General features: G+C 48.7%; 1 pseudogene; it reads right to left on the bottom strand.

Annotated features, from left to right (window-relative positions):
- Positions 1-35649: 35649 nt before the first annotated feature.
- LOC147980010 (uncharacterized) lies at positions 35650-59290 on the bottom strand (annotated as a pseudogene).
- Between the last annotated feature and the right edge of the window lie 12799 nt (positions 59291-72089).

The following is a 72089-nucleotide window of genomic DNA, read 5'->3' as shown; positions in this document are numbered from 1 at the left end:
GCTCGTTTACGGAGGAGAGCTCCATTGGATCTAACTGCTCGGCGAGTTCCGAGCTGACATGAACATTGTTTTCGATGACTCGAGAGGTCATCGTCGGCTCAGAAGCCGAACAAGCGGTGATAAGAAAACCACCTAGCCAGAGGGTTTGGCCGACAGCCAAAGCTCCCTTAGCAACGGTGCCGTCTTTAAAGACGGGGCGAGGCATCCTTCCTGATGGCGACGACACAGAGGAACTCTCAATGAAAGCACCAATGTCGGTGTCAAAACCAGCGAATCTCGGGTAGGGGGTCCCGAACTGTGCGTCTAGGCCGGATGGTAACAGGAGGCAAGGGACACGAAGTTTTACCCAGGTTCGGGCCCTCTCGATGGAGGTAAAACCCTACGTCCTGCTTGATTAATATTGATGATATGGGTAGTACAAGAGTAGATCTACCACGAGATCGGAGAGGCTAAACCCTAGAAGCTAGCCTATGGTATGATTGTTGTTGTCTGTGTTGTCCTACGGACTAAAACCCTCCAGTTTATATAGACATCGGAGAGGGTTAGGGTTACACAAAGTCGGTTACATTGGTAGGAGATCTACATATCCGTATCGCCAAGCTTGCCTTCCACGCCAAGGAAAGTCCCTTCCGGACACGGGACGGAGTCTTCAATCTTCTATCTTCATAGTCCAGGAGTCCGGCTGAAGGTATAGTCCGGCTATCCGAACACCCCCTTATCCAGGACTCCCTCGATGTGCAACTTTAGAAAGCCGGTCAATGATGACAAGAATAGCATCATTACCTTTCTGCGATTTTGGAAATCCAGTGACGAAGTCCATTTCAACATGGTTCCATTTCCATTCAGGAATAGAGATAGGTTGCAGAGTTCCAGGAGGCCTTTGATTCTCTGCTTTGATATGGCGGCAAACGTCACACTCAGCAACATAACGAGCAATGTCCTGCTTCATATTAGACCACCAGAATCTTTGACGAATCGCCTGGTACATCTTTGTACTACCAGGAAGAATAGACAAAGGCGTATCATGAGCTTCTTTCATAACCTCCATAGTCTGATCCAGGTTTTTCCTCGAACATGGTACCACTAGGCGGCCTTTGAAGTACAAGGCGCCATTATCGGCGATAGTGAAGAATGAGGGCTTTCCTTCTACTAGATGGCATTTAATCTTATGGACTTCAGAGTCATAACCTTGAATAGTCTTTATACCAGCTATGAGATCTGGTACGACAGCCAGGGTATTTAGAGAACCCTTAGTAACAAGAAGAAGATTCATCTTGCGGAACTCCGGGGGAGGGGGAGCGAGTGCTCCAGGAGGAACAATATGAAGGTTCAGCTTTCTAAATTCTTCGACAAGCGAGGGTTGAACTTTGTGAACCTGGAGGTGGTTGCAGTAAGACTTGCAGCTCAAGGCATCAACCATTACATTAGCCTTGCCGGGGGTATATGATATACCCACGTCAAAGTCTGCAACAGTCTCCATCCATCTCTGCTGACGCAGGTTCAGATCTGGCTGAGTAAACAGATACTTCAGACTTGGTGGTCGGTGAAGATCTCGCAACGATTACCGAGAAGGTAATGTTGCCACTGCTTCAGTGCATGAATGACAGCAGCAAGCTCGAGGTCGTGAACTGGGTAGTTTTCTTCGTGAGGGCGCAGTTGATGAGAGGCATAAGCAATCACTCTGCGCTCTTGCATTAGGACACAGCCTAATCCTTGACGAGAAGCGTCGCAGTAAATGACGAAGTCCTTCTTAGTATCAGGTGGAGCAAGCACTGGGGCAGAAGTCAACTTGTCTTTGAGCGCCTGGAAACTTTCCTGACACTTGTCTGTCCATTCGAACTTGACACCCTTATGCAACAGATTAGTCAGAGGCCTGGCAATCTTGGAGAAGTTCTCGACGAATCGACGACAATAGCTGGCGAGACCGAGGAAACTTCGGACTTGCTTGACATTTTTCGGAGGAGTCCAATTGAGAATAGCCTGAACTCGTTCAGGGTTGACGGCAATACCATCCTTACAGATGACATGCCCAAGATAGGTTACTTCAGGTAGCCAGAATTCACATTTGGAGAACTTGGCATACAGTTGATGTTCCCGTAGCTTTTCCAGCACACGACGAAGATGTTTAACATGTTCTTCTTTGTTCTTGGAAAATACCAGGATATCATCCAGATAAACCACGACGAACTTGTCAAGGTAATCCATGAATATATTGTTCATCAGACGAGAGAAGGTGGCGGGGGCATTCGTTAAGCCGAATGACATGACGGTGTACTCGTATGATCCATATCGAGTCACGAAGGCGATTTTTGGGATATCCTCTTCACGAACACGGATCTGGTGGTAACCCAACCTCAAGTCGAGTTTAGAGAACACTGATGAACCAGCCAGTTGATCATACAGATCATTGATCTGAGGAAGAGGATACTTATTCTGAATGGTAGCAGGCTGGTCTAGAACTTCATTGAGAACTTCATTGAGATCAACGTGGTTGGCATGAACACGACCATAAGATCTAGCATTGTTGTTGCGAGGCTGGTTGCTTCCATGGCCAGCTGCGGGAAGGGCCAGTTGATTCCGATTCTGATTGCAACCCCTAGCACGGTGACCTGGTTGACCACACTTATAGCACATACCATTATTGGGAGTGGGAACAGGGGCTTGGGGTGGTGGAGCTGGGAGCCTTGGCTGCCTAGTTGGTGGAGGAGGCAGACGAGGTGCAGCATAGGTCTGCCTTGGGGCAGGTGCAGTTGGCTGGTACATGCTATTGGGAATCCATATCTTACGCTTCTGCGAGGGCGGGCCCGAAGATGAGCCCGTGGCACGGTTGTGCCTGTGAGAGCTCTGGTGTTCCTGCAGACCAGTTTCGGCATTGATGGCATTGTTCACCAAGGTGGCGAAATCAGCAAAGTCATGCACTAGAAGTGCGAGCTTGATATCAGCTTGAAGGCCATCACAGAACTTCTCCTGTCTGCATGCATCAGTTGCAATGTCTTCTTCAGCATAGCGGGACAGATCCAGAAACTCCCGCTGATAAGCTCCCACAGTTTTGTTGCCCTGAGTGAGGTTGCGAAACTTGCGCTTCTTACGGTCCATGATTCCCTGAGGAATGAAGCTAGCACGGAAAGCAGCTTGGAAGTCTGGCCAGGTGATGATTGTTCCAAGTGGCAAAGTATGCCTGTGGCTGTCCCACCATTGAGTAGCGGGTCCCTTCAAGAAGAAGGAAGCAAAGGTGACATAGCTGGCAGGGGCTACATCAGCAGACTCCATCGCATAGGTGATGTCACGGAGGCAGTCATCAGCATCCAGAGGCTGAGTTGAGCTGCGGTACACAGTTGGGTTCAGGCGCATAAAATCCCGCAGAGTTACTGGGGTTGGCTACTGGTTCATATTGGGGCGAGGAAACTGAGCCATCATATTCTCCATGAACTGGCGATTCATCTCAAGCTGTTGGATCATACCAGCCATGTACTCAGGCGGTGGTGGGGCGTTGCCACCACGACCACGACCACCTGGTCTAACCATCCTGCTAATATATAACAGGAGGAGTTCAACATTGAGAAATTGCGAGGACAAGAATCATTCATGATGAAACATGCATAATGAAAGGAACACGATAGATACTACATAGTAGTTGGCACATCTTACAAAAGTGATCATGCATAGGGTTCGGTACACAGACTAAGAACATCATAGGCGGCACGCAGGCTCGCGGCGAAGGCATATAACACTACCAAGCAAGCCTACATCAGTCCCAGGAGGAACTGTGGAGGTAGGTGTAGCCTGACAGCTGGTAGTGACACAAAGGGAAGACCTCCACGCGAGTAGCCTGGGGTCCGCGGATACTCTGGTGCGGAACCCGATGCGCAGGTGGCAGGAAAGGACCAAGTGCTTGAGAGTAGCCTCCCACATCTGGCCAACTGACGCCCTGGGGCATCACAATCCTGGCAGGGTAGATCGCAGAATGCGACAGATCACCAGATCGGACAGAGGGGTGCAACAGCGTCAGAGCACGATACAGGTGCTGACGGGTGGTGTACAACTCGTGGCGAAGAGCTCGGTCAGCTCTATCCAGCCCATCTGCATGCAGAACCAGGTTCTGATGGTAGAAGGGCTCTCGGGTGACAGTGGAGTAGGCAGCAGTGTAGTATCCCTCTGCACCAACATCGGATGCGATAGCAATGTGCCTGAAGGGGGAGGTGTCCAACTCTTGATACTATCCACGAAGACGTGTTAGAGCAGCATAAGCAGCATCGTGGACCGGCATATCGATAGTCACTCCAACACCATGAGCAGTGTGCAGCACAGTAGTGGAGTCATACTCCCGAGAGTAGAGGTGGACGATGGCACGGTACTGCTCCTGGTTGAAGTCCTGATACTCCTCATAGACGGTCTACTCAGGGTGCCAGCGATAACCCAGATAGGTCATCATCTCAACCAACACAGCAGGTGATCCTGAGGCACCAATGGTCATCGTGTGGCGCACGACCTGTCTCGTGGGTTCCATCTGAAAACAAAGATGTTTCAAAGGAGTCAACTGATAGTGTGGATAATGTTCAATATACTACTCTAATGAATAGCTAGGGCTTATCCAACTTTGGGGTGAACGTGGTCATAGGATCCTAATTGTAAAGTTAGTAAAATCATTTAACCCGAGTAGGAGAGAGTTCAGAGTCCCAGAGTAAGGATCGAGGAGTAAAAGATCCTAATACGACCCAGATGGCGACGTGGGCCCGTAAGGCACACAACCACGTTAGTAAAAGTTTTGTAATGTCTAGACTCAACTTCGGCCATGGAGTGTGGAAGGGGGATTCCTATAGGCAGTCGTCTCTGATACCAACTTGTTACGCCCCCGATTCAATCGTACACTAATCATACACGCAAACGTGTACGATCAAGATCAGGGACTCGTGGGAAGATATCACAACACAACTCTACAAATAAAATAAGTCATACAAGCATCATATTACAAGCCAGGGGCCTCGAGGGCTCGAATACAAGAGCTCGATCATAGACGAGTCAGCGGAAGCCACAATATCTGAGTACAGACATAAGTTAAACAAGTTTGCCTTAAGAAGGCTAGCACAAACTGGGATACAGATCAAAAGAGGCGCAAGCCTCCTGCCTGGGATCCTCCTAAACTACTCCTGGTCGTCGTCAGTAGGCTGCACGTAGTAGTAGGCACCTCCCGAGTAGTAGTAGTTGTCATCGACGGTGGCGTCTGGCTCCTGGACTCCAACATCTGGTCGCAGCAATCGGATATAGGAAGGGGGAAAAGGGGGAGAAAAGCAACCGTGAGTACTCATCCAAAGTAGTCGCAAGCAAGGAGCTACACTACATATGTATGCATTGGTATCAAATGGAATACGGGTATCATATGTGGACTGAACTGCAGAATGCCGGAATAGGGGGATAGCTAGTCCTATCGAAGACAACGCTTCTGGTAACCTCCATCTTGTAGCAGAAGAAGAGAGTAGATGGTAAGTTCACCAAGTAACATCGCATAGCGTAATCCAAACCGATGATCCTCCCCTCGTCGCCCTGTGAGAGAGCGACCACCGATTGTATCTGGCACTTGGAAGGGTGTGTTTTATTAAGTATCCGGTTCTAGTTGTCATAAGGTCAAGGTACAACTCCAAGTCATCCTGTTACCGAAGATCACGGCTATTCAAATAGATTAACTTCCCTGCAGGGGTGCATCACATTTTCCAACACGCTCGATCCCATTTGGCCGGACACCCTTTCCTTGGTCATGCCCGGCCTCGGAAGATCAACACGTCGCAGCCCTACCTAGGCACAACAGAGAGGTCAGCACGCCGGTCTAAATCCTATGGCGCAGGGGTCTGGGCCCATCGCCCATTGCACACCTGCACGTTGCGTGGGCGGCCGGAAGCAGAACTAGCCCCCTTAATACAAGAGCAGGCTTACGTTCCAATCCGGCGCGCGCCGCTTAGTCGCTGACGTCACGAAGGCTTCGGCTGATACCACGACGTCGAGTGCCCATAACTGTCCCCGCGTAGATGGTTAGTGCGTATAGGCCAGTGGCCAGACTCAGATTAAATACCAAGATACTTGTTAAACACGTTATCTTGAAATAACCACAAACACCGACCAGGGCCAGGCCCACCTCTCTCCTAGGTGGTCTCAACCTGCCCTGTCGCTTCGCCACAAAGATCCACTCGCGGGTACTCCTACGAGCCGACCCGTCTTTTAGTCATCGAATGTATCATGTATAAAGTATATAGTATATACCCGCGATGACCTCCCGAGTGATCACGGCCCGATAGTATAGCATGGCAGACAGACAAGAATGTAGGGCCACTGATGATAAACTATCATCCTATAGTAAGCATTAGGATTGCACGTAAAGGTAACAACAGTAGTAGCAAGGACAGGCTATGCATCAGGATAGGATTAACGGAAGCAGTAACATGCTACACTTCTCTAATGCAAGCAGTAGAGAGAAGAGTAGGCGATATCTGGTGATCAAGGGGGGGCTTGCCTGGTTGCTCTGGCAAGAGAGAGGGGTCGTCAACACCGTAGTCGTACTGGGTGGCAGCGGCGTCGGTCTCGGTGTCTAGCGAGAGAAGAGGGGGAAGAAACAATAAATATAATGCAAACAAATGCATGACGATGCATGACATGACAAAGCGTGATGCTAGGTGTGCCCTAACGCGGTACGAGGTGGTACCGCTGAAGGGGGGAAACATCCGGGAAATTATCCCCGGTGTTTCGCGTTTTCGGACAGACGAACCTGAGGGGGAAGTTGCGTGTTCGCTATGCTAGGGATGCGTAGCGGATGAACGGGCTACGTATCCGGATTCGTCTCATCGTTCTAAGCAACTTCCATGTTGAAAATAATTTACTCCGAGTTACGGATTAAAAGATATGATTTTCTAAAGATTTTATTATTATTCTGAAATTATTTTTAATTCGAAAATAAATGCTAAATTGCTAGGCGCACCCAGCACAGTGTACACAAAGTGTACCCATTGGCTGACAGGTGGGCCAGAGGGACCCAGTTGACCAGTCAACGTTTGACTGGTCAACAGGGTGGGACCCCCCTGTCATTGACTGTTTTAGTTAATTAGGGTTTAGGTTAATTAGTTAGGCTTAATTAGTTATTTTAATTTAATTAATCAAAATTAACTAAGTTAATTAATCTTATAATTAATTAATTAATTTTATTTATTATTTATTTATTTATTTTAACTTTTTTTAACGTTCTGGGGCGGGCCCCCTTGTCATTGGCCCATAGGGGTCCAGCGGGCTACCGGGCGCGGTTACTGGGGCGAAGCCCCATGAGCGTGCGGGCGCCCGTAAGGGAACCCGGGGCGCAGGCGGAGGCCACCGGGGCGCGACGGGGCGCCAGAGGCCGGCGAGGTAGGGGGAAGGGCCGGCCAGCTTCGTTGAGCGGCGGGGCTGGGCCGACCATGCGACAGTGGAAGAGGCCCTGGGCGCGGCCATGTCCAGCCAGGGGCGAGGGTGGGGGCAAGCGGGCACGGCCTGGGCGTCGTGTAGGCAGCAGTAGCAGTGGCATCGCGCAGTAGCAAGGCAGCAGCAGCGACAACAAGTGCAGGGGTGGCGGCAAAACAGCAGGGCAACGGCAGCGGGGAGCGGAGGCAGGCGCAGGGCGTGCGCTGGGGTGCGGGACGACGTGGGCGCAGTGAACAGAGGAAGGCCCGGGGCATGGGCGGGCGACTTGCAGGGCATGCACGAGCGGCGATGGGCGCACACGGCGCTGGAGACCGTGGTGCGCGGTGACGCGGTGAGCGCACGCGCGGGGGGTTGCGGCGACGAGCGCGAGCGCGCGAGGGAGAGGGAGGGAGCGAGGCGCGTGCTCACTTGGGCCGTAGGGGACGGGGGAACAGGGCGCGGGGAGGGGTTGGGGACGACGCGTGGCGGGGAAGCAGGCCAGCGGAGAAGTCCGGCGAGGCGGCGCGGTCTCCAGGAGGCGACGGGCGATGGCATCGGGCGCCTCCTCCTCGATCCCGATCCAATCGGGGAGAGGGGGGAGGAGATATTTTGCAGGGGTGTGGGGGTGTGTCGGTGGCGGTTCGGGGTTGCGGGGTTGCGGGGGTGTGGGGATAAGGGAGTGGGGGAGGTGCGCGGCTGGGCCGGCTTGGTTTGTCTGGTTGGCCAACGGGGCCAAGGCCCTGTAGGGGTTTTTCTTTTTTTAGTTTTTGTTAGTTTTGGTTTTTTGTTTTCCTTTTCCTTTTATTTATTTTTCTTTTCTGTTTTAATCCATTTTAAAATTCTTAGGCACTTTATAAAAATGCATTTATTACACCATAATTAAATATGCAAATTATGGCACTACCCGAACATTTTTGTTTTAACTTTTGAAAACTTTTATAATTTAACTTTATTTTAATTTTTGAATTTGACTCAGTTTTGGACTAACGGTAGATTATCAACAGTAACCGTGGTGACGTGGCATGATTAGCGTTGGATTACTGTAGCATGATTATCCGGGCGTTACAGTGTGCGGCGCCTCTATATCGGGCCGTGTCATGGTGCACCTCCGATGAAGTCCATCTGCGGTTGTCGGCCCGGTTGTGACTAGGTTTGTCACGTCCGAATAGGTAGCCGTCATCCCGAGTCGGGAAGCGTCCTCGCGATCCGTAGATTGATCTGGTGTGTCATGCTCTACTGTCCAGCTCCTACCGAAGGTCGTATATATGGTCCCGGGCTATTATGTCCCTATTTTTGCGAGGCGGTGGGGCGGGCTGTTGTTCGGCCTGAGCTGTCGTTTTATCCCGACCGCGGGTTGGTGATCCGCCGCACTATCCCGACCATGTGGTGGTCAGTCCGCATTGCATGAGGGAGGTATGGAATCTGGTGCCTCCTCATCGAACTGAGGTAGCAGTCTGCGCTTTGGGTAACTCTTGGCTGGGCACTCGAGGCCATATTCTTCGGCTGCCAGGACATCAGTCCACCTTTCAATGAGTAGGTCTTGATTAGCTTGGAGCTGCTGCTGCTTCTTCTTCAGGCTTCTTGCAGTGGCTATTAGCTGGCGCTTGAAGCGCTCCTGCTCGAGGGGTGCCTCAGGCACGATGAAGTCCTCATTGCCGAGGCTCTCATCATCCTCGGAGACTGGACGATAACTATCATCGTCTGGGTCATTGGGCATGGCCGGTTTATTAGGGTTATCTTGCCCGTTGTCTTGTTCCTCCTGTTCGGATGCAGCCTCGACATGGTCTTCATTGTTTTCGGCGTCGCCCGGAGTACTATTTTCTCTGCTGCCAGTGTTGCCATCATTTGAGCGACGAGGCTTAGAGCGGCGTTTAGGGTGCCGGCGCTTGGACTGTGTCTCAGAAGGTTTATTCGCAACTGGATCTCCTTTGTCATCGTCGCTAGCTTTTTTAGGTGTGTCAACCATGTACACGTCATATGAAGAGGTGGTCGTCCCACGCCTAATGACTGGCGGGTCTTGGCCTTGCTCCTTATCGGCATCGTCGTCTATGCCGTCAATGTCTTCGGAGCCAGAAGCGGGCATGTCGGTTAAGTCCTCGACAGTGGCTATGGAGTGGGTGGCGGGTGGGAAGCGAAATTCTCCCTTGTCAGCCTCTAGCTCAAACCGGACATAGTTCAGCCGTGAGTCCCCCATCGGGGACTGGTTTTTCAATGAATTCAGCACATCGCCAAAGGGCGAGTGTTGGAATACATCTGCAGCGCCGAACTCGATGATTGATAACCGATCTAGCTCGGTGTCCGGGAGCGCGCAAGGTTCGGAACTTATAGTTGGAAACGAGTCCGAAATTCCGTTGACGTTGATATTGCATGGTGTTGAGTTTGTGTGCGGCTCCAACGCCACGGACTCTTTGTCCTAGGATGGCACGATATGCTCCGGTTCTATGGCCGTTGCAGCAACAGGGACCATCTCCTGGATGTGATCCGATGACAGATTTAAGTCATGTTCATCGGGGCGAGGGGGAGCGATCGTTGCGGTATCAAATCCATTGAAGATCAAGTCTCCACGGATATCCGCGACGTAGTTCAAGCTTCCAAATATGACCTGGTGCCCAGGGGCGTAGCTATCGATCTACTCCAGATGGCCAAGCGAGTTGGCCCGCAGTAGGAAGCCGCCGAACGCGAAAATCTGTCCGAGAAGGAAAGTTCCACCTTGGACAGCGTTACTATAGACAATTGAAGGGGCCATCGAACCTTTCGTTGATGGCACAGTGGAACTCTCAATGAAAGCACCAATGTCAGTGTCAGAACCGGTGGATCTCGGGTAGGGTGTCCCAAACTGTGCGTCTAGGATCGATGGTAACAGGAGACGGGGGCACGGTGTTTACCCAGGTTCGGTCCCTCTCTATGGAGGAAATACCCTACGTCCTGCTTGATTGATCTTGATGAATATGAGTGTTACAAGAGTTGATCTACCATGACATCATAATGGCTAAACCCTAGAAGTCTACCCTGTATGACTATGGTAATGAGTATATCCTTTCCGGACTAACCCCTCCAGTTTATATAGACACCGAGGGGATCTAGGGTTTACATAGAGTCGGTTACATAAGAAGGAATCTTCATAGTTGGTCGCCAAGCTTGCCTTCCACGCCAAGGAGAGTCCAATCCGGACACAGGTATAGTCTTTGGCCTCCATGTCTTCACAGCCCATCAGTTAGAACCATGGATAACAGGCCGGACGGCCGAGGACCCCTTAGTCCAGGACTCCCTCAGCCTTTCCCAAGATTAAAGTGGTTGTCCCCATCGCTTCTGGGTAATTATTGTGATCGACCTCTTAGTTTTTGCATGACTGGATCTTCAGTTGACTCACTTTCCTATTTTAACCGAGTGAATTCTGAAATTTGTAGTGCTGCTACCTTTGGGACTTCTATTTAACAAGATGATGCTGAAGAGGAGATGGAAGACGCAGTCACCTCCAACGCGGGTATAACTCTTGTCATCTTGTCTTTACTTTACCAGCCATTTTGACAGTCGACTGAGCTCTTGCAACTGATTGCTTTACAGCTCCGCCCGATGTTATTGAACTTGCATATGACGATGAATGTGTGCCACAAAGATCCATTAGAAGGAGGGGCGGGACTTCGAGCAGGAAGGCACTAGCTAGCAAGACATCCTAGTCGACGCCGGCGATGGAACCAGGGATTCAGCAGTCTGGAGACCTCAACCGGGCTTCTGTTACTTTTGCCGTTCTAGTGTCGAGTGAACGCCCTTCATCATCGACTACACAAGTCCCTGTTTCGTCTGTACAACACCATGCCTCGGATCCTCAAGCTACTGCGACTGTTCCCCCGTCTCCACTGTTCGTCACCCATCACGTTCCGGAGGAGTAGGCAAGCGCTGCTAAGGAAGCTATACGCCAAGCAGGCCTGATGATGGAACGGATGAAGACGGTGCATGAGACCAGCCAAGCTGCATATGATACCAGTGCAGCCCTCCAAGCCAATGTCCAGGTTAGTTGGTTTCTGATTGATCTCCTAGCTTGACGCTTGTTCTGTTAGGATATGCTACCTAAAAACTTTCATTGTGCATCCATTTGTCAGTCTGCACTTCGCATCTGTACACCCAGTGGGTGTTTCAATTTATGCTGGGTAGTTTTTCCAATTGAGTCGACTAGGTTGTGTCGATTGTAACTTTGGACTAGTGGGAGCACGCAGAGTGAAACCACTAGGTGTAGTCCCCGAGGCCGCCGTCGAATGTGTAATTGGGCGGGGGTCTTGATAAAAATATCTTGTTCTTCAGTTCTTCCACTCGGTCTAGGCGGACCATGTTGAGTGGAACCCGAACCAGTGGGGGCATGCCAAGTGCACCCACTGGGTGTAGACCCCGAGACTACTGTTGAATGTTTGATTCTACAGTAGTATTAGAATTCTTTTCACTTGGAAGCGAATAATCTTTGATTCTGTCCACTGTATATCTTTTTTACTGACTTCAGAAATCCTATGAGCTCATATCCCAATTTGCTGAATTCGAGAGGAAACATATCCAGCTCAATCTTGACTTGGTGTTGGCCAAGCAGAACTTGCAGAAGGCCAAAGACGAAACAACTGGTATGGAAGGTAAAAACTTGTCGACTGTGGGATCGGGCTATCTCTCGAGTCATTTCCTTGTTCTTCTCTCTGAACAGAATGAAAATGAGGTAGGCTCTGGCACAGAAGGACCTTGATCTTGCCGCAACACAGAAGGAGGCTCAGGGGAAAACAACACTCGCCGATAAGAAGCTGGCTTCAGTCGGGGCGCTAGAGGAAGACAACGCCAAGCTGAAGACTACTCTTGCCGAAGCTAATAGAGAAGTGACCCGTCTGAAGAAGGACAAAGTAGCCTTGAATGACAAGATTGAAGACATTTCTCGAAAGAGATATGGCCCGGAGGCTTATCTGGGGGGCTCGCCAAGAAGTTGTTCCTTATGCTTGAAGGTACCTTTCCTTCTCCGACTATTTCGCTATCGTCGATTCAACAGTTCCTTGTGATTGTAGAATTCTGTCAAAACTTTGAGGAAGAAACTGGGCGAATCGAGACAAGCTTGGACTCCATCAATTCCCTTGTTAAGGATGAAGCTATCATGAACGTGCTTCGACTGGAATCTCGTCTTGCCAGCATTACGGACTACCTCGCTCGACTGGAGGTTGCGGTGTCGCGGATTGACATGGCGCTTTGGCCAAAGGAGACGCTCGAAAATGACCTCGAGTCTTTGATGACTCGACTCAATGAGATCCCTGGTCGAGTGCAGGAATGGAAGAAATCGTCTGCTCGGTGCGGTGTTGACGTAGCTCTGTCCCTTGTTCGCGTCCATTGCAAGGAGGACAAATAAGATAAGTTAGCAGCGATCAAGGTTGCAAACACCAAGAGACTTGACTTCCAGTCTTTTATGGAGACCTTCATTGCTGCTGCTACTCGAATTGCAGATGGAATCGACCTGGATGAGTTCGTCGAGCCTGCCAGTCCTCCTCCTGTGGACTGAACAAACTTTTTATGATCCGATTAAATTTGCCTTAGTATGCCGAGTGGTTTGGTAACCGTTAAACTCCTTCGGGCCAGATGCCTGAGTACTTTTATCTGCGGTTCTGAACTTTGAGATTTATCTAAACTTTGTTGTTTTTGAATCTCTTGACTCTAAGTGGAACTTGATTCTTTAGTCTGAATTGTTACTGACTCTGTGATGCAGCTCTGTCGAGTGGACCATGGACAAGGGCACTTGGTGCCGTCCATGACTTGCACCTCATCGTCCTTGCGGATCGGGATGGAGCGGACGTTATACTTGTGTCGCAGCTCCGTCGAGTGGGTCGTGGACGAGGGCAATTGGTGATGTGCATGACCCGCACCTCATCGTCCTTGCGGATCGGGATGGAGCAGACGTTATAATTGTGTCGCAACTCCGTCGAGTGGGTCATGGACAAGGGCACTTGATGCTGTGCACGACCTGCACCTTGTCGTCCTTGTGGATAGGGACGGTTTTTAACTTAGGCGAGTACGATACTGCAGCTAAGCCTCCGAGTGGGAGGATTGCTCTCCACTCGGTAGGACTTAGGAAACTTAGGCGAATACGGAACTGCAGCTAAGCCCCCGAGTGGGAGGATTGCTCTTCACTCGGTGGGATTTTTTACACTTAGGCGAGTATGGAACTGCAGCTAAGCCCCTGAGTGGGAGGATTGCTCTCCACTCGGTAGGATTTTTAAACTTAGGCAAGTACAGGACTGCAGCTAAGCCCGTGTGTGGGAGGATTGCTCTTCACTCGGCGGGATTTTTTTAAACTTAGGCGAGTATGGAACTGCAGCTAAGCCCCTGAGTGGGAGGATTGCTCTCCACTCCATAGGATTTTTAAACTTAGGCGAGTACGGGACTGTAGCTAAGCCCACGGGTGGGAGGATTGCTCTCCACTCGGTAGGATTTTTTGAACTTAGGCGAGTACGGGACTACAGCTAAGCCCCCGAGTGGGAGGATTGCTCTCCACTCGGTAGGATTTTTTAACCTTAGGAGAGTGCGGGACTGCAGCTAAGCCCCCGAGTGGGAGGATTGCTCTCCACTCAGTAGGATTTTTTAAACTTAGGCGAGTGTGGGACTGCAGCTAAACCCCCGAGTGGGAGGATTGTTCTCCACTCGGTAGGATTTTTAAACTTAGGCGAGTACGGGACTGCAGCTAAGCCCCCGAGTGGGAGGATTGCTCTCCACTCGGTAGGATTTTTTAAACTTAGGTGAATCGGATTCGCAGCTAAGCCCTCGAGTGAGAGGCTTGCTCTTCACTCAGTAGGATTTTGTTTTTGAAACTTAGGCGAATCGGATTCGCGGCTAAGCCACCCACTGGGGGATTTTGAACACATGTATAAGTAATAACAATCGTTTAGGAGACTGTAAAACCATGTCTTTGATAAAGAAACTGAAAGGTACTTCTTATTACATCTCAACAGTCTGAATGCTTAAGTATAAAAATGGCGGAGTAGCTCCGCATTCCAAGCGTGTGGCTCGTCTTTCTTGTATTCCACAAAATACATGTGGTATGCTTCGTTGTGAAGCACTTTGGTGATGATGAAGGGGCCTTCCTAGGCGGGAGCAAGCTTGTGTGTTTGTTGCTGATCCACTCAGAGAACCAGGTCCACTTCCTAAAATGCTCGGCCTCTTACGTTTCTAGCGTGGAACCGACGAAGGCCTTGTTGATAGATGGTCGACCTGATCAGGGCCATTTCTCTTTCCTCTTCCAGAAGATCAACAATGTCTTGCCGGGCTTTTTCTGCTTCTACCTCTGAGAAAAAGTCTACTCGAGGGGCATTGTGGAGTAAATCAGTCGGCAACACGACTTCGGCTCCATAGATCATGAAGAAGGGAGTCCAGCCAGTCGACCGACTTGGCGTTGTTCTCAGACCCCATAGTACCGATGGTAACTCATCTACCCAGGCACTAGCCTCATTCTTGAGGTCACGCATGAATCTGGGCTTCAACCCTTGGAGGATCAGACCATTTGCTCTTTCTGCTTGTCCATTCGACTGTGGGTGAGCGACTGAAGCATAGTCGACCCGGGTGCCTTGGGAAGCACAGAAAGCTCTGAACTCATCTGAATCAAAGTTTGAACCATTGTCTGTGATTATGTTGTGTCGGACTCCATATCTGAATGTTAACTCCCTGATGAAGCTGACGGCGGTACCCGAGTTGAGGTTCTTGATGGGTTTGGCTTCAATCCATTTAGTGAACTTGTCGACTGCAATAAGCAGGTGGGTGAAACCACTTCTGTCAGTCCTCAGGGCTCCAACCATATCCAACCCCCAAATAGCAAATGGCCGGACGAGTGGAATGGTCTTCAAAGTTGAAGTGGGCTTGTGAGACATGTTGGAGTAGAACTGGCAACCCTCACACTTGTCGACTATTTATTTTGCCATTTCATTTGCTCGTGGTCAGTAAAAACCTGCTCGTTATGCTTTGGCCACGATTGTCCAAGAGGACGCATGGTGACCACAGGTCCACGAGTGGATATCAATCTGGACCATTCGACCTTCCTCTGGGGTAATGCATCGTTGAGCAACTCCAGTCACACTCTCCCTATACAGTCGAACACTTATCACAGTGAAGGCTTTGGATCGACGGACAATCTGACATGCTTCATCTTTGTCTTCTGGAAGCTCTTTCCTGAGAATATATGCGATATACTGCACTGTCCAGTCAGGGATGACGACCAAAACTTCCATGATTAAGTCGACCATGGCTGGGATTTCAACTTCAGTTGGATCAGTAGAACTCTTAGGCTGCAGGGGCTCTTCTGTGAAGGGATCCTCTTGAACTAATGGTGTGTGAAGATGCTCCAAGAACACATTGCTGGGAATGGGCTCCCGCTTGGAACCTATCTTTGCCAGGTCATCTGCTGCCTGGTTCTTCAGCCGGGGAATGTGGTGGAGCTCTAGCCCTTCAAACTTCTTTTCTAACTCTCTCACTGCATTGCAATAGCCAGTCATAGCTGGGCTTCTCACGTCCCACTCCTTCATCACTTGATTGACCACCAAATCTGAGTCGCCGTAGACCAATAGGCGATGGACGCCAAGTGAAATGGCCATTCACAACCCATATAGAAGTGCTTCGTATTCAGCTTCATTGTTGGAGGAATCAAAGTGAATCTGGAGGACATAACTAAGTTTGTCACCTCGCGGGGATACCAGAACTACTCCAGCACCAGAACCATTCAACATCTTGGATCCATCAAAGAACATATTCCAATGTTTCGAGTGAACATGAGTCGGTTGCTGCTGTTCGATCCCCTCGATGAGGAAATCTGCTATTGCTTGGGACTTGATTGCTTTCTTTGCCTCAAGCTTGATATCCAATGGAAGGAAATCAATCGCCCACTTTGCCACTCGACCAGTTGCATCTCTGTTGTTCAGAATTTCTGACAATTGAGCATCACTGACGACTGTGATAAAGTGATTTGAGAAATAATGTGCAACCTTCTTCGTGGTCAAGTAAATTCCATAGACAAGCTTCTGATAACGCGGATATCTCTACTTCGACGGAGTTAATACTTCAGAAATATAGTACACCGGGCGCTGAACTTTATAGGCTTTACCTTCTTCTTCCCGCTCGACCGTGAGTACTGTAATGACAACTTGTCTAGTGGCTGCAATACAAAGCAGTAAAGGCTCTTTACTGATTGGAGCAGCGAGCACCAGCTGGGTGGAAAGCAGGGTTTTGAGCTCTGCAAATGCTGCATCAGCTTCAGGAGTCCACTCGAACTTATCATATTTCTTCATCAATCGGTAAAGAGGCAATGCCTTTTCACTGAGACGAGAGATGAATCGACTCAAAGCGGCCATACAACCAGTAAGCTTCTGAACGTTGTGTATGCGCACAGGGCATTTCATTCGGAGTATTGCGCCAACTTTCTCTGGGTTTGCATCGATCCCATGTTCGGAAATGAGGAAACCGAGTAACTTTCCACTTGGAACTCCAAATGTACACTTCGACGGGTTAAGCTTGATATCATATCTTCTCACATTGGCAAAGATTTCAGCAATGTCAGTCAGCAGTTCGGAACCTTTACGTGACTTAACCACGATGTCATCCATGTATGCTTCCACATTCCGACTGATTTGAGTGAGCAGGCACTTCTGTATCATGCGCATGAATGTGGCACCAGCATTTTTGAGACCACAGGGCATAGTAACATATCAAAAGCACCTGAATGGGGTGATAAAAGCTGTTTTTATTTCATGGGTCCATACAGTCGGATCTGATGGTACCCGGAGTATGCGTCCAGAAAGGACAATCACTCACATCCCGCAGTCGAGTTGACTATTTGATCAATGCGGGGAAGAGGGAAGTGATCTTTCGGGCAGGCCCGATTGATATGCTTGAAGTCAATACACATACGGAGTTAATCATCTTTCTTGGCGACCATGATGAGTTGGCGAGCCACTTGGAGTGGTAAATCTCTCAGATGAACTCAGCTGCCAGAAGCCGAGCCACTTCCTCGCCAATTGCCTTTCTTTTCTCCACGGCGGACCGTCGGAGATGCTCTTTGACAGGTTTTGCTTTTGGGTCGACTCACAAATGGTGCTCAGCCAGTCCGCTGGGTACACCTAGCATGTCAGAAGGTTTCCATGCGAAGATGTCCCAGTTCTCACGGAGGAACCGGATGAGCGCTTCTTAATATTTGCTGTCGAGTGTTGTTGAGATATGAGTTGGAGCAACATTGGGATCACTCGGGTGAATATGAACTAACTTTGTTTCACCAGACTACTTAAATGCAGATTCTGAAGCAGGCTTCTTAGTTCACAACAAATCACTCAGATCTATAGTCTTTTCTTGTATTCTTCCATTTCTACTGATCCCATCTGTTCATCGGCAATCTTCGAGCCCTTTTGGAAGCACTCTTCTGCTCGCTGCCGATTACCAGTGACTGTAATCACGCCCCTAGGGCCAGGCATTTTGAGTTTGAGTTACACGTAACATGGTCGAGCCATGAAACGAGCATACGCAGTTCTGCCCAGGATAGCATGATAGGCACTATGAAAATCCACAACTTCAAATGTCAACTTTTCCTTACGGTAATTCTTTGAATCACCGAAAACCACGTCAAGAGTGATCTGGCCGAGTGAATCGGCTTTCTTTCCAGGTATAACTCTGTGGAACCTCATGTTGCTCTCGTTGAGCTTGGACATCGGGATGCCCATCCCTCGGAGGGTCTCAGCATAAAAAATGTTCAAACCACCGCCGCCATCCATCAAGACTTTTTTTCAATCGGGTGCCCCCAATGACTGGGTCGACCACCAACGCTTGCCTCCTGGAGGTGGCGACGTGCGGCAGGTGGTCAGACTGGTCGAATGTGATGGGATTCTTTGACCATTTCAGATACGTCGTCGTTGCCGAAGCAACCATGTTTACTTCTCTGTTGATGACTTTCAGTCGACTTTTACTTTCAATGTCAGCAAAAATCATCAAAGTGGAATTGACATTGGAAAATCCTTCATCATCCTCTTCCTTGTCCTCATCCTTATGAGATTCCTTCTCTTTCTCACTAGGTTGTTTTTTCGGAACTGCTGTATAAGGACTCGACACTGTCGAGTGGTATGTTTAGGATAAATCAGATTACCCTCTTCATCCTTCTTGATGTGAATGTGACATGGCAAATCGAACACATCGTTTCCTGCTTGATCCTTCACCTTCTTGGGGATCCAGGGCCCTTTAGGATTTCCCTTAGATTTTCCTTGAGTCGCGACTGCAACCTCTCCAGGACCCGTAGGCTCCGCTTTGTGCTTCTGCTTCCGATTGGAATTACCTCCTCTAGTATCCTGGCCGACTGGGTTGCCCTTGCCACTGCGGAGTCGGTCTTCATCTTCTTCATTTGCGTACCGAGTGGCTATTTCCATCATTCAGGTCAGGGTCATGTCTCCTGTCCGACCGAATTTCAGGTTAAGCTCCCTATACCGAACACCCTCCTTGAAGGCGCAAACTGCTTGATGCTGAGACACATTCTCCATAGTGTGATGCAAAGTGGTCCATCTCTGGATGTAATCCCTCAAAGTTTCATTCGGTTTTTGCACACAATGCTGCAATTCTGTCAACCCTACAGGTCATTTGCATGTGCCTTCGAACGTTCTAACAAACACTCGGGCTAACTCCTCCCAGCTGAATATACTGCCCGGAGCCAACTGATTCAACCAAGCCCTAGCTGACCCTTCAAGCATCAGGGGAAGGTGCTTCATGGACACCTCATCGTTTCCACCACCGATCTGTACAGCCACTCGGTAATCCTCAAGCCAAGTGTCAGGCTTCGATTCACCAGTGAACTTACTAACTCCAGTCGCCAACCTGAAGTTGGGAGGGATCTCTGCAGCCCTGATGGCTCTGCGAAAACACTCGGGACCAGAAACATGCACTCTGCTTCCAGTCATGCAATCTCTGTCCTGCCCTTCTATGTGTGCTCAGTTCCTGTCCACCAGACCTTGCACCAGAATTGACCTCGCATCAAACACGGGCTCTCTTGGGTCGACTAGCATCCTCTGCTCCTTGCTGTACGGGCTCCTATCATCATAATGCCGGGGCACATATGATCTGCCTCTCGGAGGGAGCGTAGGCACTCGATGACGGTCACATGGTCGAGCCAATGATCGTGCTGCTCATGGTTCCGACCCAAGTACTTCCCTTGGCGATGTCCTCGTCCCTCACGCCATGGAGGCAATCTTGGGCTATGAGCCGACTGAACTGTGTCAGCCACCACAGATCTGCTATGAATTCTGTTACGCGACTGAGACACCGCAGTGTTCTACTCTCCTGCTGCATGGAGCAGCTTTCTGATCTGCATCAAACCTCTACGAGCTTCCGACTGGGACGGCTGAATAGACTCTGCTATACGGACTGCAGCTGTAAGATTCTGAATCAGAGTGTGGTATACATGTGGTTCAGGCGGGAAAAGTTGTCGCTGTCGTCGACTGGACTCAGGGATCTACCGCCGGGCACGTTCGTCGAGTGCGCACTGCAGGTTCTCCAGTCGAGTGCGCTCAGCCAAAGTGGCCAGGCGCGCTACCTCCAAGGCCCGAGCCTCAGAGGTCTCTCTAACAACGGGCGTGTGGAGCGCCTCCATGTTACGGCGGTGAAGTTCTTCCCTCTGTTGAGAAGAGAGGGTTTCAGGGTGGTACTCTTCGTGAATGCGCGATGGATCACCGCTGTCGTCGCCGCCGCCGTTGCTACGCATGCCAGGTGGGCTGCGCAGCGTGTCTACCATCAGGACCTCCGTCGCGGGGTCGCTGCTGTTGCACTTGGATAGGGTCTCAACGGAGCCAGTCGAACATGCCGTAGAGAGATTCGTCGGGCTCGATTGCCGCGACTTGAGGGGTGGCCGACTAACATGCCACCGCATGCTTCACCCACCGCTGAAGCCGCGACCGACTGGACCGCTTGCGACGGCGAACAGCGGGGAGTGAAGACACTACGGGAGCCGACCGATACTGGGTCGACGGTTGCCACAGAAGGGCACCGCGAACGCATGCGCAAAAGTGCGTCGCCCCGCAGACGGGTAGTGTCTCGATGTCAAGGGGAGCTTCCTGAATCCAAGCGGAGTTGTCGGTGATGAAAACGAGCGCGCCGAGACGGATCTCGCGGCCCTCAGCCAAACCTCCGCCAGAAACCATGATGATAGGACTCGAAGAAATCGCAACCTCGCCGGAAAGTCGCTAAGACACCTGCCCCACGGTGGGCGCCAACTGTCGTGGTTCTAAGTCTGAGAGTAGAATGTGGGTAGGTATGAAGAGGCAAGATGCTAGCTATGGTGAAGTTGTGCACGCAAGACTTACGAGTTCAGGCCCTTCTTAGAAGAAGTAACAGCCCTACATCTCGGTGCCTGGAGGCTGGTCGATTGGATTACGCTGAAGTTACAGGGGGTGCGAACCCTTGTCCCATAGGAGGGGGTGGCTTATATAGAGTGCGCCAGGATCCCAGCCGTCCCCCGTTACATAAGGTTCAATGTACATAAAGAGGGGACATTACAGGTAACGTCAGCATTAAAGTGATATAAATGATCATTAAGACTATGGAGTGAATGCCTGACTGTTGCCATCCAAAGTGACCTTAGATCTTCTGTACTCCGAGTGGTTTCTGATGTGGTTGAATGATTATATCCGGGTCGAATAGAATTGGGTTGTCCGAGTGGAAACCATGGTCGAGTGAGTTGCATCCTGAGGTGATTTCAGTCGGTAGAATTCGTTGTCCTTTGAATGTCTTTGACTGTAGGGTAGTGTCCTTGGGAAGGGTGCTTAGATCAGGTCTATTGCCCTACCCTAGGTACATGTCATCGTCACCGCCCCACTCCTTGTCCTATCCGGATTCCCAAGGGGGGTGAGGCCAACCCTATTAGACCTCCTCTCTCTCACACAAGGCCCATGCTGGGCCATTAGTTCCCCCGCGGGTTCCGATAACCCCCCGGCACTCCGATAATTATCCGGTGACCCCCGGACCTCGTCCGGTGTCCGAATATAGTCATCCAATATATCAATCTTTATGTCTCGACCATTTCGAGACTCCTCTTCATGTCCATGAACACATCTGGGACTCCAAACTACCTTCGGTACATCAAGACACATAAACTCATAATACCGATCATCACTGAACGTTAAGCGTGCCGACCCTACGGGTTCGAGAACTATGTAGACATGACCGAGACACATCTCCGGTAAATAACCAATGGCGGAACCTGGATGTTCATATTGGCTCCCACATATTCTATGAAGATCTTCATCGGTCAAACCGCATAACGATATATGTTGTTCCCTTTGTCATCGGTATGTTACTTGCCCGAGATTCGATCGTCGATATCTCAATACCTAGTTCAATCACATTACCGGCAAGTCTCCTTACTCATTCCGTAATGCATAATCCCACAACTAACTCATTAGTTACATTGCTTGCAAGGCTTATATTGATGTGCATTACCGAGAGGGCCCAGAGATACCTCTCCGACTATCGGAGTGACAAATCCTAATCTCGATCTATGCCAACTCAACAAACACCATCGGAGACACCTGTAGAGCACCTTTATAATCACCCAGTTAGGTTGTGACATTTGGTAGCACACAAAGTGTTCCTCCGGTATTCGGGAGTTGCATGATCTCATAGTCATAGGAACATGTATAAGTTATGGAGAAAGCAATAACAACAAACTAAACGATCATCGTGCTAAGCTAACGGATGGGTCAAGTCAATCACATCATTCTCTAATGATGTGATCCCGTTAATCAAATGACAACTCATGTCTATGGTCGGGAAACATTACCATCATTGATTCAATGAGCTAGTCAAGTAGAGGCATACAAGTGACACTCTGTTTGTCTATGTATTCACACATGTACTAAGTTTCTGGTTAATACAATTCTAGCATGAATAATAAACATTTATCATGATACAAGGAAATATAAATAACAACTTTATTATTGCCTCTAGGGCATATTTCATTCAGTCTCCCACTTGCACTAGAGTCAATAATCTAGATTACATTGTAATGATTCTAACACCCATGGAGTCTTGGTGTTGATCATGCTTTGCTCATGAGAGAGGCTTAGTCAACGGGTCTGCAACATTCATATTCGTATGAATCTTGCAAATCTCTATGTCTCCCTCCTTGACTTGACTGCGGATGGAATTGAAGCGTCTCTTGATGTGCTTGGTTCTCTTGTGAAATCTGGATTCCTTTGCCAAGGCAATTGCACCTGTATTGTCACAAAAGATTTTCATTGGACCCGATGCACTAGGTATGACACCTAGATCGGATATGAACTCCTTCATCCAGACTCCTTCATTCTCTACTTCCGAAGCAGCTATGTATTCGTTTCACATGTAGATCCTGCCACGACACTCTGCTTGGAACTGCACCAACTGACAGCTCCATCATTTAATAAAACACGTATCCGGTTTGTGACTTAGAGTCATCTAGATCAGTGTCAAAGCGTGCTTCGATGTACCCGTTTACGATGAGCTCTTTGTCACCTCCATATACGAGAAACATATCCTTAGTCCTTTTCACGTATTTCAGGATGTTCTTGACCGTTGTCCAGTGATCCACTCCTAGATTACTTTGGCACCTCCCTGCTAAACTGATAGCAAGGCACACATCAGGTCTGGTACAACATTGCATACATGATAGAGCCTATGGCTGAAGCATAGGGAACACCTTTCATTTTCTCTCTATCTTCTGCAGTGGTCGGGCATTGAGTGTGACTCAACTTCTCACCTTGTAACACAGGCAAGAACCCTTTATTTGCTTGATCCATTTTGAACTTCTTCCAAACTTTATCAAGGTATGTGCTTTGTGAAATTCCTATTAAGCGTCTTACTCTATCTCTATAGATCTTGATGCCTAATATATAAGCATCTTCACCGAGGTCTTTCATTGAAAAATTCTTATTCAAGTATCCTTTTATGCTATTCAGAAATTCAGTATCATTTCCGATCAACAATATGTCATCTACATATAATATCAGAAATGCTACAGAGCTCCCACTCACTTTCTTGTAAATACAGGCTTCTCCAAAAGTCTGTATAAAACCATATGCTTTGATCACACTATCAAAGCGTATATTCAATTCCGAGAGTCTCGCACCAGTCCATAAATGGACCGCTGGAGCTTGCACACTTTGTTAGCACCTTTTTTATCGACAAAACCTTCTGGTTGCATCATATACAACTCTTCTTTAAGATATCCATTAAGGAATGCAGTTTTGACATCCATTTGCCAAATTTCAAAATCATAAAATGCGGCAATTGCTAACATGATTCGGACGGACTTAAGCATCGCTACGGGTGAGAAGGTCTCATCGTAGTCAACTCCTTGAACTTGTCGAAAACCTTTTGCAATAAGTCTATCTTTGTAGAAAGTAATATTACTGTCAGCGTCAGTCTTCTTCTTGAAGATCCATTTATTCTCTATGGCCTGCCGATCATCGGGCAAGTCAACCAAAGTCCACACTTTGTTCTCATACATGGATCCCATATCAGATTTAATTGCCTCAACCCATTTTGCGAAATATGGGATCATCATCGCTTCCTCATAGTTCTTAGGTTTGTCATGGTCAAGTAACATGACTTCCAAAACAGGATTACCGTACCACTCTGGTGCGGATCTTACTCTGATTGACCTACAGGTTCGGTAGTAACTTGATCAGAAGCTTCATGATCATCATCATTAGCTTCCTCACTTACTGGTGTAGGAATCACTGGAACTGATTTCAGTGATGAACTACTTTCCAATAAGGGAGAAGGTACAATTACCTCACCAAGTTCTACTTTCCTCCCACTCACTTCTTTCGAGAGAAACTCCTTCTCTAGAAAGGATCCATTCTTAGCAACGAATATCTTGCCTTCGGATCTGTGATAGATGGTGTACCCAACAGTCTCCTTTGGGTATCCTATGAAGACACATTTCTCCGATTTGGGTTCGAGCTTATCAGGTTGAAGTTTTTTCACATAAGCATCACAGTCGCAAACTTTAAGAAACGACAACTTGGGTTTGTTGCCAAACCACAGTTCATAAGGTGTCATCTCAAGGGATTTTGATGGTGCCCTATTTAACGTGAATGCAGCCGTCTCTAAAGCATAACCCCAAAACGATAGCGGTAAATCAGTGAGAGACATCATAGATCGCACCATTATGTTGTGGTGTTCCAGGTGGCGTGAGTTGCGAAACTATTCCGCATTGTTTCAAATGAAGACCAAACTCATAACTCAAATATTCACCTCCACGATCAGATCATAGAAACTTAATTTTCTTGTTATGATGATTTTCCACTTCACTATGAAATTCTTTGAACTTTTCAAATGTTTTAGACTTATGTTTCATGAAGTAGATATACCCATATCTGCTCAAATCATCTATGAAGGTAAGAAAATAACGGTATTCGCCGCGGGCCTCAATGTTCATTGGATCACATACATCAGTATGTATGATTTCTGATAACTTTGTTGCTCGCTCCATTGTTCTGGAGAACGGAGTTTTAGTCATCTTGCCCATGAGGCATGGTTCGCAAGTACCAAGTGATTCCAGAAGTCCATCAGAATGGACTTTCTTCATGCGCTTTACAACAATATGACCCAAACGGCCGTGCAACAAATAAGCTGCACTATCATTATCAACTCTGCATCTTTTGGCTTCAATACTATGAACATGTGTATCACTACTATCAAGGTTTAGTAAAAATAGACCACTCATCAAGGGTGTGTGACCATAAAAGATATTACTCATATAAATAGAACAACCATTATTCTCTTATTTAAATGAATAACCACCTCGCATCAAACAAGATCCAGATTTAATGTTCATGCTCAACGTTGGCACCAAATAAAAATTATTTGGGTCTAAAACTAATCCTAAAGGTAGATGTAGAGGTAGCGTGCAGACGACAATCACATCGACTTTGGAACCATTTCCCACGCATGTCGTCACCTCGTCCTTAGCCAATCTTCGCTTAATCCGTAGCCCCTGTTTCATGTTGCAAATATTAGCAATAGAACCAGTATCAAATACCCAGGTGCTACTGCGAGCATTAGTAAGGTACACATCAATAGCATGTATATCAAATATACCTTTCACTTTGCCATCCTTCTTCTCCGCCAAATACTTGGTGCAGTTCCGCTTCCAGTGACCGGTCCCTTTGCAGTAGAAGCACTCATTTTCAGGCTTAGGTCCAGACTTGGGTTTCTTCACTTGAGCAGCAACCGGCTTGCTGTTCTTCTTGAAGTTCCCCCTCTTCCCTTTACCCTTTTTCTTGAAACTAGTGGTATTGTTGACCATCAACACTTGATGCTCTTTCTTGATTTCTACCTCCGCAGCCATTAGCATTGCGAAGAGCTCGGGAATAGTCTTATCCATCCCTTGCATATTATAGTTCATCACGAAGCTCTTGTAGCTTGGTGGTAGTGATTGAAGAACTTTGTCAATGGCACTATCATCAGGAAGATTAACTCCGAGCTGAGTCATGGTTGTGGTACCCAGACATTCTGAGTATATGTTCACTGATAGAATTATTCTCCTCCATTTTGCAGCTATAGAACTTATTGGAGACTTCATATCTCTCAATCCGGGCATTTGCTTGAAATATTAACTTCAACTCCTGGAACATCTCATATGCTCCATGACGTTCAAAACGTCGTTGAAGTCCTGGTTCTAAGCCGTAAAGCATGGCACACTTAACTATTGAGTAGTCATCAGCTTTGCTCTGCCAGGTGTTTAGAACATCTGGCGTTGCTCCTGCAGTGGGTTTGTCACCTAGCGGTGCTTCCAGGACGTAATTCTTCTATGCAACAATGAGGATAATCCTCAAGTTACGGACCCGTGTAGTTTCTACCATCATCTTTCAACTTAGATTTCTCTAGAAACGCATTAAAATTCAACGGAACAACAACACGGGCCATCTATCTATAGCAACATAGACATGCAAAATACTATCAGGTACTAAGTTGATGATAAATTAAAGTTCAATTAATCAAATTACTTAAGAACTGCCACTTAGATAGACATCTCTCTAATCATCTAAGTGATCACGTGATCCATATCAACTAAACCATGTCCGATCATCACGTGAGATGGAGTAGTTTTCAATGGTCAACATCGCTATGTTGATCATATCTACTATATGATTCACGCTCGACCTTTCGGTCTCAGTGTTACGAGGCCATATCTGCATATGCTAAGCTCGTCAAGTTTAACACGAGTATTCTGCGTGTGCAAAACTGGCTTGCACCCGTTGTATGTGAACATAGAGCTTATCACACCCGATCATCACATGGTGTCTTGGCAAGATGAACTGTAGCAACGGTGCATACTCAGGGAGAACACTTATACCTTGAAATTTAGTGAGAGATCATCTTATAATGCTACCGCCGAATTAAGCAAAATAAGATGCATAAAGGATAATCATCACATGCAATCAATATAAGTGATATGATATGGCCATCATCATCTTGTGCACCATCATGATCACCATCGTCACTGGCTTGACACCTTGATCTCCATCGAAGCATCGTTGTCGTCACGCCAACTATTTCTTCTACAACTATCTCTACCGCTTAGTGATAAAGTAAAGCAATTACATGGCGATTGTATTTCATACAATAAAGCGACAATCATATGGCTCCTGCTAGTTGCCGATAACTCCGTTACAAAACATGATCATCTCATACAATAAAATTTAGCATCATGCCTTGACCATATCACATCACAACATGCCCTACAAAAACAAGTTAGACGTCCTCTACTTTGTTGTTGCAAGTTTTATGTGGCTGCTACAGGCTGAGTAAGAACCATTCTTACCTATGCATCAAAACCACAACGCGGTATAGTGATTGCTTTTTGATCTTCAGAAAGAACCATGTTCATTGAATCCGATTCAACTAAAGTTGGAGAAACTGACACCCAGCAGCCACCTGTGTGCGAAGCATGTCGGTAGAATCAGTCTCGCGTAAGCGTACGCGTAATGTCGATCTGGGCCGCTACATCCAACAATACCGCCGAATCAAGAATCAACTAGTAACGACAAGCAATATGTATATACCAACACCCACAACTCCTTTGTGTTCTACTCGTGCATATAACATCTACGTATAAACCTGGCTCGGATGCCACTGTTGGGGAACGCAGTAATTTCAAAAAAATTCCTACGCACACGCAAGATCATGGTGATGCATAGCAATGAGAGGGGAGAGTGTTGTCTACGTACCCTCGTAGACCGTAAGCGAAAGAGTTATGACAACGCGGTTGATGTAGTTATACGTCTTGACGATCGACCAATCCTAGTACCAAAAGTATGGCACCTCCGCGATCTGCACACGTTCAGCTCAGTGACGTGCCACGAACTCATGATCCAGCAGACTGTCGAGGGAGAGCTTCGTCAGCACGACGGTGACGATGATGCTACCAGAACAGGGCTTCGCCTAAGCACCGCTACGATATGACCGAGGTGGATTATGGTGGAGTGGGGCACCGCACACAGCTGGAAACAATCAACTTGTGTGTCCTAGGGTGCCCCCTGCCCCGTATATAAAGGAGCAAGGGGGAGGCCGGCCAGCCTAGGGGCGCGCCAAGGAGAGGGAGGAGTCCTCCTAGTAGGAGTAGGACTCCCCCTTTACTAGTCCAACTAGGAAGAAGGAGGGGGAAGGAAAGAGAGGGAGAGAGGGAGGGAAAGAGGGGGCGCCGCCCCCCCTCCTTGTCCAATTCAGAACCCCAAGGGGGGCACGCGGCCAGACCTATTGCCCCTCCTCTCTCTCACACACAAGGCCCATGTTGGCCCATTAGTTCCCCCGGGGGTTCCGATAATCCCCACGCACTCCGATAATAATCCGGTGACCCCCGGAACTCATCCGATGTCCGAATATAGTCATCCAATATATAAATCTTTATGTCTCGACCATTTCGAGACTCCTCGTCGTGTCCGTGATCACATCTGGGACTCCGAACTACCTTCGGTACATCAAAACACATAAACTCATAATATTGATCATCACCGAATGTTAAGCGTGCGAACCCTACGGGTTCGAGAACTATGTAGACATGACCGAGACACGTCTCCGGTCAATAACCAATAGCGGAACTTGGATGTTCATATGAACTCCCACATATTCTATGAAGATCTTCATCGGTCAAACCACATAACGATATACGTTGTTCCCTTTGTCATCGGTATGTTACTTGCCCGAGATTCGATCGTCGGTATCTCAATACCTAGTTCAATCCTGTTACTGGCAAGTCTCTTTACTCATTCTGTAATGCATTGATACGTCTCCAACGTATCTATAACTTTTGATTGCTCCATGCTATATTATCTACTGTTTTGGACATTATTGGGATTTATTATCCACTTTTATATAATTTTTGGGAATAACCTATTAACCGGAGGCCCAGCCCAGAATTGTTGTTTTTTTGCCTGTTTTAGGGTTTTGAAGAAAAGGAATATCAAACGGAGTCCAAACGGAATGAAACCTTTGGGAACGTGATTTTCTCAACGAATAAGACCAGAGAGACTTGGACCCTATGTCAAGAAATAAAACAGGAGGCCACGAGGTAGGGGGGCGCGCCCTCCACCCTCGTGGGGCCCCTGTTGCTCCACCGACGTACTCCTTCCTCCTATATATATCCACGTACCCCCAAACAATCAGAACAGGAGCCAAAACCCTAATTCCACCGCCCTAACTTTCTGTATCCATGAGATCCCATCTTGGGGCCTGTTCCGGAGCTCCGCCGGAGGGGGCATCGATCACGGAGGGCTTCTACATCAACACCATAGCCCCTTTGATGAAGTGTGAGTAGTTCACCTCAGACCTACGGGTCCATAGTTAGTAGCTAGATGGCTTCTTCTCTCTTTTTTGATCTCAATACGATGTTCTCCCCCTCTGTTGTGGAGATCTATTCGATGTAATCTTCTTTTTGCGTTGTGTTTGTTGAGACCGATGAATTGTGGGTTTATGATCAAGTCTATCTATGAATAATATTTGAATCTTCTCTGAATTCTTTTATGTATGATTGGTTATCTTTGCAAGTCTCTTCGAATTATCAGTTTGGTTTGGCCTGCTAGATTGATCTTTCTTGCATTGGGAGAAGTGCTTAGGTTTGGGTTCAATCTTGAGGTGTCCTTTCTCGTTGATAGTAAGGGAAGAAAGGCACATATTGTATTGTTGCCATCGAGGATAGCAAGATGGAGTTTTCTTCATATTGCATGATTCTGTCCCTCTACATCATGTCATCTTGCTTAAGGCGTTACTCTGTTTTTAACTTAATACTCTAGATGCATGCTGGATAGCGGTCGATGAGTGGAGTAATAGTACTAGATGCAGGCAGGAGTTGGTCTACTTGTCTCGGACGTGATGCCTATATACATGATCATACCTAGATATTCTCATAACTATGCTCAATTCTTTCAATTGCTCAACAGTAATTTGTTCATCCACCATAGAATACTTATGCTCTTGAGAGAAGCCACTAGTTAAACCTATGGCCCCCAGGTCTATCTTCATCATATTAATCTCCTACTACTTAGTTATTTCTTTTGCTATTTACTTTGCCTTTATTTTACTTTGCATCTTTTATCATAAAAATACCAAAAATATTATCTTATCATATCTATCAGATCTCACTCTCGTAAGTGGCCCTATAGGGATTGACAACCCCTATTTGCGTTGGTTGCGAGGATTTATTTGTTTTGTGCAGGTGCGAGGGACTCGTGCGTAGCCTCCTACTGGATTGATACCTTGGTTCTCAAAAACTGAGGGAAATACTTATGCTACTTTGCAGCACATCCCTTCCTCTTCGGGGAAAACCAACGCGGTGCTCAAGAGGTAGCATGCATCATCCCGCAACTAACTCATTAGTCACATTGCTTGCAAGGCTTATATTGATGTGCATTACCGAGAGGGCCCAGAGATACCTCTCCGACAATCAGAGTGACCAATCCTAATCTTGATCTAAGCGAACTCAAAAAACACCATCAGAGACACCTGTAGAGCACCTTTATAATCACCCAGTTACGTTGTGACGTTTGTTAGCACACAAAGTGTTCCTCTGGCATTCGGGAGTTGCATGATCTGATAGTCATAGGAACATGTATAAGTTATGGAGAAAGCAATAGCAACAAACTAAACGATCATCGTGCTAAGCTAACGGATGGGTCAAGTCAATCACATCATTCTCTAATGATGTGATCTTGTTACTGAAATGACAACTCATGTCTATGGTCAGGAAACATAACCATCATTGATTCCATGAGCTAGTCAAGTAGAGGCATACTAGTGACACTCTGTTTGTCTATGTATTCACACATGTACTAAGTTTCCGGTTAATACAATTCTAGCATGAATAATAAACATTTATCATGATATAAGGAAATATAAATAACAACTTTATTATTGCCTCTAGGGCATATTTCCTTCAGGCGGCTCACAAGCACCGCCCTCAGACCGCCACACCAAGCAGTTCTTCCGCCGGATCGGCACCACCTCCATGCAACAGGGAGCTCCCCTAGGTTGTGCGGCGCCTAAAGCCGACCTCACCTTCGACTCGAGGGACCATCCCGTCGCCACCACTAGCTTGGGCATGCTCCCAATGCTCTGCACGCCCACCATCTGCAATGTAGCCGTCACCAAGACCCTCATCGATGGCGGGGCCTGCCTTCATGTGCTCTTAGTGGAAACTTTCGGCTTGCTCCATGTGATGCATGAACGGCTTCGCCCCACCAAGTCCTTCTCCGGGGTCGGCGGCGGCTCCACCAGCCCCTAGGACAGATCTGCCTTCCTGTGACCTTCAGAACTCGTGACGACTACCGCACCGAGCTTATTGACTTCGACATCGCCCGTATCGGCCTCCCGTACAACGCAATCCTCGGGTACCCTACTTTGGCCCAGTTCATGGCGGCTACCCATCCTGCTTATAACCTCATGAAGATGCCAAGGAGCAATGGCGTCCTCACCGTGGCTAGAGACACCCAGGAGGCTCTGACGGCACTCAAGCTTGCCTTCAGGGCCGCCGCGGCAGCACGCCCGACCAACGAGGCCACTCTCGAAGCTAAGGAGGCCGAGCCAGCAAAGAAGAAGCAGTTGTTCACTCAAGATCGGGCTGAGACAAAGCAAGTACCGGTCAAGGAAGGTGGCCCCTCAGGAGCCACCTTCACCATAGGCGCCAACCTCGACCCGGATCAAGAGGAGGCATTTGTGAGGTTCCTACGCGCTAACATGGAGGTATTCGCTTGGGAACCCAAGTAGCTGGTAGGGGTCCCGAGGGGGTGATCGAGCATCACCTAAGGGTGTGCCCCAATGTGCACCCTGTGAAGCAGAAGGCGCGGCGGCAGTCCATAGAGAAGCAGTCCTTCATCGTCCAGGAGATGCACAAGGCGTCATTCACGAGGTCCGGTACACGGAGTGGCTGGCGAACCCCGTCGTCGTGCCAAAGAAAGGCAGAAAGGAGCGCATGTGTGTCGACTTCACCAACCTCAACAAGGCCTGCCCCCAAGACCCATTCCCGCTTCCGCGCATCGACCAGATTGTCGACTCCACCGCCGAGTGCGACCTGCTGTGTTTCCTGGATGCGTTCTTGGGCTACCACCAGATCAAGATGGCAGTGGATGATGTGGAGAAGACGGCCTTCCTGACACCGTGCGGGGTGTACTGCTACACTTGCATGCCGTTCGGGCTGTGCAACACCGGTGCGACCTTCCAACGGCTGATGCACATCGCCCTAGGTCAGCAGCTCGGGAGAAATGCTGAAGACTACGTCGACGACATCGTGGTAAAATCTCGAGAGGCAAGAACTTTGATTCACGATCTGGAGGAGACCTTCGCAAGGCTACGCCAGGTGGACCTGCGGCTCAACTCGGAGAAGTGCGTGTTCGGTGTACCCTCTGGCAAACTGCTGGGCTTCCTCGTGTCCCACAGGGGGGTCGAGGCTAATCTGGAGAAGGTCAAGGTGATAGAGGACATGAGCCCTCCGCAAACTCTCAAGGAAATGCAGAAGCTTGGGAGCTGCGTGACCTCGCTAGGGCGCTTCATCTCCAAGCTGGGGGGACCGCGCCTTGTCGTTCTTCAAGCTGATGAAGAAGAAGGGCCCGTTCAAGTGGACCCCGAAGGCCGACCTGGCATTTCTAGACCTCAAGAGATACCTGACCAGCCCTCCGTTGATGGTGGTGCCTCATCCCCTCGAGCCCCTGGTGCTTTACCTTGACGCCACTCCCTACTCTACCAGCGTGGCGCTAGTGGCGGTCCAGGAAGAGCGCCAGGCCAAGGGCCCGCCGCACCGTACCGCACCTCTAGCCGGGGCAATACGACGCCAGGAGGATACAACAGAGGCTGCGACAACGTCAACAAGTGATCAGACCCAGTCGGGCGGCGTCCTTGAGCCTGCAGAGGCCGCAATGGACGACCAGGCTCCTGAGGACCCATCACCTCAGGAGACGCCCCGACCTCCGGCAAGCACAGGCTCCATCGATGCTCCCGCCCTCGTCGAGCAACCAGTCTACTTTGTGAGCACGGTGTTGCGGGATGCGAGGGCGCGATACCCCATGCCACAGAAGCTTCTGCTCACGCTCCTGGTGGCCTCACGTAAGCTGCGCCATTATTTTCAAGGCCATCCGATCAAAGTCGTCTCGGCTTACCCACTGGAGAGAGGGTTCTCTAGAGCCCTAATGCTGCAGGAAGGGTCGCCGACTGGAACATCGAACTTCAGGCATTTCAGCTCGAGTTCAACACAACCAGGGTCATCAAGGGGGCCGCCAAAGCCGACTTCGTGGCCGAATGGACCGACGTCCCGGAACCTGAAGATGGCAGGAGCACATCTCTCTTGCCAGGAAGTGAAGCACCAGATGGTTGGGTCATGTACTTCGACGGTGCCTTCACGCGCCAAGGCGCGGGTGCTGGAGCTGTGCTCATCTCGCCCACCCAAGATAAGCTCTACTACGCCGTGCAGCTCTGCTTCCAGCGGGGCGAGAAGGTCTCCAACGACATTGTGGAGTACGAGGGGTTGATCGCCGGTCTCAAGGCAGCGGCGGCCTCGGGAGTGAAGCGTCTCACCATCAAGGGAAATTCCCATCTCCTCGTCAACTTCTCCAACAAGGTGTACGAACCAAGGGACGAGCACATGGAAGCGTACCTCGCGGAGGTGCGTAAGATTGAGAAGCAAATCTTGGGCCTAGAACTGCAGCACATCCCATGCGGCACCAACAAGGAGACTGATGAAATCGACAAGAGGGCGTCAAGGCGGTTACCCCAAGAACCTGGTGTCTTCGAAGAGCGACTCTTCAAGCCTTCAGCGACCCCTGCGTCCGCGGAGACTACATCACCTCGAGAAGAACTCCGTCAGCCACCAGCCTCGGGAGCCCCCGCTTGCGGCCCGGCCTCAGGAGCACGCTTGCTCCTGGTGCTCGAGCCTCAGGAGGGGTGCTGGACCGAGGAATTCAAGGCGTATCTGGTGCATGGAACACTGCCGGAGAAGGAGGAAGACGTGGAGCGTGTGGCCCGGCAGGCTACGACATACTGCATCCAGGACGGTGAGTTGTATAGAAAACGACCAAATGATGTTTCCTTGAGATGCATCTCCAGGGAGCAAGGGAGCAAGCTGCTGGCTGACATACACGGGGGAGACTGCGGGCATCACTCCCCGTCGCGTACCCTGGTCGGCAAGGCGTTCTGCAGCGGGTTCTACTGGCCCACGACACTCAATGACGTGACCGAGCTGGTAAAGTCCTGCGAGGCCTTCCAATTCCACGCCAACCAGATCCATCAGCCAGCCCAGGGCCTCCAGACCATCCCACTCTCGTGGCCATTTGCGGTCTGGGGGCTGGATATCCTAGGCCCGTTCCCTCGAGTGTCTGGGGGCTACCGCTACCTCTACATCGCCATCAACAAGTTCACCAAATGGGCAGAGGTGGAGGTTGTTCGCACCATCCCGGCTGGGTCTGCAGTTAAGTTCATCAAGGGCCTCGTGAGCCGGTTCGGGGTCCCTAACTGCATCATCACCGACAACGGTTCGTAGTTCACTAGCAATCTCTTCAAGACATATTGTGCTAACCTTGGAACACAGATCTGGTACGCTTCGGTTGCACACCCCAGGAGCAATGGCCAAGCCGAACACGCCAATGCGGAGGTCCTGAGAGTCCTCAAGCCCAGGACGTTCAAGAAAAAGCTCGAGGCCTGCGGCAGGGGCTGGCACGACGAGCTCTAGTCTGTGTCGTGGTCCGTCCGCACCACCGCCACCAAGACAATAGGCGAGACCCCTTTCTTCCTTGTCTACGGAGCATAAGCGGTTCTCCCTCACAAGGTCAGGCATCGCTCCACGCGGGTCCTGGCGTTTGATGAGATGCAGCAGGACGCCGTGCAGGGGATGGACCTTGTGATGGGGGAGGAATGCTGCCATGAAGCAAGGCCCAGTGCCTATGAAGGTCTCCGCTCGTGACACTCTCACGTAATAATGAGCGGGGTTCTACATGCCCCGGAGTCTCAGGAGTGCCACCCTCGTGCCTCGGGGGCTCCCTCCCACGTCCTAGTAGTAGCACTTATAGCTCCGCGCTGGTGAGAAGACTAGACTAGGTGCCGGGCGCGGCTGTTCATTTGCTTTCTGAAGTTGGCTTGCCCCTTTGCCTTTAATGGAATTTGGAGTTCTGGCGATGCCCATTTTCCTATGTTTCTTCTCCAGGGAAGGCAGCAGTTGCTCGGCTCTCTCCCTCGCACGCCTCGCGAGGGGGGCTAGACAGGCAGTACGTGTGTGCGCACTTCCCTGGTCTCCAAGGGGCGTCCTCGTCTGAGCTTGTGGTCAGCGCATCCCCCTTTTAGTCCATGCCCCACGGGTACCGGGACGCGGTGCGTTTGGCCATAACCAGCCCATACCTGAGGCTTTGCGCAAGAAAGGCTCTTGATTTCTTAACGAATTTTTGCAGCTTCGTGATGTCACCCAAATCAACAGCGGGGAAGCCCCACCAGGTGCCCAGAGACACGCGCCCTCATGAGGTCAAAGCTGTCCCGGACGCATCGAGCTAAGTTACCCCCTCTACACCCGTATAAGGCATAGATCTCACGACACAACCCGGAAACAATAAACGCACCATAAAAGCAACATAAGCACCATGGTTCATTACACGCCCTCGCAGGGCCCGAATTCGTTTCTGGCAATGCAGGGGAAAGGGAAGAAGAGGACAAGCAAAAGCGTCTCCTACGACGCGGATACCCATGAGGGTCGGCCCGGACTCAGCCAGAGCCTTCCCTGCACTTCACCGGGGTGCGACGGTGGGATGACCCGCCACCATCCTCGAAGCGGGCCCGACGGCGTGGCGGCTCGTCGTAGCCGCCGCTGCTGGAGCTTTCGTCGGAGGAGGAGCTGCCATAGCCGGGCGAACCGCGGTCGTCGCTAAGGGGAAGGTCGCCCTCGTGCTCGTCGCGGCCATCGCCAAGGCCAAGCACCTCGCCACCGTCGTCGTCTTCAGGACAGCATCCAGCACGGCGACTGTCTTCCCCGAACACCCTCACGAAGAGGGTCGCTGCGCCGTCGTACTTGAAGTGGAGGGTGCACCGCCTGCCCAGGCCGTGCGCGCGGGCGAACGTCTGCCAGCCGCGGGCTAGGGCTACGTTGCCCGTGGCGGAGATCTCCACCGTGACCCACGAGGCCTGGCTACAACAGTCGTCCGCCTGTAGCCAGAGGCCGCCGGGACCCGAAGCCGCCAGCTCTCCGGCAAAGAAGTGCAGAAGCTGGAGCCGGGTGCCGGTCGGGTTCTCCGACAACACAACAAACTCTGGCATCACCTCCGCAGAGTGGAAGCGTGGTCGGGGAGGCCTGGCGACCACGGCGCGCCTTCCCTCATCGACAGGACCGCAAGGCCCCAAGCTACTTCCACCGGGAGGAGAAACGTCGCCTTGGACGCCCGGAGCGGCACTGGACCCCGGAAAGATCTGTCCTCAACCACGGCAAGCCGTAGCGAGGGTCGAGGCGTGCTTGCGAGGGCGACCACGCCCCCTCTTGGGCGGAGGAGAACCAGGCCCCTCTTGGCGAGCCTTTCCCTTCTCCATCGGTGCCATGGATGTCGTTGCTAGCAGTGAAGCGAGGAAGAAGAAGTAAGCGGAACGGGAAGAGACTAGCGGGAGAAGGCCAACCGACGACCCCCACGATCACATGTAATGATGGCTTTTCTGCCTGCACCAGCGACTCGTCAAGTCGGGCAGTAGCCGAGGCAGTGTGGGGAGCGGAGACGCCCATGTCCCATCAGTCGCCACACGTCAATCAAGGCTGCAGGAAATTGGGGCCCGTGGCGCTCTGCACTTGTTCCTTGGCTTTGTCTCGAAGCCAAGTCCGAGCGTGCCTTGGGCCCGGGGGGCTACCGTCGGTGTTCTGGGAGCGGGGGTCCCTAGACTTGCCTGCCTGCGGCCCATGGCGTGGCTCCTCTAGCGGCCTGGTACAACCCATCTTCACCAGCAAACACTCAAGACCCTCGTGAGGAGCCAAGCCTCGCGAGGCGGACAACACAAGACCTCCTTAGGGGAAGCCTCACTAGGCTGGCTCGTGAGGAGCGGAGAGATCAAGGTGAAGGGCACCTCGTGAGGTTCCCATGACGTGAGCCATGACGACCAAGGCCAGACGGGTGCCAGGCAGGCGCATAGCGCTAGTTATCTCTTTGGTGCTAAAGGAGCAGGCGCAGGCGAGGAGTCCCAAGGCATCAGGCAAAGGTTTCCATATCGGTGCAACAAGACCAAGACCAGCAGGATGGCAGGACGGAGGTCATCACGGAGCCCACGACGGCGTCACCACCAGAGCCTTTGGCAGGCAAAGACCACCTTTTGTTAGGATAGCTTGTACTAGCTGTCCCCCTTCAAATTGTCCGTCGTGGGATCCCTTCCCGCCTAATATTTGGGAAGAGGACCAGGGCCTCTATAAATAGGACTTCCCGCCTAATATTTTGTTAGGATAGCTTGTACTAGCTGTCCCCCTTCAAATTGTCCGTCGTGGGATCCCTTCCCACCTAATATTTGGGAAGAGGACCAGGGCCTCTATAAATAGGACTAGCCACCACCGTAGTGCGGGATCGGCTCATCTGGGATAGATCATTCAGATCATCCTCAGCCACACGAGCTCACCGAGCTCAAGAACACCTCTCCTCGGGAGGTAGTTCTTCCCCTGTACTTGTTCATCCTCGGTCTACAAGGCAATCCACCGCACCACACTGGAGTAAGGTATTACAGCACATCGGTGGCCCGAGCCAGAATAAACTCTTGTGTCCCTTGTTCTTCGGGTTCGGCGAGCTAGGGTTTGAGATCGTTGCGAGAGCATGAGCTAGTGGGAGGGAGAGATCTTCGTGCACACCCCAGAGTTCGAACCTTGAGGATTTTGCCGGAACTCGAAATCTGACAATGCCCCCCAACCGAGGTTCACCTAGCAAAGTGTGAAGTAGCTAGCAACCCCCCCTCCCTCGTGTCAGCACGAAGGGAATCCTAGGCTATGAATGCATGCCCCCCAACCGAGGTTCACCTACCAAAGCGCGAAGTAGCTAGCAGCCCCCCCTCCCTCGTGTCGGCACGAAGGGAATCCTAAGCTTGTAATGCATGTCACCCCCCAACTGACATTCACCTAGCAAAGGGCAAAGTAGCAGCTAGCAGCACCCCCCTCGTGTCGCCACAAAGGGAATCCTAAGCTATGAATGCATGTCCCCCCAACCAAGGTTCACCTAGCAAAGTGCGAAGTAGCAGCCCCCCCCCCCACACACACACTTTCAGTCGGCGGGCCTGTAACGCCCCGAGACCGATGTGCCAGGTGTCGTCTAGTTATTCGCTGTTGTTGCCTTGTCATTGCTTGCGTGTCATGCATTGCATATCATGTCATCATGTGCATTTCATTCGCATACGTGCTCGTCTCATGCATCCGAGCATTTTCCCCGTTGTCCGTTTTGCATTCCGGCGCTTCGTTCTCCTCCGGTGGTCATTTCTACCTTTCTTTCATGTGTGGGGGTTAAACATTTCCGGATTGGACCGAGACTTGTCATGCGGCCTTGGTTTACTACCGGTAGACCGTCTGTCAAGTTTCGTATCATTTGGACTTCGTTTGATACTCCAACGGTTAACCGAGGGACCGAAAAGGCCTCGTGTGTGTTGCAGCCCAACACCCCTCCAAGTTGGCCCAAAACCCACCAAACTCTGCTCCATGTTCTAGAGCGTTCGATCACAATCGCGTGGCCGAAAACCACACCTCATTTGGACTTTCCTAGCTCCCTCTACCTATAAATATGTGGCCACCCCCGAAATTTTCGCGGATGAAACCCTAGCTTCTTCATCCTCCCGCCGACGGACACGTCCACCCTCTCGCCCGGACATGTCCGCCCCGTCCCGCGCCCAATCGCGCGCTGCCACCTGTCCCCGGGGCGGGACCGCTTCGCCGCCGCCGCCCGAGGCCCGCCCTGCCCACGCGGGGCCCCCGCGGGCCCGTTCGCCGCTGCCCGCGCCTCCCAGCTCCCAGCGCTCCACGCCGCCGCCTCCCTCGGCTCCGGTGGCCGGCGCCGCCGCACGCCATCGCCGCCCCGAGCCGGCGCACCCGGCTCCGCCGCCCGGCGCCCTGCCACCACCACCGCCTCGGTCCCCGTGCCGCCCCGCGCCGTTCTCCACCGGCCGGAGCCGCTCCAGCGAACTCCCTCTCTGCTGCTACAGTGATCCCGGCGAGACTCCGGCGAACCTCGACATCCGCGCTGGATCTGGAGCCCTAATTTTTTTGCATTCTTGCACCTGCTATATCTCCGCATCCGTAGCTCTGTTTTGGACATATAGTATATCAAAATGTTCGTCTCGATGAGTACATCATTTCATTCCATTGCATCATTTTCATTTGAGTGCATCTTGATGCCCGAAATGCTGTTAGAAGAAGGCTACTTGAGTTAATTGTCAGATCTGCTACTCCGTTTAGCACTTTTGTCATTTTTGCCATGATTAATGTGTGCATGATATGCCCGTGAGTTCTTCATATGTTTTGTTAAGGGTTTTGTCATCTCTCCAGAGGTGCAACCCATGTATTTTTAGGATGTGTGTGGTGACTTGTGGAAGCTTGCAAAGTGGTGCACTTGCTAATTCTGTTTTCAGGGACTTAGTGATTTCACCAAGTCCTGGGATTGTTTATCTCATGATGCCATATGTTCATGTTGTTTCCTAGTGATCCGTGCCTCTTTTGAGGATGATCAGTAAGGGAGTTTTGTTAATCTTGTAGTGCTCTATCCATCCATGTCTTTGTTTGCAATTATGGAGCACCCTAGCTTGAGTCAATCGAGCTCTACTTTTGCTTCGTTGCGAGTCTGGGCAGATCGTCAACTTGTTTGCGATTTTGCCGGTGTTATTATAGTTGATCCGTGCATGCTGTGCCATTGTTCTTGCCATGTCTAGATTAAATTTTGTGCCTTCTTAAGGGATGTATGATTGTATTTCCATGACTTTCACCGTGGTGAGTGCATCGAGCTCGTAAACATGCCTTCGTGAGTTATGTTTCAGCATGTCCTAGTTTTCACTAAGTCTGAAAACTGATTATGTTTTTGCTATGTTCGTGTGCTTGTTAGTATATTTTCTGATCCCTTTTGGCTCAAGGTCACTAAGGGACTTTTGTTAATCTTGTTGAGTAGCTCCATGCCATGTCTTTCTTTGTCATGTTCAGGTCCTGTAGCATGTTGTTTTGTTGCTCCGAAGAGGGCTATATGATCTGAAATTCCAGACAAGTGTTAATTTCACTAAGTCTGAGATCTGTTTACCATTTGCGTTTTTGCCATGCTTGTTTGAACCTGTTAAGGGATGATTTGGCCGTAGCTCAGTGCTAGACTTTTGTTAAGCATCTTGTATGCTTCCCTGCCATGTATTTTTTTGTCTTGTTTGGGTGTTGTAGCATGTTCATCTCATTGCATTTAGATGCCTACTTGCTGTAAATCGCAGACCGGTGTCATTTTTGAATCGCTTGCCATTTCCAAACCGTAACTTCGATTCCGGCGTTCTTTATATCGTTTTCAAGCGATTTCATCTCATCTTTCAGTGGCACCCTTGGAATTCCAAGTTGAGGCCAGGTTCATGCATTTCCTGTCATATCTTGCATTTTGCATCCCGCATCGCATCCCACATAGCATATCATCATTTCATCTTATTGCTTGGTCTTGCACGTGGTTGATTGTATCCTTGTTGCTTGATTGTCTTGTTTGGGTAGAGCCGGGAGACGAGTTCGCTAACGAGGAGCCCGTTGAGTTTGCTTTCGAGGATCCAGTCAACTCTGACAGCTTTGCAGGCAAGATGATCATACCCTCGAAATCACTACTATCTTTGCTATGCTAGTTTGCTCGCTCTTTTGCTATGCCATTGCTGCGATGCCTACCACTTGCTTTCAAGCCTCCCAAATTGCCATGTCAAACCTCTAACCCACCATGTCCTAGCAAACTGTTGATTGGCTATGTTACCGCTTTGCTCAGCCCCCTCTTATAGCATTGCTAGTTGCAGGTGAAGATTGGAGGCCGTTCCTTGTTGGAACATCTTTTTTTTACTTGTTGGGATATCATTATATTATCTTATTTAATTAATGCATCTATATACTTGGTAAAGGGTGGAAGGCTCGGCCCTATGCCTGGTGTTTTGTTCCACTCTAGCCGCCCTAGTTTCCGTCATATCGGTGTTATGTTCCCGGATTTTGCGTCCCTTACGCGGTTAGGCTATAATGGGAACCCCTTGATAGTTTGCCTTAAGTAAAGCTCTTCCAGCAATGCCCAACATTGGTTTTACCATTCGCCACCTAGCCTTTTCTTTCCCTTGGGTTCTACAGACTCAAGGGTCATCTTTATTTTAACCCCCCCCCCCCCGGGCCAGTGCTCCGCTGAGTGTTGGTCCGACCGAGTAGACTGCGGGGCCACCTCGGGGCAACTTGAGGGTTGGTTTTACTCGTAGGATGACTCATCTGAGTGTGCCCTGAGAAAGAGATATGTGCAGCTCCTATCGGGATTTGTCGGCACATTCGGGCGGTGTTGCTGGTTTAGTTTTACCCTGTCGAAATGTCTTGTTGTACCGGGATACCGAGTCTGATCGGAACGTCTCGGGTGGAGGTCTATTCCTTCGTTGACCGTGAGAGCTTGTGATGGGCTAAGTTGGGACTCCCCTACAGGGATTTGAACTTTCGAAAGTCGTGCCCGTGGTTATGGGCAGATGGGATTTGTTAACGTCCGGTTGTAGAAAACCTGAAGTTGACCTTAATTAAAAAGAATCAACCGCGTGTGTAACCATGATGGTCTCTTTCCGGCGGAGTCCGGGAAGTGAACATGGTTGTTGGAGTTATGCTTGGCGTAGGTTGCTATAGGATCACTTCTTGATCATACTTTTATCGACCGTGCTTTGCCTTCTCTTCTCGCTCTCATTTGCGTATGTTAGCCACCATATATGCTAGTCGCTTGCTGCAGCTACTCCTCATCCATTTACCTTACCCATAAGCTTAAATAGTCTTGATCGCGAGGGTGCGAGATTGCTGAGTCCCCGTGGCTCACAGTTACTTCAAAACCAGCTTGCAGGTGCCGATGAGTCCGTGCAGATGACGCAACCAAGCTTAGGAGGAGCTCGTTGACGATCTTGTCCTTTGTGTTGTTCCGTTCTAGTTGATCAGTAGTGGAGCCCAGTTGGGGTCGATCGGGGACCTTTGTTGCATTTGGGTTTCTTCTTTTATTGTGGTTCCGTAGTCGGACCTTGATTGTATCTGGATGATGTAATGCTTTATTCATGTAATTGTGTGAAGTGGCGATAGTAAGCCAACTATGTATCTTTTTCCCTTATTATATTACATGGGTGGTGTGAAGATTACCCCACTTGCGACATATGCCTTCAATGCGATTATGCCTCTAAGTCGTGCCTCGACACGTGGGAGATATAGTCGCATCGAGGGTGTTACAGGGCCAGAGAGCCATCTCTCACCAAGATGGATCGTAAAGCAGACCAAGAATAATCAACCTTGGTCGTACAACCTCTCTCTTCTTGTTGGTAAAAGTGATGGCCATCCATGCGACCCCGGAGATGGGCTAGCTCGCCAATAATCACGCAAGTAGCTAGTCCCCGAAGGCAACCACTGCATGCGTGTGGCCCAAACATATGTATGCAGAGGTGTGTTTTTGAGTAACAATAGAACAACTTTGACGTGGCACCATGATTTCGAACTAGAAATCCCCACACTGAGTGAGGGTTAGGTTGATGATGCATATGTATGTTACACCACACTTCAGGCCAACGACAGGGATTCATGCATGCATGCATAGTATATGCGCTCAAACTTAATTAGGTCTGAATCTCACCATCACCTATACTACGATAACACGAACCAAATGAAGAATCTGCCATGGTAACCTATCTTGTTGTTGGTTAAGGTGATCATGGATATCCACGCGGGCCCATGAATATGTGGGCTTGTCACCGATAACCACGCGAGGGAGTGTACCGTTCGAAGGCAACCGCTACATGCATATGTATGGAGGTGATGGTGCATGCATGTTTGAATACCATTTCACAACATTGATGTGGCGCGTGCGTCAAAATCATACACTAGCTCCCCACATAGAGCGAGATTAGTTCATGATGTGTTGTTGTACTAGGCACTTCGACTCGATGGGACGGATTCATGCGTACACATGCATGTGTGAGTGCTCAAACTGTATCATGCATGTCATCCCATAGCATGACCTATATATACCGTATTACAAGCAAAAAAATAATCCCCTCGTAAGTCAAATTAACATCTGTTGTGTTGTCAGGCAAAAAGTAGTGATGGACCAAGCGGGCCCACATATGGAAAGCGTCAATATCGCTGATAACCGCTTAAGTGGGTGCGAGAGGACAACCACCACCGCTTTGCATGTGGGCCAAACATATATGCGTTGAATACCTAAAATGCACAACTTTGATGTGCCACATGCCTCAAAAATTGTAAACCATGCACCCATACAAAGCGAGGTTCATGAAGCGTACTACATATGATGGTCCCCTTCCCCCCTCTTCACCGCATACTATATGCTCCTACCGTAATATGTACAATCCAAAAGAATCCTCATTGATGGTGAAATTAATTAACCTCTTCCGATGTAGGTCAAAGTGATTCATGCATGCATCGACAATGGCCTCGTGGGCCCATAGATGGAAGCGTCACATGTGAGTGTCCTAGCTAGGATAACCACCGCGTGCATGCATGTGGCCCAAAGAGGTGTTGTGTGATGTTTGAATAGCCAATTTCACAATTTTGATGTGGTACGTGCCTCAGAAACCGAAAAGTCCCAACACTGAGTAAGGTGTACTTGTTTACGGGCGCGTACGTGTAGTATATATGCTACCTTCCTGGTCAAATTAACCTCACTGCTGGATGTTCATCAAAGTGATGGACAACGACCTCGCGGGCCCACCGAAAGTGTCACACGCGAGTATCGAGTGTCGTGTAGGTCAACCATCGACTGCATGTGGCCAAAACATGTATGTATGAAAAGGGTTGTGTACTGTTTTAAATAACGAATTCACGACTCTGATGTGGCACCGGTCTGCCTAACAAAACGGCCAACCCACGCGGTGTCTCACAACTCGTAGTGTACTGCGAGCCACCCGCCACCCCCCCCACACACACACACCGCGAATTCACTGCAACTATGAAGCACGTTAAATTAATTATCCCGCGGTGAACATATGTTACCAAAGGAGGGATGTTTTAATTTCAAAAAAATCACAAAGATAATTAAGACATTTTAGTACATTAATTGATTGATTTTCTATGGGTAAAATGTGCAAAAATGAAATTTGAGCTACATGCACATGTGACAGTGCACCTAAATGGATTGCAAAAACACATGTGTCTCACTGGGTGCATGTTTACTCCCCGTGCAACAAATTTCAAACATTGAGAATCTTGATTTTTAAATTCTAATACATCCAAAACTTATTCGAAGTTCATGAAACTTATCCTGTTGTCATATGGACACCAATACAAAGTGGCATTGTACTTTTTTGTCAAATTTGAGACCAGTTTTGTTGTAATCTTTATCTAATTACAAATGGGGGATTTTTAATAATGGGGAACCAATATCCCAAACGGATTATTTATTCAAACCGTGAGCGTTAGACCAAGAATGGATATGTGCCATGCTTCGGTTAAGCAATAAAGCGGCAACATTAATCATCCAAATACAAAAACAATATACGTGTCGCCGCGCGACCCGTGTGCCGTGCGAGCAGGCATGAGTTGACGGGACGCATGCGAGCAGTCCGCCGCGCAGGCAGGCCGGGAGGTGTGCGTGAAGGTGTGTGAATTGACGGAGGTGTGCTCGCTACATAGTGTCATCGGGAGGTGTGCGAGTAGCTGTGTGAAACTTTGGTAGGCATGCCAGCAGTCCGGTGCGCAGGCTCATCGGGAGGCGAGCCATCGGTTTGACCGCCGCCCGCCTCTCTCCCACAACTCCCACTACTCCATATTAATGGTGCGCCCGAGCGGCCGCACCCTTCATCCTCGCCACACACACAATCCTCAAAGCCGTCCATGTATGAGGATGCTGATACGTCTCCGTCGTATCTATAATTTTTGATTGTTCCATGCCAATATTCTACAACTTTCATATACTTTTGGCAACTTTTTATACTATTTTTGGGACTAACATATTGATCCAGTGTCCAGTGCCAGTTCCTGTGTGCTGCATGTTTTTGGTTTCACAGAATATCTATATCAAACGGAGTCCAAACGGGATAAAAACGGACGGAGATACTTTTTGGAATATTTGGAAAATTCCGGAAGAAAAATCCATGCGAGATGGTGCCCGAGGTGGTCACGAGGCAGGGGGCGCGCTCCTACCCTCGTGAGCCACCCGTAAGGCGGTTGATGCTCTTCTTTTGCCGCAAGAAAGCTAATTTTCAAAAAAAAATCACGGCGAAGGTTTCAGGCCAATCGGAGTTACGGATCTCCATATATACACGAAACGGTGAAACAGAGCCAGGAGGGAACGCAGAAACAGAGAGAGACAGCGAGACATATCCAATCTCGGAGGGGCTCTCGCCACTCCCGTGCCATGGAGGCCATGGACCAGAGGGGAAACCCTTCTCCCATCTTGGGAGGAGGTCAAGGAAGAAGAAGAAGGAGGGGGCTCTCTCCCCCTCGCTTCCGATGGCACCGGAGTGCCGCCGGGGGCCATCATCATCACCGCGATCTACACCAACACCTCCACCATCTTCACCAACATCTCCATCACCTTCCCCCCTCTATCTACAGCGGTCCACTCTCCCGCAACCTGCTGTACCCTCTACTTGAACATGGTGCTTTATGCTTCATATTATTATTTTTGACTATAAACAGTAGGGTAAACACCCCACTTCAACTTTTATTAAAAGAAAAAAACAAACAATAGAAGTCTGGTGGGCTTGAGATAAGCCCAAACAAAAAGAAAAAGAAGAACAGAAAAGAAACTACCCAAAAAAGAAGTCTAACCTACAGCTAAGAAGAAGAAAAGACCAAGAAAAAAACAAAAGAAACAAAGGGAACTATACATAAATATTATTATCCAATGATGTGTTGCCATCCTATGATGTCTGAGTAGATTTTCATTGTCCTATCGGTGGTTGATGAATTGCTATGATTGATTTAATTTGCTAGTGGTTATGTTGCTGTCCTTTGGTGCCCATCATATGATTGCGCACGTGGATCACACCCTAGGGTTAGTTGTATGTTGATAGGACTATGTATTGGAGGGCAAGAGTGATAGAAGCTTCAACCTAGCATAGAAATTGATGCATACGGGATTGAAGGGGGACCAATATATCTTAATGCTATGGTTGGGTTTTACCTTAATGAACATTATTAGTTACGGATGCCTGCTAATAGTTCCAATCATAAGTGCATAGAATTCCAAGTCGGGAATGACATGCTAGCAGTGGCCTCTCCCACATAATACTTGCTATCGGTCTAGTAAAGTAGTCAATTGCTTAGGGGCAATTTCACAACTCCTACCACCACTTTTCCACACTCGCTATATTTACTTTATTGTTTCATTATCTAAACAACCCCTACTTTTTATGATGTCTCTTACCGATCTACCACTATCGTTTTGGGGTTATGCATTAGAGACAACTGCATTCACGTTAAATAGGGCACCATCTAAATCCATTGAGACGAAACCGTATGAACTATGGTTTGGCAAGAAACCATAGCTGTCGTTTCTTAAAATTTGAGGTTGCAATGCTTATGTGAAAAAGTTTCAACCTGATAAGCTCTAACCCAAATCGGAGAAGTGCGTCTTCATAGGATAACCAAAAGAAAATGTTGGATACACCTTCTATCACAGATCCGAAGGCAATATATTCGTTGCTTTGAATGGATCCTTTCTAGAAAAGGAGTTTCTCTCAAAAGAAGTGAGTGGGAGGAAAGTAGAACTTGATGAGGTAACTGTGCCTGCTCCCTTATTGGAAAGTAGTTCATCACAGAAATTTGTTCCTGTGACTACTACACCGATTGGTGAGGAAGCTAATGATGATGATCATGTAACTTCAGATCAAGTTACTACCGAACCTCGTAGGTAAACCAGAGTGAGATCCGCACCAGAGTGGTACGGTAATGCTGTTCTGGAGGTCATGTTACTTGACCGTAACGAGCCTACGAACTATGAGGAAGCGATGATGAGCCCAGATTCCGTGAAATGGCTTAATGCCATGAAATCTGAGATGAGATCCATGTATGAGAACAAAGTATGGACTTTGATTGAGTTGCCCAATGATCGGCGAGCCATTGAGATTAAATGGATCTTCAAGAGGAAGACGGACGCTGATAGTAGTGTTACTGTCTACAAAGCTAGAATTGTTGCAAAAAGGTTTTCGACAAGTTCAAGGTGTTGACTACGATGAGAGTTTCTCACTCGTATCTATGCTTAAGTCTGTCTGAATCATGTTAGCAATTGTCGCATTTTATGAAATCTGGCAAATGGATAAACAAAACTGCATTCCTTAATGGATTTATTAAAGAAGAGTTGTATATGATGCAACCAGAAGGTTTTGTCAATCCTAAAGGTACTAACAAAATATGCAAGCTCCAGCGATCCATCTATGGACTAGTGCAAGCATCTCGGAGTTGTAATATACGCTTTGATAAGTTGATCAAAGCATATAGTTTTATACAGACTTGCGGTGAAGCCTGTATTTACAAGAAAGTGAGTGGGAGCACTACAGCATTTCTGATAACTACATGTGAAAGACATATTGTTGATCGGAGATAATGTGGAATTATTCCGCAAAGCATAAAGGAATGTTTGAAAGGATTTTTTGAAAGAAAGACCTTGGTGAAGCTGCTTACATATTGATCATCAAGATCTATAGAGATAGATCAATATGCTTGATAAGTTTTTTCAATGAGTACATACCTTGACAAGATTTTGAAGTAGTTCAAAATGGAACAATCAAAAAGGAGTTCTTGCCTGTGTTACAAGGTGTGAAGTTGAGTAAGACTCAAAACCCGACCACGGTAGAAGATAGAAAGAGAATGAAAGTCATTCCCTATGCCTCAGCCATAGGTTCTATAAAGTATGCGATGCTGTGTACCAGACCTATTGTATACCCTGCCCTGAGTTTGGCAAAGGAGTACAATAGTGATCTAGGAGTAGATCACTGGACATTGGTCAAATTATCCTTAGTAGAATAAGGATATGTTTCTCGATTATGGAGGTGACAAAAAGGTTCGTCGTAAAGGGTTACGTCGATGCAAATTTTGACACTGGTCCAGATGACTCTAAATCTCAATCTGGATACATATTCAAAGTGGGAGCAATTAGCTAGAATAGCTCCGTGCAGAGCATTGTTGACATAGAAATTTGCAAAATACTTACGGATTTTAATGTGGCAGACCCGTTGACTAAACTTCTCTCACAAGCAAAACATGATCACACCTCAGTACTCTTTGGGTGTTAATCACATAGTGATGTGAACTAGATTATTGACTCTAGTAAACCCTTTGGGTGTTGGTCACATGTTGATGTGAACTATGGGTGTTAATCACATGGTGATGTGAACTATTTATGGTAAATCACATGGCGATGTGAACTAGATTATTGACTCTAGTGCAAGTGGGAGACAGAAGGAAATATGCCCTAGAGGCAATAATAAAGTTATTATTTATTTCCTTATATCATGATAAATGTTTATTTTTTTACCTTGATGATAAATGTTTATTATTCATGCTAGAATTGTATTAACCGGAAACATAATACATGTGTGAATACATAGACAAACAGAATGTCACTAGTATGCCTCTACTTGACTATCTCGTTGATCAAAGATGGTTATGTTTCCTAACCATAGACATGAGTTGTCATTTGATTAACGGGATCACATCATTAGGAGAATGATGAGATTGACTTGACCCATTCCGTTAGCATAGCACTTGATCGTTTAGTTTGTTGCTATTGCTTTCTTCATGACTTATTCATGTTCCTATGACTATGAGATTATGCAACTCCCGTTTACCGGAGGAACACTTTGTGTGCCACCAAACGTCACAACGTAACTGGGTGATTATAAAGGTGCTCTACAGGTGTCTCCGAAGGTACTTGTTGGGTTGGCGTATTTCGAGATTAGGATTTGTCACTCCGATTGTCGGAGATGTATCTCTGGGCCCTCTCGGTAATGCAAATCACTTAAGCCTTGCAAGCATTGCAAGTAATGAGTTAGTTGCAGGATGATGTATTACGGAATGAGTAAAGAGACTTGCCGGTAACGAGATTGAACTAGGTATTGAGATACCGACGATCGAATCTCGGGCAAGTAACATACCGATGACAAAGGGAACAACGTATGTTGTTATGCGGTCTGACCGATAAAGATCTTCGTACAATATGTGGGAGCCAATATGAGCATCCAGGTTCCGCTATTGGTTATTGACCAAAGACGTGTCTCGGTCATGTCTACATTGTTCTCGAACCCGTAGGGTCCGCACGCTTAAGGTTTCGATGACGGTTATATTATCAGTTTATGAGTTTTGCTGTACCGAAGGAGTACGGGGTCCTGGATGAGATCGGGGACATGACGAGGAGTCTCGAAATGGTCGAGACGTAAAGATCGATATATTGGACGACTATATTCGGACATCGGAAAGGTTCCGAGTGATTCGGGTATTTTTCGGAGTACGGGAGTTACGGGAATACGTATTGGGCCTTATTGGGCCATACGGGAAAGAAGGAAAAGGGCATCAAGGGTGGCCACTCCCCTCCCCTTGGTCTAGTCCGAATTGGACTAGGGAAGGGGGGCGCCCCCTTCCTTCCTTCTCCTTTTCCCTTTCTCTTTTCCTATTCCACATGGGAGGTGGAATCCTACTAGGACTAGGGAGTCCTAGTAGGAGGACTAGGGAGTCCTAGTAGGACTCCACACTTGGCGCGCCCCCTCCTAGGGCTGGCCTCCTCCTCCCTTGCTCCTTTATATACGGGTGCAGGGGGCACCCCAAAGACACAACAATTGATCATTGATCTCTTAGCCGTGTGCGGTGCCCCCTTCCACATAATCCTCGATAATGTTGTAGCGGTGCTTAGGCGAAGCCCTGCGACGGTAGAACATCAAGATCGTCACCATGCCGTCATGCTGATGGAACTCTTCCCCGACATTCTACTGGATCGGAGTCCGGGGATCGTCATCGAGCTGAAGGTGTGCTAGAACTCGGAGGTGTGAAAGTGCGTTATATCGACTAGAGGGGGGGTGAATAGGCGATTTTTATGAAAGTCTTCAAAACGTGAGAGTTATGAAGACAAACAGTGAAGATTATGCCTATTACTATGCAGCGGAAGTTAGATTACACTAGGCCAGCCATGGTCATGTATTCAATAGAGTGAAAGCACAATGACAAACAGCTTCAGTGTAATAAGGATCAGGTAGGAAGAAGTTATGAAGCCAAACAGATCATACATTCATGTTGTGAAGACAAAAGATAAAGCAAGCATGCAATGGCTTCACAATTCTCTTTGAGATAAGGTCACTTAGTCCTCGCCCAATCACTCTGGTAAGTCTTCAAGGTAGACTCCCAAACCTTCACAGACTTCGTTCACTGGCAATCCACAATGTCTCTTGGATGCTCTGAACATGACGCCTAACCGTCTGGAGGATTGACAGTCCTCAAGTGTAATAAGTCTTCAGATCACACAGACACGAAGACTTAAGTGATGCCCAATTTACTCTGGCTTTGGGTGGTTAGGGCTTTTCTCCTCACTAGGAATTTTTCTCTCAAAGGCTTCGAGGTGGGTTGCTCTCAAACGACAAAAGCCGTGCACTGAAATCTGAGCAGCCAACCGTTTATGGTTGTGGGGGTGGGCTATTTATAGCCACTTGGCAACCCGACCTGATTTGTCCGAAATGACCCTGGGTCACTAAGGAACTGACACGTGTCTCAACGGTCAGATTTCGAACTCTCATGGCAACTTTACTTGGGCTACAAGCAAAGCTAACTTCTCCGGCTCTGGACAAGATTCGCTCTCATTGTCTTCGCTCGAAGACATAGGTTTTTGATTTAGGCATCACTTCAGTCATTCTGACTGGTTCTCCTGGACCCCACTTAATAGTACGGTGGTTCCTATGACTCAACACAAAATAAAAAGAACTACGAAAGATCTAAGTCTTCGAGTTCCATAGGCTTCATAACGTGTCTTCTTTTTTCATAGTCTTCAATGTGAATATCTTCATATACCACCTTTGTCTTCAATGTCTTCATACATTTTTAGGGGTCATCTCTGGTAGTAAAACCGAATCAATGAGGGACTTCTACCTGTGTTTTCCTGCAATTCTCACAAACACATTAGTCCCTCAACTAGGTTTGTCGTCAATACTCCAAAACCAACTAGGGGTGGCACTAGATGCACTTACAAGGTGCCGTAGTTTCGGTGCTTGATCGGTCGGGCCGTGAAGACGTACGACTACATCAACCGCGTTGTGCTAATGCTTCCGCTTTCGGTCTACGAGGGTACGTAGAAAACACTCTCCTCTCTTGTTGCTATGCATCACCATGATCTTGCATGTGCGTAGAATTTTTTTTGAAATCACTACGTTCCCCTACAAAACCCACCATATACCTTCCTCAAAACATCCACCATACCTACCTATCATGGCATTTCCATAGTCATTCTGAGATATATTGCCATGCAACTTTCATCGTCATCATATACATGACTTGAGAATTCATTGTCATATTGCTTTGCATGATCGTAAGGTAGCTAGCATGATGTTTTCATGGCTTGTCCGTTTTTTTGATGTGATTGCTATGCTAGATCATTGCACATCCCGGTACACCGCCGGAGGAATTCATATAGAGTCATATCTTTGTTCTAGATATCGAGTTGTAATATTGAGTTGTAAGTAAATAAAAGTGTGATGATCATCATTATTAGAACATTGTCCCATGTGAGGTTATCAAAATCAAAGTGTCCAAAGAAGCCCTCAAAAAAAGAGAGAGGCCAAAAAAGCCTACAAAAAATGAGAGAAAAAGAGAGAAGGGGCAATGTTACTATCCTTTTACCACACTTGTGCTTCAGAGTAACACCATTTTCTTCATATAGAGAGTCTCTTGAGGTATCACTTTCATATACTAGTGGGAATTTTCATTATAGAACTTGGCTTGTATATTCCAACGATGGGCTTCCTCAAATGCCCTAGGTCTTCATGAGCAAGCAAGTTGGATGCACACCCACTTAGTTTCAGTTTGAGCTTTCATATACTTATAGCTCTAGTGCATCCGTTGCATGGCAATCCCTACTCACTCACATTGATATCTATTGATGGGCATCTCCATAGCCCATTGATACGCCTAGTTGATGTGAGACTATCTTTTCTTTTTTTGTCTTTTCCACAACCACCATTCTATTCCACCTATAGTGCTATGTGTCGTGGTTCTAAGACTGACAGTAGAATAGGGGGGTAGGAATCTAGAGGCAAGATCCTAGCTATGGAGGAGTTGTACACACGAGTTTTACGAGTTCAGGCCCTTCTCGGAGGAAGTAACAGCCCTACGTCTCGGAGCCCAGAGGCGGTCGACTGAATATATGTGTGTGAATTACAGAAAGTGCGAACCCTTGTCCCAAAGGAGGGGGTGGCTTATATAGAGTACGCCAGGACCCCAGCTCCCCTCCATTATACAAGGTTCAATGCTCATAAAGGAGGGGCGTTACTGGTAACGTCTGCAGTAAAGTGTTGTAAATGCCCATAAAGCTATGGTTTAAGTCTTGACCGTTGCAGAGTGGAGGGTTTCTCATCTTCTGGTGGTCGAGTGTCTTCAAGGTGGTCGAGTGAGCACATGTTCATGGTCGAGTGGATGATGGTTTCTCTTCGACTGCTTCTGATTCTTTGTAGAGATGTCCTTGGGGAGGGTATGTTGGACAGATCCTTGACCCTACCCTAGGTACATAGCTTCATCATTAGCCCCCGAATGGATCAGGGTTTGAGTGAGGAAGGAGTTGGGAACACTTCCGACCCATTCTTTGTGCTATGAGTATATCTTGTTCTGGAACAATGAGTTGAGGTGACGACGTCGACTCCTTTCTCAATCGCCTTGGTCCATTCTTGGTTTTTGTCGAGTGAATTTTCATGGTAGAATTCCGAATGATGATGTAGAGTATGTTTGTCTTCAGTCTGACAAGTTGCTTTGCTCTCCGCGGATTTCGCGGGATTCGAATTTTGGGAAGTGCGCCAGACGGACGGAACCAAGGTTATCGGGACGGATTAGGCAAGTCTCCTCGATCCCCGTGCCACCTTTTTCGCCACGTACTGCGTGCGTGACTGTTGCGGGATTTGTTTAGATCGCGTGGGTCCACCAGTCAGTCACTCGGGGGACGACCTTATAAAAGGTCCCGGACCAGGCCTCTGCCCTGTGCGCTCCCATTCTCTCTTCTTCTTCTCCCAATCTCTCCGCCACGCTCGCTTTCGCTCTTGTCGCCGGACTCTCGCTCGAGCTCGACCCGTCGCCATGGGGGAAGAGAACATGGTGGCGCTGGAGCACGCGAAGAAGGCGGCCGCGAAGGCGAAGGGCAAGCGGACCAGTCGGGGCGGATCCTCGTCGAGATCCGGCCTGTCGCCGGGCTGGATCCAGGGCGACTGGATCCGCTTGACAATCACCCAGGACGACCGCGACGACCTGGTGGAGGGGGTGTTGGGGAACGTTGCAGAAAACAAAATTTTTTCTTCGGTTTCACCAAGATCCATCTATGAGTTCATCTAGCAATGAGTGATCGGATGCATCTACATACCTTTGTAGATCGCGAGCGGAAGCGTTCAAAGAACGGGGATGAGGTAGTCGAACACGACGTGATCCAAATCACCGGAGATCCTAGCACCGAACGGACGGCGCCTCCGTGTTCAACACACGTACGGTCAGCGTAACGTCTCCTTCTTCTTGATCCAGCAAGAGGGAAGGATAGGTTGAGGAAGATGGCTGCAGCAGCAGCACGACGGCGTGGTGGTGATGGAGCTGCAGTACTCCGTCAGGGCTTCACCAAGCGCTATGGAGGAGGAGGTGTTGGAGAGGGAGAAGGAGGCAACCAAAGGCATGGATGAAAAAGCCCTCCTTCCCCCACTATATATAGGAGGGCCTAGGGGGGGCGCCGGCCCTAGGAGATCCAATCTCCTAGGGGGGCGGCGGCCAAGGGAGGTTTCCTTCCCCCCAAGGCACCTAGGGGTGCCTTCCACTTGTGGGACTCTTCCCCTTTGGAAACCCTAGGCGCATGGGCCCCTTGGGGCTGGTGCCCTTGGCCCATGTAGGCCAAGGCGCACCCCCTTACAGCCCATGTGGCCCCCGGGGCAGGTGGACCCACCCGGTGGACCCCCGGGACCCTTCCGGTGGTCCCGGTACAATACCAGTGACCCCGAAACTTGTCCCGATGGCCGAAACAGCACTTCCTATATATAATTCTTTACCTCCGGACCATTCCGGAACTCCTCGTGACATCCGGGATCTCATCCGGGACTCCGAACAACATTCGGGTTACTGCATATACATATCCCTACAACCCTAGCGTCACCGAACCTTAAGTGTGTAGACCCTACGGGTTCGGGAGATATGTAGACATGACCGAGACGACTCTCCGGTCAATAACCAACAGCGGGATCTGGATACCCATGTTGGCTCCCACATACTCCATGATGATCTCATCGGATGAACCACGATGTCGAGGATTCAAGCAACCCCGTATACAATTCCCTTTGTCAATCGATATGTTACTTGCCCGAGATTCGATCGTCGGTATCCCAATACCTCGTTCAATCTCGTTACCGGCAAGTCACTTTACTCGTACCGTAATGCATGATCCCGTGACCAGACACTTGGTCACTTTGAGCTCATTATGATGATGCATTACCGAGTGGGCCCAGTGATACCTCTCCGTCATACAGAGTGACAAATCCCAGTCTTGATCCGTGTCAACCCAACAGACACTTTCAGAGATACCCGTAGTCTACCTTTATAGTCACCCAGTTACGTTGTGACGTTTGGTATACCCAAAGCACTCCTACGGTATCCGGGAGTTACACGATCTCATGGTCTAAGGAAAAGATACTTTGACATTGGAAAAACTCTAGCAAACGAACTATACGATCTTTAAGCTATGTTTAGGATTGGGTCTTGTCCATCACATCATTCTCCTAACGATGTGATCTCGTTATCAATGACATCCAATGTCCATAGTCAGGAAACCATGACTATCTGTTGATCAACGAGCTAGTCAACTAAAGGCTTACTAGGGACATGTTGGTGTCTGTTATTCACACATGTATTACGATTTCTGGATAACACAATTATAGCATGAATAAAGACAATTATCATGAACAAGAAAATATAATAATAATGCGTTTATTATTGCCTCTAGGGCATATTTCCAACAGTCTCCCACTTGCACTAGAGTCAATAATCTAGTTACATTGTGATGAATCGAACACCCATGGAATTCTGGTGTTGATCATGTTTTGCCCTAGGGAGAGGTTTAGTCAACGGATCTGCTACATTCAGGTCCGTATGCACTTTACAAATATCTATGTCTCGATCTTGAACATTTTCACGAATGGAGTTGAAGCGACGCTTGATGTGCCTTGTCTTCTTGTGAAACCTGGGCTCCTTGGCAAGTGCAATAGCTCCAGTGTTGTCACATAAGAGTTTGATTGGCCCCGACGCATTGGGTATGACTCCTAGGTCGGTGATGAACTCCTTCACCCATATTGCTTCATGTGCTGCCTCCGAGGCTGCCATGTACTCCGCTTCACATGTAGATCCCGCCACGACGCTCTGCTTGCAACTACACCAGATTACTGCCCCACCATTCAAAATATACACGTATCCGGTCTGTGACTTAGAGTCATCCAGATCTGTGTCGAAGCTAGCGTCGACGTAACCCTTTACGACGAGCTCTTCGTCACCTCCATAAACGAGAAACATTTCCTTAGTCCTTTTCAGGTACTTCAGGATATTATTGACCGCTGTCCAGTGTTCCTTGCCGGGATTACTTTGGTAACTTCCTACCAAACTTACGGCAAGGTTTACATCAGGTCTGGTACACAGCATGGCATACATAATAGAACCTATGGCTGAGGCATAGGGGATGACACTCATCTCTTCTATATCTTCTGCCGTGGTCGGACATTGAGCTGAGCTCAATTTCATACCTTGTAACACAGGCAAGAACCCCTTCTTAGATTGATCCATATTGAACTTCTTCAATATCTTATCAAGGTATGTGCTTTGTGAAAGACCTATGAGGCGTCTTGATCTATCTCTATAGATCTTGATGCCTAATATATAAGCAGCTTCACCAAGGTCCTTCATTGAAAAACTCTTATTCAAGTAGGCCTTGATGCTGTCCAAGAGTTCAATATCATTTCCCATCAAAAGTATGTCATCTACATATAATATGAGAAATGCTACAGAGCTCCCACTCACTTTCTTGTAAACGCAGGCTTCTCCATAAGTCTGCGTAAACCCAAACGCTTTGATCATCTCATCAAAGCGAATGTTCCAACTCCGAGATGCTTGCACCAGCCCATAAATCGAGCGTTGGAGCTTCCACACCTTGTCAGCATTCTTAGGATCGACAAAACCTTCCGGCTGCATCATATACAATTCTTCCTTAAGGAAACCATTAAGGAATGCCGTTTTGACGTCCATTTGCCATATCTCATAATCGTAGAATGCGGCAATTGCTAACATGATTCGGACGGACTTTAGCTTCGCTACCGGTGAGGAAGTCTCATCGTAGTAAACCCCTTGAACTTGTCGATAACCCTTAGCGACAAGCCGAGCTTTATAGATGGTCACATTACCATCCGTGTCTGTCTTCTTCTTAAAGATCCATTTATTTTCTATGGCTCACCGTTCAACGGGCAAGTCAGTCAAAGTCCATACTTCGTTTTCATAGATGGATCCTATCTCAGATTTCATGGCTTCTAGCCATTTGTCGGAATCCGGGCCCGCCATCGCTTCTTCATAGTTCGAAGGTTCACCGTTGTCTAACAACATGATTTCCAAGACAGGGTTGCCGTACCACTCTGGTGCGGAACGTGTCCTTGTGGACCTTCGAATTTCAGTAGGAGCTTGATCAGAAGTATCTTGATCATTATCATTAACTTCCTCTCTAGTCGGTGCAGGCACCTCAGGAACATTTTCTTGAGTTGCGCCATTTTCCGGTTCAAGAGGTAATACTTCATCAAGTTCTACTTTCCTCCCACTTACTTCTTTCGAGAGAAACTCCTTCTCTAGAAAGGATCCATTCTTGGCAACAAAGATATTGCCTTCGGATCTGAGGTAGAAGGTATACCCAACAGTTTCTTTAGGGTATCCTATGAAGACGCATTTTTCTGACTTGGGTTCGAGCTTTTCAGGTTGAAGTTTCTTGACATAAGCATCGCATCCCCAGACTTTTAGAAACGACAACTTAGGTTTCTTACCAAACCATAATTCAAACGGTGTCGTCTCAACGAATTCCGACGGAGCCCTATTTAAAGTGAATGCGGCAGTCTCTAAAGCATAGCCCCAAAAAGATAGCGGTAAATCGGTAAGAGACATCATAGATCGCACCATATCTAATAGAGTGCGATTACGACGTTCGGACACACCATTACGCTGAGGTGTTCCAGGCGGCGTGAGTTGTGAAACTATTCCACATTTTCTTAAGTGTGTGCCAAATTCGTGACTCAAGTATTCTCCTCCACGATCTGATCGTAGAAACTTGATTTTCCTGTCACGTTGATTCTCAAATTCACTCTAAAATTCCTTGAACTTTTCAAAGGTTTCAGACTTGTGTTTCATTAAGTAGACATACCCATATCTACTCAAGTCATCAGTGAGGGTGAGAACATAACGATAGCCACCGCGAGCCTCAACACTCATTGGACCGCACACATCAGTATGTATGATTTCCAATAAGTTGGTTGCTCGCTCCATTGTTCCTGAGAACGGAGTCTTGGTCATTTTACCCATGAGGCATGGTTCGCACGTGTCAAATGATTCATAATCAAGAGACTCTAAAAGTCCATCTGCATGGAGCTTCTTCATGCGTTTGACACCTATGTGACCAAGGCGGCAGTGCCACAAGTATGTGGGACTATCATTATCAACCTTACATCTTTTGGTACTCACACTATGAATATGTGTAGCATTACACTCGAGATTCATTAAGAATAAACCATTCACCATAGGAGCATGACCATAAAACTTATCTCTCATATAAATGGAACAACCATTATTCTCGGATTTAAATGAGTAGCCATCTCGAATTAAACGAGATCTCGATACAATGTTCATGCTCAAAGCTGGCACTAAATAACAATTATTGAGGTTTAAAACTAATCCCGTAGGTAAATGTAGAGGCAGCATGCCGACGGCGATCACATCGACCTTGGAACCATTCCCGATGCGCATCGTCACCTCGTCCTTCGCCAGTCTCCGCTTATTCCGCAGCTCCTGCTTTGAGTTACAAATGTGATCAACTGCACCGGTATCAAATACCCAAGAGCTACTATGAGTACTGGTAAGGTACACATCAATTACATGTATATCACATATACCTTTTGTTTTGCCGGCCTTCTTGTCCGCTAAGTATTTGGGGCAGTTCCGCTTCCAGTGACCACTTCCCTTGCAATAAAAGCACTCAGTCTCGGGCTTGGGTCCATTCTTTGGCTTCTTCCCAGCAGCTTTCTTGCCAGGCGCGGCAACTTCCTTGCCGTCCTTCTTGGAGTTCTTTTTACCCTTGCCCTTCTTGAACTTAGTGGTTTTATTTACCATCAACACTTGATGTTCCTTCTTGACTTCTACCTCTGCTGATTTTAGCATTGCAAATACCTCAGGAATGGTCTTTTGCATCCCCTGCATATTGAAGTTCATCACAAAGCTCTTGTAGCTTGGTGGAAGCGACTAGAGCATTCTGTCAATGACCGCGTCATCCGGGAGATTAACTCCCAGCTGAGTCAAGCGGTTATGTAACCCAGACATAGTGAGTATGTGCTCACTAAAAGAACTATTTTCCTCCATCTTACAGCTGAAGAACTTGTCGGAGACCTCATATCTCTCGATTCGGGAATGAGCTTGAAAAAGCATTTTCAGCTTTTCGAACATCTCATATGCTCCATGTCTCTCAAAACGCTTTTGGAGCGCCGGCTCTAAGCTGTAAAGCATGCCGCACTGAACGAGGGAGTAGTCATCAGCACGTGTCTGCCAAGCGTTCATAACGTCTTGGTTCTGTGGGACGGGTGGATCACCTAGCGGTGCTTGTAGGACATAATCTTTCTTGGCAGCTATGAGGATGATCCTCAGGTTCCGGACCCAGTCCGTATAGTTGCTGCCATCGTCTTTCAGCTTGGTTTTCTCTAGGAACGCGTTGAAGTTGAGGACAACGTTGGCCATTTGATCTATAAGACATATTGTAAAGATTTTAGACTAAGTTCATGATAATTAAGTTCATCTAATCAAATTATTCAATGAACTCCCACTTAGATAGACATCCCTCTTCTAGTCATCTAAGTATAACATGATCCGTGTCCGATCATCACGTGAGACGGACTAGTCAACGTCGGTGAACATCTTCATGTTGATCGTATCTTCTATACGACTCATGCTCGACCTTTCGGTCTTCTGTGTTCCGAGGCCATGTCTATACACATGCTAGGCTCGTCAAGTCAACCTAAGTGTTTGCATGTGTAAATCTATCTTACACCCGTTGTATGTGAACGTTAGAATCTATCACACCCGATCATCACGTGGTGCTTCGAAACAACGAACTGTCGCAACGGTGCATAGTTAGGGGGAAACCTTTCTTGAAATTATTATGAGGGATCATCTTATTTACTACCGTCGTTCTAAGCAAACAAGATGAAAAACATGATAAACATCACATGCAATCAAAAAATAATAGTGACATGATATGGCCAATATCACATAGCTCCTTTGATCTCCATTTTGGGGCTCCATGATCATCTTGTCACCGGCATGACACCATGATCTCCATCATCATGATCTCCATCATCGTGTCTCCATGAAGTTGCTCGCCAACTATTACTTCTACTACTATGGCTAATGCGTTTAGCAATAAAGTAAAGTGATTTATATGGCGTTTCTCAATGACACGCAGGTCATACAAAAAATAAAGACAACACCTATGGCTCCTGCCAGTTGTCATACTCATCGACATGCAAGTCGTGATTCCTATTACAATAGCATGAACATCTCATACATCACATATATGTCATTCATCACAACTTTGGCCATATCATATCACAAAGCACTTCCTGCAAAAACAAGTTAGACGTCCTCTAATTGTTGTTGCAAGTTTTTTACGTGGCTGAAGTAGGGTTCTAGCAAGAATGTTTTCTTACCTACGTGAAAGCCACAACGTGATTTGTCAACTTCTATTTACCCTTCATAAGGACCCTTTTCATCGAATCCGCTCCAACTAAAGTAAGAGAGACAGACACCCGCCAGCCACCTTATGCAACTTGTGCATGTTAGTCGGTGGAACCGGTCTCACGTAAGCGTACGTGTAAGGTTGGTCCGGGCCGCTTCATCCCACAATACCGTTGAATCAAGATAAGACTAGTAGCGGCAAGAAGGTTTACAACATCAACGCCCACAACAAATTGTGTTCTACTCGTGCAAGAGAACTACGCATAGACCTAGCTCATGATGCCACTGTTGGGGAACGTTGCAGAAAACAAATTTTTTTCTACGGTTTCACCAAGATCCATCTATGAGTTCATCTAGCAACGAGTGATCGGATGCATCTACATGCCTTTGTAGATCGCGAGCGGAAGCGTTCAAAGAACGGGGATGAGGTAGTCGAACACGATGTGATCCAAATCACCGGAGATCCTAGCACCGAACGGACGGCACCTCCGCGTTCAACACACGTACGGTCAGCGTAACGTCTCCTTCTTCTTGATCCAGCAAGAGGGAAGGAGAGGTTGAGGAAGATGGCTCCAGCAGCAGCACGACGGCGTGGTGGTGATGGAGCTGCAGTACTCCGTCAGGGCTTCGCCAAGCGCTATGGAGGAGGAGGAGGTGTTGGAGAGTGAGAAGGAGGCAACCAAAGGCATGGATGAAAAAGCCCTCCTTCCCCCACTATATATAGGAGGGCCTAGGGGGGGGCGCCGGCCCTAGGAGATCCAATCTCCTAGGGGGGCGGCGGCCAAGGGAGGTTTCCCTCCCCCCCAAGGCACCTAGGGGTGCCTTCCACCTGTGGGACTCTTCCCCTTTGGAAACCCTAGGCGCATGGGCCCCTAGGGGCTGGTGCCCTTGGCCCATGTAGGCCAAGGCGCACCCCCTTACAGCCCATGTGGCCCCCGGGGCAGGTGGACCCACCCGGTGGACCCCCGGGACCCTTCCGGTGGTCCCGGTACAATACCGGTGACCCCGAAACTTGTCCCGATGGCCGAAACAGCACTTCCTATATATAATTCTTTACCTCCGAACCATTCCGGAACTCCTCGTGACGTCCGGGATCTCATCCGGGACACCGAACAACATTCGGGTTACTGCATATACATATCCCTACAACCCTAGCGTCACCGAACCTTAAGTGTGTAGACCCTACGGGGTCGGGAGATATGTAGACATGACTGAGACGACTCTCCGGTCAATAACCAACAGCGGGATCTGGATACCCATGTTGGCTCCCACATACTCCACGATGATCTCATCGGATGAACCACGATGTCGAGGATTCAAGCAACCCCGTATACAATTCCCTTTGTCAATCGATATGTTACTTGCCCGAGATTCGATCGTCGGTATCCCAATACCTCGTTCAATCTCGTTACCGGCAAGTCACTTTACTCGTACCGTAATGCATGATCCCGTGACCAGACACTTGGTCACTTTGAGCTCATTATGATGATGCATTACCGAGTGGGCCCAGTGATACCTCTCCGTCATACGGAGTGACAAATCCCAGTCTTGATCCGTGTCAACCCAACAGACACTTTCGAAGATACCCGTAGTCTACCTTTATAGTCACCCAGTTACGTTGTGACGTTTGGTATACCCAAAGCACTCCTACGGTATCTGGGAGTTACACGATCTCATGGTCTAAGGAAAAGATACTTTGACATTGGAAAAACTCTAGCAAACGAACTATACGATCTTTAAGCTATGTTTAGGATTGGGTCTTGTCCATCACATCATTCTCCTAATGATGTGATCTCGTTATCAATGACATCCAATGTCCATAGTCAGGAAACCATGACTATTTGTTGATCAACGAGCTAGTCAACTAGAGGCTTACTAGGGACATGTTGGTGTCTGTTATTCACACATGTATTACGATTTCCGGATAACACAATTATAGCATGAATAAAGACAATTATCATGAACAAGGAAATATAATAATAATGCTTTTATTATTGCCTCTAGGGCATATTTCCAACAGGGGGGACTGATCCCCCACAAGGCAGCACGGCTCCCGGGGAACGAAACCGAGCCGCAGCCAAGGGAGGGTGAGTGTGTTCTCCTCGTCACCCACGTAGATCATGGATTCTCAGTGCCTCCCCATCCTTTCTTCCGGGGTTTTTTGAACTTCTTTAGGGCTCAACTTCACCATTTCACTCCAAACACCATAGTCTATCTAGCCGCTTCCGTGTCGATGTGTGAAAATTTCTTGGGCTGTCGACCGCACTAGGGTCTTTTCAAACACATCTTCACCTGCCGCTCCCAGTCGGTCAAAAAGGCCAAATCAAGTGACGAGAGGACACAAGTGATCCATATGTGCGGGGGTCTGGGGATCCAGATGAGGAGCAAGAGTACCTTCCCAGCCATGATCCGTCCCGACTCGGTACGGGGCTGGCAGTCGACTTGGTTCTACTGCAAGGATCAGCCGACCCTGGGTGAGTCGAGTGGACTTCCTCCTTTTTCTTTGGCTCGAGTGGAGAAGCCCGCCCCCCTGAAGGTAGTTCCAGAAGAGAAGGCGCATGTCAAGGTGCTGGTCGAGCGGGTCATCCAACTCATCTGCGACGGGGTGACCGAGATGGACCTGCTGGAGGTCTTTCTCGGTCGACGCATCCAACCGCTTCAGGCGCGTGATCATCCGATGTGGATGTACTCTGGGCTCGAGGATTCCACTCGGATCCACCCGGAGGATGTCAGTGAGGATACCTTGGAGAAGTGGTTGATGGGGATCACCAGCAACAAAGACAACCCTCGGGGGTCTAGGAGGGTGATTCCATTCGACAACTCGCACCAGCCTGAGCAGGTATAATTCTGCTTTATCAAGTATCTTTCCGATTCACCATGTGACATCTTGTTTATGGTCAACTGAATTTCCTTTGATCATTGTCCTTTCAGGCCCTCATCGACATGTACTCAATGCCCAACGGAGTGCAGGAACAAGACGTTGAGGAAGAGGCGAGCGGGGGCGAGAGCGGCGAGGAGCACTCGGATGCCGAGGAGGACGAGGAGAGCGATGAATCGACTGATGACGAAGAAGTTGACTCGCCTCCTCGCAGGGAGAGGAGATCCAAACACGCTCACGACCCGGCGAGCGCTCCGGACTTGGTGGCCACGCCGATGGGACAGTCTTCGAAGCGTCCCAGGACGTCTTCCCCAACGCTGAATGAGAAGGCTCCAAAGCAGTCCAAAGTTGTGCCGCCTCCAGCGCCGAAAGCACCGAAGGCCACCTCCTCCAAACTGCCAAAAGCTTTGCCCAGGATCAAAGTGATCGTCCCTACTATCTCCGGGTAATCATCTGACTTGTCCTTTTCGTCGACTCGATTAACCAGACGTAACCGATTGAATGCGGGTCTTTGCAGTGCTGCTACGTCAGGAACCTCTTCTCTCTAGTACTGGGACGACGAGATGGAAGATGCGGTAACCTCCAACCCAGGTATAAACTCTTGCAATTTTGTTCTTGATTCTTTGGTCAATTGCGTTCTAGTGGTTCACTTGGGGTCGAATGATCTGCCTTGTAGCTCCACCCAACGTCATCGATCTTCCAGATGACGATGAAGATGTGGCTCTTAAGCCCAGGAAGAGCAAGAAGGTAGCAGCTGGTAGGATGTCTCGGCAAGGACCCACTATGAGACCTCCCGTCCGTCAACCTGAAGACGTGGGCAGGGCCTCTGTGACCTTCGCTGCACCCTTGTCAAGTGAGCACCCCGCACCGCCGACTGCGCCTGTGATTCCTTCAGTCGTCCAACTCCACACCACGGAGCTCCAAGCCACCGCACCTGGGTCGTCTGCTCACTTTTTCACCAGCTATCCCGTCCCGGAAAACCAGTCGGAAGCGGCTGCGGAAGCCATCCGACAGGCTGACATGATGATGGAGCGGGTGAAGACGGTGCATGAGAACAACCAGGCTGCCTACGACGCTAGTGCTGCTCTTCGGGCCAATGTCCAGGTGAGTAAACTTTCCAGCTGTTTTTGCTCTGTGAGGAAATGTTACTCGAAAAATCTTCTTCTACACAACCTGTTGTTGTTTGCATCGGATTAGAGCACCCACTTGGTGTTTTGTTATTCTTGGTAGTTTCGTTCTTCCACTCGGTCTGGGCGAGTGGGATCTGAACCGATGGGGGCACGCTAAGTGCACCCACTGGGTGTAGTCCCCGAGACCGCGGTCGACTGCTGGCAGTCGACTGGGGTCTGAGTTCTTCTTTCCTTTCTTTTTTACTCCTTACACTCGACTCAGGCGGACCGGTCGAGTAGGATCCGAACCGGTGGGGGCACGCCAAGTGCACCCACTGGGTGTAGTCCCCGAGACCGCAGTCGACTGCTGGCAGTCGACTGGGGTCTGAACAGCTTTTTTTTGGTCCGGGCGGACCGGTCGAGTTGAGTCTTAGTCAGCGGGGGCATGCCAAGTGCACCCGCTGGGTGTAGCCCCTAAGACCGCAGTCGACTGCGTGCAGTCGGCTGGGGTCTAAGAGAACTTCTTTAGGTTTTATTCACTCGGAAGTAAACAACCTTTGATCTTATCGACTGATCCGTCTTTTGCCTTCTGCAGAAGTCTTGTACTCTTATTTCTAAGTTTGCTGAACTTGAGGAGAAGTAGAGGCAACTCAACCTCGACTTGGAATTAGCCCAGCAGAATCTGAAGAAAGCTCAAGACGAAGCCGCTGGCATGGAAGGTAACTGACTGTCAACTGACTTTCAATATATTTCTTTGATCTCTTCTTTGATTCGATTGTTTCTTTTGCAGAGAAAATGAAGTTGGCTCTGGAGAAGATGGACTCGGACCTCGCCGCCGCGCAAAAAGCAGCCCAAGATAAAACTGCTCTCGCAGACCAGAAGCTTGCTTCAATCGGAACGCTGGAAGGGGAGGTGAACAAACTGAAATCTTGTATTAATGAAGCTAACCGCGAAGTGACCAGTCTGAAGAAGGACAAGGTTGTCCTGAATAAAAAGTTGGAGTCTGCGATCCGCAAGAGGAATGACACGGAAGCTTATGTGAGGACTCTTGCCAAGAAGCTCTATCTCACGCTGAAAGGTATTTCTTCTAAACCGACTGTGTTGATGCTTGCGATCGGATCTTGCTCGGTCGATTCACTAATTTTTTGCTGCAGAATTCTGCCAAGACTACGGCGAGGAAACTGGAAGGATCAAGACGGGTCTGGACCCTATCGCTTCTCCAGTCTGCGACGAAACTACGATGAACGTGCTCCGACTAGAGTCCCGTATCGCTAGCGCCACAAGCTACCTCGTGCGCCTGAAGGAGTTAGTCCCCCGAATTGACTCATCGCTTTGGCCGGGGGTGACGCTTCAGAATGACCTGGAATCCCTGATGACTCGACTGAATGAGATCCCTGACTGAGTGCAAGAATGGAAGAAATCCTCCGCCCGGTGTGGTGCTGACATGGCGCTGTCCTTGGTGCGAGTCCATTGCATGGAGGCTCGTGAAGACAAGCTGGTTGCGATCAAAGTCGCTAACACCAAAAAGCATGACTTCCAGCCCTTCATGGAGACTTTCATTGCTGCCACCACTCGGATCCTTGATGGGATCAACTTGGACTCATTCATGGAGCCTGCCAGCCCTCCTCCGGCCGAGTGAACAAACTTATGAAACTTGAATCTGCTTTAAATTTGCCTCGGAATGCCGAGTGATTGTTGTAACCGTTGAACTCCTTCGGGCTTGATGCCCGAGTACTTTTGATTTGCTGCTTGGAACTTTTAGGATTTATCTAAATTTGGTTTATCTCCGAATGTGCTTGCATTTGCCTTCGAATGGACTTTGCTCACTGCTTGGAATAGTCGTTGCGCTGGAGACGCAGCTCTGAGGTGGCGGCTCCAGTCAACCTGCGCTTCGTCGTCCTTGCGGATAGGGATGGAGCGGATGTTGTACTTGTGCCGTAGCTCCGAAGGAGAAGGTTGCAGTCGACCTGCACCTCGTCGTCCTTGCGGATAGGGATGGAGCGGACGTTGTACTTGTGCTGTAGCTCCGAAGGAGAAGGTTGCGGTCGACCTGCACCTCGTCGTCCTTGCGGATAGGGATGGAGCGGACGTTGTACTTGTGCCGTACCTCCGAAGGAGAAGGTTGTAGTCGACCTGCACCTCATCGTCCTTGCGGATAGGGATGGAGCGGATGTTGTAATTGTGCCGTAGCTCCAAAGGAGAAGGTTGTAGTCGACCTGCACCTCGTCGTCCTTGCGGATAGGGATGGAGTGGACGTTGTACTTGTGCCGTAGCTCCGAAGGAGAAGGTTGCAGTCGACCTGCGCCTCGTTGCCCTTGCGCATAGGGGTATGTTTCGGGTTCGGCGAGTACTAGACTGCAGCTAAGACCCCCGAGTGGGAGGACTGCTCTCCACTCAGTAAGATTTTTGCAAACTTAGGCGAGTACTGGACTGCAGCTAAGCCTCCTAGTGAGAAAACTTAGGCAAGTACTGGACTGCAGCTAAGCCCCTGAGTGCGAGGATTGCTCTCCACTCGGTAGGATTTTTTCAAACTTAGGCGAGTACTGGACTGCAGCTAAGTCTCCTAGTGAGACAACTTAGTCGAGTACTGGACTGCAGCTAAGCCCCTGAATGGGAGGATTGCTCTCCACTCAGTAGGATTTTTTCAAACTTAGGCGAGTACTGGACTGCAGCTAAGTCTCCTAGTGAGAGAACTTAGGCGAGTACTGGACTGCAGCTAAGCCCCCGAGTGGGAGGATTGCTCTCCAGTCGGTAGGATTTTTTCAAACTTAGGCGAGTACTGGGCTGCAGCTAAGTCTCCTAGTGAGAGAACTTAGGCGAGTACTGGACTGCAGCTAAGCCCCCGAGTGGGAGGATTCCTCTCCACTCGGTAGGATTTTTTTTCAAACTTAGGCGAGTACTGGACTGCAGCTAAGTCTCCTAGTGAGAGAACTTAGGCGAGTACTGGACAGCAGCTAAGCCCCCGAGTGGGAGGATTGCTCTCCACTCGGTAGGATTTTTTCCAACTTAGGCGAGTACTGGACTGCAGCTAAGTCTCCTAGTGAGAGAACTTAGGCGAGTACTGGACTGCAGATAAGCCCCCGAGTGGGAGGATTGCTCTCCACTCGGTAGGATTTTTTCAAACTTAGGCGAGTACCGGACTGCAGCTAAGTCTCCTAGTGAGAGAACTTAAGTGAGTACTGGACTGCAGCTAAGCCTCCGAGTGGGAGGATTGCTCTCCACTCGGTAGGATTTTTTCAAACTTAGGCGAGTACTGGACTGCAGCTAAGTCTCCTAGTGAGAGAACTTAGGCGAGTACTGGACTGCGTCTAAGCCCCCGAGTGATAGGATTGCTCTCCACTCGGTAGGATTTTTTCAAACTTAGGCGAGTATCGGACTGCAGCTAAGTCTTCTAGTGAGAGAACTTAAGCGAGTACTGGACTGCAGCTAGGCCCCCGAGTGGGAGGATTGCTCGCCACTCGGTAGGATTTTTTCAAACTTAGGCGAGTACTGTCCTGTAGCTAAGTCTCCTAGTGAGAGAACTTAGGCGAGTACTGGACTGCAGCTAAGCCCCCGAGTGGGAGGATTGCTCTCCACTCGGTAGGATTTTTTCAAACTTAGGTGAGTACTGGACTGCAGCTAAGCCTCCTAGTGGGAGAACTTAGGCGAGTACTAGACTGCAGCTAAGCCCCCGAGTGGGAGGATTGCTCTCCACTCGGTAGGATTTTATTTCGAACTTAGGCGAAACGGATTCGCGACTAAGCCCACCCACTGGGGGATTTCAGAAGTAAATAAGAACACAACAATCGAATGATAGGACCATAAGATCTTGTCTTTGATAAACAAATTACAAAGGTGTTTCTTATTACATTTTATTCGAACGAGTGCTTAAGTATAAAAGGGGCGGAGCAGCTCCGCGTTCCAAGCCTCTGGTTCGTCTTTCTGATGCTCAATACTGTAAAGATGGTATGCTCCATTGTGGTGAACTTTGGTGATGATGAAGGGGCCCTCCCAAGTCGGGGCAAGCTTGTGTGGTTTCTGTTGATCCACTCGAAGAACCAGGTCTCCTTCTTGAAAGGCTTGACCCCTCACATTTCTGGCATGGAATCGACGCAAGTCTTGCTGATAAATGGTCGACCGGATCAAGGCCATCTCTATTTCCTCCTCTAAGAGATCGACTGAATCTTGCCGGGCCTGTTCTGCTTCCTCTTCAGAGAAGAGCTCGACTCGGGGTGCGTTGTGGAGCAGGTCACTTGGCAGAACAGCTTCGGCTCCATAGACTAAGAAGAAAGGAGTTCGTCCAGTCGACCGATTAGGAGTTGTCCTTAAACCCCACAGAACTAACGCAAGTTCATCAACCCAAGCGCCTGCTACCTGTTTGAGATCACGCATCAGTCGGGGTTTCAGTCCTTTGAGAATTAGGCCATTGGCTTTTTCTGCTTGTCCGTTCGACTGTGGGTGAGCGACTGAAGCATAGTCGACTCGAGTGCCCTGGGAGGCGCAGAAAGCTCTGAACTCATCGGAATCGAAGTTCAATCTGTTGTCCGTGATGATGTTGTGTGGGAGTCCATATCTGAATATCAATTCTCTGATAAAACTGACAGCGGTGCTAGCATCAAGGTTCTTGATAGGTTTAGCTTCGATCCATTTGGTAAACTTGTCGACTGCAAGGTTCTTGATAGGTTTAGGACATGAGTGAAGCCGCTCCTGCCAGTTCTTAGTGGTCCAACCATATCCAGTCCCGAAACAGCAAAGGGCCAAATGAGGGGGGTGGTCTTCAGGGCTGACGGTGGCTTGTGAGACATGTCGGAGTAAAACCGGCAGCCTTCACATCTGTCGACTATATCTTTCGCCATTTCATTTGCTCGTGGCCAATAGAATCTAGCTCGGTATGCTTTAGCCATGATGGCCCGAGAGGACGCATGATGACCACAGGTCCCCGAGTGGATGTCATTGAGGATCATTCGATCTTCTTCTGGTGTTATGCATTTCTGACCAACTCCAGTCACGCTTTCCCTGAACAGTTGTCCTCTTATCACAGTAAAGGCCTTGGATCGATGAACGATATGTCGAGCCTCTTCTTCATCCTCTAGGAGTTCTTTCCTGAGGATGTACACAATTTAGGGCACCATCCAGTCGTAAGTAACGGCCAGAACCTCCATGATCAGGTCGACCACGGCTGGGACCTCCACTTCAGTCGAATCTGTGGCGCTCTTAGGTTGCGGGGGCTCTTCAGTAAAAGGATCTTCCTGAACTGTCGGCGAGTGAATATGCTCCAAAAACACATTGTTGGGAAGGGTTTCTCTCTTGGAAGCTAGCTTTGCCAAGTCATCGGCTGCTTGATTTTTCAGTCGGGGTATGTGGTGGAGTTCTAACCACTCAAACTTCTTCTCAAGCTTTCTCACCGCGTTGCAGTAACCAGTCATGGCTGGGCTTCTGACGTCCCACTCCTTCATCACTTGATTAACTACCAAATCTGAGTCACCATAGACCATGAGGCGACGGACACCGAGTGAGATGGCCATGCGCAACCCATACAGGACTGCTTCATATTCTGCTTCATTGTTGGAGGAATCAAAGTGAATCTGGAGGACATATCTGAGTCTGTCTCCTCGGGGGGATACCAGAACTACTCCAGCACCAGAACCGTTCAGCATCTTGGATCCGTCAAAGAACATGGTCCAGTGCTCAGAGTGAACTTGAGTCGGCAGTTGCTATTCGATCCACTCGGCGAGGAAATCTGCTATTGCTTGGGACCTGATAGCTTCCTTTGCCTCAAACTTGATATCCAAGGGAAGGAGTTCAATCTCCCATTTGGCCACTCGACCAGTTGCATCTCTGTTGTGCAGAATCTCTGACAATGGAGCGTCGCTGACGACTGTAACAGAGTGATCCAAGAAATAGTGTGCAACCTTCTTCATGGTCACGTAAATCCCATAGACAAGCTTCTGATAATGAGGATATCTCTGCTTTGACAGGGTCAAGACTTCAGAAATATAATAAACTGGGCGTTGAACCTTATAAGCTTTTCCTTCTTCTTCCTGCTCGATCGTAAGTACTATACTGACGACTTGTCCAGTGGCTGCTATATAAAGCAGTAGAGGCTCTTTGCTGATTGGAGCAGCAAGCACCGGCTGGGTGGAAAGCAGGGCTTTTAGCTCTGCAAACACTACATCAGCTTCTGGGGTCCACTCGAACTTGTCTGATTTCTTCATCAGTCGGTAAAGAGGCAGCGCCTTTTCAACAAGGTGAGAAATGAATCGACTTAGGGCGGCCAAGTAACCAGTAAGCTTCTGGACATCATGCACACGCACAGGGCGTTTCATTCGGAGTATAGCGCCTACTTTCTCTGGGTTAGCATCGATTCCTCATTCGGAAACAAGGAAACCGAGTAACTTTCCGCCTGGAACTCCAAACGTGCACTTTGATGGATTGAGCTTGATATCATACCATCTAAGGTTGGCAAAGGTTTCAGCAAGGTCAGTCAGTAGGTCGGAACCTTTACGTGACTTGACCATAATGTCATCCATGTATGCTTCCACATTCCGACTGATCTGAGTGAGCAGGCACTTCTGAATCATCCGCATGAATGTGACTCCGGCATTCTTCAAACCGAATGGCATTGTGACATAACAGAAGCACCCAAACGGGGTGATAAAAGTTGTATTTATTTTGTCGGGTCCGTACAGACGGATCTGGTGGTACCCGGAGTAGGCGTCCAAAAAGGACAAATGCGCGCACCCTGCAGTCGAGTCGACTGTCTGATCGATGCGAGGGAGAGGGAAGTGATCTTTCGGGCAGGCCCAATTGATATGCTTGAAACCAATGCACATGCGAAGTGAGTCGTCTTTCTTTGGGACCATGACAACATTGGCTAACCACTCGGAGTGATAAATCTCTCGGATAAACTTAGCTGCCAAAAGCAGAGCCACCTCTTCACCGATTGCCTGACTGTCGAAGATGCTCTTTGACTGGTTTCACTTTTGGGTCGACTCGCAAACGATCCTCAGCCAGTCCCCTGGGAACACCCGGCATGTCAGAAGGCTTCCATGCAAAGATGTCCCAGTTCTCACGGAGGAACTGGATGAGCGCTTCTTCCTATTTGGAGTCGAGTGTGGTTGAAATGTGAGTCGGAGCTGCATTGGGTTCTGTCGGGTGAATGTGAATCGAGTTCATTTCACGAGACGACTGGAATGCTGAATCTGTGACTGGCTTCTTGGCTCGCAGCAAGTCACTCGGATCTGCATTTTTCTGGTATTCTTGCAATTCTACCACAGCCATCTGGGCATCGGCGATCTTTGAGCCCTTCTGGAAGCATTCTTCTGCCTTCTTCCGGTTACCAGAGATAGTGATCACTCCTCTGGGACCAGGCATATTCAGTTTGAGGTACACGTAACATGGTCGAGCCATAAATCATGCATAAGCTGGCCTGCCTAGAATTGCATGATAAGCACTCTGGAAATCCACAACTTCAAACGTTAACTTTTCTTTGCGGTAATTTTTGGAATCACCAAAAACCACGTCGAGTGCAATCTGACCGAGGGATGCAGCCTTCTTGCTTGGAATGACCCCATGGAAACTCATATGGCTTTTGCTGAGTCTGGACGTCGGAATGCCCATTCCCTTCAATGTCTCTGCATACAGTATGTTCAGGCCACTGCCACCGTCCATCAGGACCTTTGTCAGTCGAGTGCCTTCGACCACCGGGTCGACCACCAGTGCTTGCCTCCCAGGGGTGGCTACGTGCGCTGGATGGTCAGACTGGTCGAATGTAATGGCAGTCTGTGACCACTTCAAGTAACTGGGTTTCACCGGAGCGACCATGTTCACTTCCCTG

Source organism: Triticum urartu, chromosome 3A (assembly GCF_056163025.1).
Source record: "Triticum urartu cultivar PI428250 chromosome 3A, HENAU_Tu73, whole genome shotgun sequence".
NCBI classification, from domain to species: Eukaryota; Viridiplantae; Streptophyta; class Magnoliopsida; order Poales; family Poaceae; genus Triticum; species Triticum urartu.
Note: the sequence above shows the minus strand (reverse complement) of the source record. Positions and strands in the feature narration are given on the sequence as shown.